The sequence below is a fragment of the Gossypium arboreum genome, chromosome 7 (assembly GCF_025698485.1).
Source record: "Gossypium arboreum isolate Shixiya-1 chromosome 7, ASM2569848v2, whole genome shotgun sequence".
NCBI classification, from domain to species: Eukaryota; Viridiplantae; Streptophyta; class Magnoliopsida; order Malvales; family Malvaceae; genus Gossypium; species Gossypium arboreum.
Window position 1 is genome coordinate 22956269 of NC_069076.1, and position 72089 is coordinate 23028357.

The following is a 72089-nucleotide window of genomic DNA, read 5'->3' on the forward strand; positions in this document are numbered from 1 at the left end:
ATAAGGAAGATTAACTCGTTTCAGGGGTTGTAATTAACTTCAGGTTAGGGTTTTAGGGTGGATTAGCTATTGACTAACCAATTATTATCTCCCAGCTCCTAACTGATTATCTCCCAACCTCACTTTCTCAACCAGGATAAATTACGATTTACTCAACAAAACTTATCTTCCGATCTCGTTTAATCTTTGACTACCTCCTAAGGTTGTTAAGCCTAAGGTTTAAGAATGCTTAATCTATACCAATTGATCCTATTGGGAAACCCTTAATCCTCTGTTAATCATGTCCCTATCCACTCGTTAATCTCCCCTAAGAGATTTAGTCACTTACGATATTTATAATCTCAATCTCAATTGAAATAAACATGTAAATAAACATGTAAATAAACACATTTAAATCTGAAAAGAAAAGAGATGATGAAATAATCTTGTGGATGGCAGTTGAAGCACGGAGTAGTAAATTTCTCGATTGGGATAAAGAGAGTTGTCGCTTGTGAAGGAAAATAACAACTACATTTGAATTCAGGTCACCATTGTATTTAGTATAATAAAATGATCCTACGAGACTATCTAAGTTATTCTTTGAATATTGATTGTGGATTTGAGTAGTTAATTTATTTTAAGCATGTTTATTCTTTTATTTTTGTCACTAATTTTATATATTTTGAATTTTGAATTGTTTAATTTTAAATCATGTGCTAAATTATTTTAAATAAAATATAATTAATGGATTTTCCCATAAATTTTTATGGGAATTAAAACTATATATTAATTAATGTTAAGAACTATATTTTAATTGTATTTTTACTGTTTTTAAAGAATAATATAATAATTCCATTTTAGTGGAGTGGGATAAATGGAACAAACAATTGTCGTAGTCGCTCTATATCCATTGTTCAAAATAAAAAAATTTCATATATCTTGTCTCCTATTCATTTTTAAAAAAGTGAAATAGATTGATTCGAACCCATTGAGCAGTTTGAATTTTGTTACCCATATCTAAATCACTTAAGTCATTGGTGTTGATCCTAGTAAAATTTTTGTAGGGTAAACTAGAAAAATGATCACTTAACTATGCCTTTCATTCTATTTTGATCACCCAAATATTAATTTTTTCAATTTAGTTACTAAACTTTTCGAAATTAAATATTTTAGGCACTCTAGGTTGATATGGGCTAGTAACAAAATTAGCCCTTTAATGTTTACGCGTTCTATTAATTTGGTCCTAAATATAAAAAGATAAATCTAACTCTCAATGTTTACAAAATTTTCCGTTTTAGTTTTAATTATAAAAAAATAAATTTGGCCCTCAACATTTACAAAATCTATCAATTTAGTCCTAACTCTAAAAATTAAAAAAATTAAAAATATTTTTAGCCTTTTATAAAGCATTGGATAACCCATGTGAGATATTTAAAAAATCTATCAAGTCTTGAAAGAGGGTACTCTTTTTCTTATTTCAATATCTCACAGGGGTTAGTCAATTGGTTATATAGGGCTAAAAATGATTTTTTAAAAAATATTTTTTAATTTTTAGATTTAAGACTAAATTGATAGGTTTTGTAAATATTGAGGGCCAAATTTATTGATTTTTTTTAGAATTAAAACTAAAATGACAAATTCCATAAACATTGAGGGCTAAATTTGTTGAATTTTTTATATTTAGGATCAGATCGGAAGAATGTGTAAATATTAGAGAGATAATTTTATTACTAGACTAATAGAAAGGCCCACATCAGCTAAAGTACTAAAATATTTAATTTTGAAAAGTTTAGTAACTAAATAAAAAATATTAATAGTTGAGTGACCAAAATAGAACGAAAGGAATAATTAGGTGACTATTTTTACAGTTTACCATTTCTATAAGAAATCTTTTAAGTTAATTTAGTAGGCATAGGCCCAATCCAGGGAGGGCTTTAACAAAGTTATTAATAGCAGAAGAGTAGCTTATGAGCAGAGTCCATGGGGCCTCAGGCCTAAGACTTTTCTCAAATCTATTAAGTACGAACAAATATGGGCTGCTAACTGCGAAAGCACAAGCTGAGAACCCTCCTTTGTCCTTAATCGGGTTCTTCAACAATCAAGCAGCCGGCTGGGCAGCAGGGATCAGACCAGCAAACAAGCCACAAAGCATTATCATAACATGACCTAATTCAGATGTTCATGGCGATTTTGGTGAGAGCCAAAAGTTTCCTCTCTTCTTCTCTCAGTTCCTTGACTCGCTCTCAGGTCTCTACATGCTTTTATTTTTCTTTTTGTTTCTTTGTCTTTGTGGCAATTCGTCGAATATCTTTCCCACAAAAACCAAGTCTTACTTGCTGTTTGTTTTTGGCTTAGAGGTGTAACCACACACTTGGTGAAAGAGGTTTGCAAGCTGAATTGTATTCTGGAATGGCTCCAGCCCCTAATCCCGCTCTTCGTCCAAGTATCACTCTTTAACTAATTTAACCTTCTGTTCGGCATTTCTTTTTTTCAATCATTTTCTTGGAATTGAACCCTCGATTCTTGTTAAAAATAATGTAGTTGACACGTCAAAATGGAAGAAGATTCAAGCGAGCAAGGTCGGGATATCTCTTTCCATGATTTCGTATCCATCCTGGATTGTATTGAAAATTCTACATAAAGGAGGTAATCATCTTATACATTACCCTTTTTTTTTTTTGTTGACAAATTTACCTATTTCTAAATTGCTTCCTATTTCCAAAGCCTCGTTAGTATTGGTTCTTTAAGCTAAGAAATGCCTGTGAATCTTTCAACTAAGTTTATTTTGCTCCTCTAAGTTTACTCATTCAATTTTGTACCGAAAGCAACGCTACTTTATTTTTCCCTGTAGTTATATTTTTCTTTACATATTTCAGGTTTTGAGGCCTATTTAGTTGGGGGCTGTGTTAGAGATTTACTACTAAATAGAACACCTAAAGATTTTGATGTGATTACCACTGCAAATCTTAAACAGGTTTGGTCACAGTGTTCTCAATATTCTTCTCATTCCATTTTCTTTAGTTAGAATTAATAGGATAATGTGGGTTGATATAAAATGTTTTCTATTGCCTTTGTAATATCTTGCTACAGATAAGAAAGAAATTTCATCGAGCTGAGATTATTGGAAAGAGATTTCCAATATGCAGGGTGCATATAAAAGGTTCCATAATTGAGGTCATTTTCTTGGTTTATTACTATGGGTAACTTTTTATGTAATTTCTTCTGGATTAGAATTGCCTCAGTAGTGAGAAATTTCTTAATATGAAGTGTTTATTTTGTATGTTCTAATAGGTATCAAGTTTTGAGACAGTTGCAAGACATGACGCAGACAAAGAAAAAGCTTTATCCTCTTTATTACCAAAGATATGTGATGAAAAAGACTTAATCCGCTGGAGAAATAGCAGGAATCGGGACTTCACCATTAATAGGTATTATTAGTTCTCATGTATGTTTATTTTTTATGTTTATTCCCTGGAACGAGCTACTATAGCCTATGTATTAGCTTGTCAAAATTCCACTCTCCCATCTTCTCCATGATTAGCCTTGATTTTGATGCCATGTAATTCATAATGATATTGTTTGAATTTTGGGTGTAGCTTATTTTTTGACCCTTTTACGTGTAATATTTATGATTACAATGGTGGAATGTCAGACCTGAAGTCATTAAAGGTGATTCTCCACCTCTGCTGATGACAATTTTATGTGTTTTCATGACCTCAACTAATATTTACGCTCTGACTCTTCTGTTTGGTGCATTGACTTAGCTACGAACGTTAATCCCTGCTCATTTGTCATTTCAAGAGGACTGTGGTAGGTTATTTTAGCTTTCTTGAGTGCAATCTTGTATAAGATATTTGGATGGAATGACTGCTGGCATTATGAGACATTAATGGAAAATTTCTGCCATTTTTCTTACCCAGCAAGAATTCTCCGGGGCTTAAGAATTGCAGCTCGTCTATGCTTGTCATTTTCAAAGGATACTGAGAGGGCAATGTACGATCTTTCAGCCTCCATTGGGGGATTAGATAAGGTAGTTCAGAAATATCAGTTGAGAACTTTCCTGCTGCCTAGATAGTCTCTCTTCTGTTACTCGCTCTTGCTATGTCTCTCTCGCCTTCTGTGACTTGAGTCTTTTCTTACCTCCTTTCTTGTACCATCCTCATTTTCTCTTGGTAAACCTCAGCTAGGCACAAAGAACCAATCATACTGTGGCTAATTTACAACCTTTTGCCTTTGTTTACTTTTCTATTTTGGTGTAAAATTAAGGTGATGTTATCAATATTTACCTGATACTTGGCATAATAATGTCCTTCATTTATCCAGTTCAGGTTAATGCTGGAAGTGAACTACATGCTGTCATATGGAGCTGCTGTGCAATCCATCTGCTTGCTGCAGAGATTTAACCTGTTGAATATTTTACTTCCATTTCAGGTTCACTCATTTTAGCTTATAGTTGTAAATAATTTATGAATTTAGTCATTACAGAGGGTAGCTGAGACTTATTTGCTTTGCAGGCAGCATACATTAGTCAACACAGAGCTACCAAGAATTCCATGATGCTGATGGTGAGCTTGTTTCATAGTCTGTATTTCTAACATTGTTGGTGAAGAAGTAACATTTGTAGCATGAAGGGATTTATGAAAACTTTGTTAGCTATGCAATTCAAGTTAATTTTATTAAGACTGTTTACTTACTTCAGGACAACATAATTACTCAATGTTAAAAGTATTTGGAATTCAAAGGGGTTTAGAGATATTAATTCACTCTCTTGATAATCAGTGTATACTGATAGGTGTCTTGAAAGTTAAAGGTTTATCTCATAGAAAGATCAATCTGAATGCTTTTTATGTTATGATAACAATTTTGTAGTTGTTTATTATCTGCAAAATATAATAGCTATGAATATGATGCTTAGCTGGTTTGGTATGCTTAGCATGAAAATTTGATGTAGTTTTGACATACTTTTGTGAAAATTTTCAAAATAAATTTCCAGTCAAAATGACATTTCAAAGAAGTGAGGTGCTTTCCACTGGCTTGTATTCCTATTAATGTTAATAAGGTCTTCAACGCACAAAAATTTAGGCTTGATGTTTTGACCTCCTGAATCTGTCTTTTGTCTTTTTCTTCAGAAATTGTTCTTCAATTTGGATAAGTTGGTTTCTTGTGATCATCCCGCCGATAGCAGTATATGGTGAGTACTTGTCTCTCTTTGTTTTTCTTCTCAAGCATAGAATATCATAAGACTTAAGCTTTATTGTTATCATTATCAAGAAAAACTTGGCTATTGTAAAGAGCAGTTAGACTTTCCTTTTAGTTTACTAGAAAGTTTGGCAATCTCTTTTTAAACCTCTCTGCAGATTGGGCTGACTATATTATTGCTGAGAAGAATGAGCATATATGTCTGGAAATTATTTTGCACTGCGTATGATGGTTCATATTAAGAGGAATTTATCATAATATATAAATTCAAGTACCTGGTTGATGGTATCAAGTGGATTTACATCTTATTATGTATTTCAGTATCTGTGATATGCCTACTGATCATTTTTTTTCCTGCATAGAACAGGGTTGGATTGTTGATGTTTCATCTGGCATTGGTAAACAACCCTCAAGATGCTCTTGTTATCTGGACCTTTGCTTCTGTTCTATATCATGGAAACTGGAAGGAAGGTGTTGAATTTGCAAGAGAATATACTAAACTGGAAGTTAAATTTGTTCCTGAAATCTCAGAATTTTCAGAAACTAAATCAGATGAAGACCTTGCCAAAGAAGTTGCTCAGTTTGCATCTCTGGTGCAAGATTCTGTTGGGGTCTTAACAGAGACTAGCAATCTATTTGAATCAATGTCCAGATATCCGTTTTCTCCTTGCTCTGGTTTGGTAAGTGCCTGTGACATCTACTCCATTTGAACTTTTTAGCGTTTCTTATCAGAGAGAGGTGTCTTGTTTTCCATACTGTTGGTTAATTAAGCTGCCATCAGAAGTGCCCCTATGTCTTACCTTGATTTGCTTGAGAATGGACTGTTTTGGTTTCTTACTAAAAATATTGGCATCGTTCTGGTACATGAACGTATATGTGTATGTATCTTTTGTTAGTAAATTAGTTTTATCTTTTTTTCAGGTATTTGTACCAAAGATAACTGCAAAGAATACTGCTAAATTGTTTGACCTGATGGTAGAAGATATTAGATCTTTCATAAATGGAAGAGGGAGAATGAGCCCTGAGATAAATTTCCACTTGCTTGGGATAGGGGATCCATGTGAGACAAGATTTGTGCTTGGCAAAATAATTTTAGAAACAATGAAGGCTGGTCCCCGTGGAGATGCAACAGAGATAGGCAATGATGAGAAAGACCTCCAACCAAAGGCGACTGAGGAAATTTTGTCCAATAATGAAATTCCAGCGAAGAAGGTTAAAAAACATGCCCCATCATCATTTATTCCTGATGGCAACAGAGGGATGTTGAAGAAGCAAAAATTGGTTGACGATGATACTGCTATAAAGAACCAGGAAATGGTTACTAAAGATGAGCTTAACGATTTGGCTGAGAAGCACCAGGAGTTTGTGAAGACATGCAAATTATCTGAAAATAAGACAAACTCGATGCAAGGGAAAATATCAGAGAAGGAAGAGAAAAGCAAGAAGGATAAGGAAAAGAAACCTAAGAAGCATACGAAGGCAGTAGAGAAGTCGAAAGAACATATTGCACTACATACAGTAAGCAAGAAGCAGCAAATGGTAGTTAGGGAATTAAATTTGAGGGAGGAGGATGAGATGGATAATTTGGAAAAAGTGTTGGGGAAGGAGGAGGTGATGGAAAGAACAGAAGAACATAAAGGAAGAGCAGGAAAGGAGAGAAGCGGTGTAAGTTCACTTTCTAGTCTCTTCAGGTGACACATTCTCTTTTTCAACAGCGCAAGTCGTGTACCAAAGTTGTGATAAAAGTGATAGATAGAGGAGAGGTTGGTAATTGGATATGGTGGGATTACACATTTCTTAACAAAAATTTGACAGTTTTGTGGTTAATGTGCTTTATATCAATTAAACACTAGCGTGTTTTGTATTGTTAACGTTCTTTCCATTCTGATGATGAATATTACTCGACCCAATTCCAAACTGTTGTTCTTGGTTTCATTCAAGTCGCAGTGAATAATAAATGGGTTGTTAGAATTAGAATATTTCACTATTTTTAGGGTCAAGATCTCATTTTGTTATTATGATTTATGATTTGAGTCGTCTTTTTTAAGTCTCTTCTAATTTTCATTTCATTTCATCTGTGAAAAGAATTCCTTTTTCTTTAGTAATTCCGACTTAGTTTGGGTCTGGCATGAGCCAGGTTCGTGCACTTTTGCAAGCTGCCCCTACCCTAGCATCCCGATGTATGTCTTGTTGCCCAAGTCCCTTTAAAATTACACTAATTCAAAATATGCAGCCGTCGCTCACGACATTATATGAAGAAAAGAAGCTCCATTCCTTTTATGTTATATTAGAATTAGTAATTTTACTATTTCAATGACACTTTCCCATTTCTGTTTATTATGTATTTAGCAAAATACGACAAAAAAAAAAAAAGGGGAAATAAAAATAATACTACAACTCCCAACGAGGCCAAGACAAAATTGAACTCCTAAGAAAATTCTAAAACGACGGCGTTGTGTTTGTCGACTTCTCACCAACCCTGAGAGAGTGAGAAAGCAAGTAGGCAACAGCCGCAAAGGCACCTGTCCATCTCCTTTGCAGTCCCTTGGAAGTGATGGAGCCAATCGAAAAATATCAAACACTTCCATTATAAAAGACTCCCTTTTGCTTTTACTTCTTCCCACCAAACAAACTCCCCTCCCTCAACCCCTACATTTTACTACGCTCTCTGAAATCTTAGTTACATCCATGGCAGCAACATCTCTAAATGCCCCTAACGCTCCTCTCCTTCAAAAGACCCATCAAACTCATGTCTTTCTCAAACCCATCTCCACCATTCCTTGTCAAACCTCTGCCAAGCGCTTCTCCATCTCTTGTTCCGCAACTACCCAAGATCGCCTCTCCGTCCAATCCCAATCTCAAGATCGGGTCTTTAACTTCGCCGCCGGTCCTGCCACCTTACCCGAGAACGTTCTCCTCAAAGCCCAATCCGAGCTTTACAACTGGCACGGATCTGGCATGAGCGTTATGGAAATGAGTCACCGTGGTAAGGATTTCCGTTCTATTATCGAAAAAGCCGAGGCCGATCTCCGTTCCCTTCTCAACATCCCTGAAAACTACGCCGTTTTATTCCTCCAAGGTGGAGCCACCACCCAGTTCGCTGCTGTCCCTTTGAATCTCTGTGCCCCAGGTGACTCCGTTGATTATCTTGTTACTGGATCTTGGGGAGACAAGGCTTTCAAAGAAGCTAAGAAATACTGCAACCCCAAAGTCATTTGGAGTGGGAAATCGGAGAATTACGTCAGGGTTCCCTCGTTCGATGGTTTAGAACTGAACCCGAATGCCAAGTATTTGCATATATGCGCCAATGAGACCATTTACGGGGTTGAGTTCAAGGACTACCCAGTTCCCTGCAATCCAAATGGGGTTCTTGTTGCTGATATGTCTTCCAATTTTTGTTCCAAACCTGTTGATGTAACCAAGTTTGGGTTGATTTATGCTGGTGCGCAGAAGAATGTGGGGCCATCCGGGGTTTGCATCGTGATCGTGAGGAAGGATCTTCTAGGAAATGCACAAGAGATTACCCCTGTGATGCTTGATTACAAGATCCACGCCGACAACAACTCTTTGTACAACACACCTCCATGTTATGGGATTTATATGTGCGGGCTGGTGTTTGAAGACCTTTTGAAGCAGGGAGGACTGGAAGAGGTTGAGAAGAAGAACCACAAGAAAGCTGGTATATTGTACAATGCCATCGATGAAAGCAAAGGATTCTACAGGTGCCCTGTTGAGAAATCTGTAAGGTCGATGATGAATGTTCCATTCACATTGGAGAAGTCAGAGTTGGAGGCTGAGTTTTTAAAGGAAGCCGAGAAGGAGAAGATGGTGCAGCTCAAGGGACATAGGTCGGTGGGAGGCATGCGAGCTTCCATTTATAATGCTATGCCTTTGGCTGGAGTTGAGAAGTTGGTTGCTTTCATGAAGGATTTCCAGGCAAAGCATGCTTGATTCATGTCTCTTCCTATATAAATTGCGGTTGTTCTCTTCTGTTTGTGTTCACTCTTTTATATTTTTGCTACGGTTTTATGTCGGGTAGGTTTTAAGTACTATTGGTGATAAATTGCATGCTATCTGAAAGTTCCAAACAGGGGAAGTTAAGCAAGATTTTTGTATTAGACATGATTTGCTAGTTTCATTTCCTGTTCTGATTCTTAAGTGCACAATATTAATTAATTCTAATAAAGGTCGCTTGAATTTTGGTGTTTATTGTTTTCTATTACTAATTGCTCCCACATTGCTTGAATTCAAGTTTACATGTAAAACTGTCAATTTCACTGTTGCAGTAGGTTGCATTCTCCTCGACTAAAACTGAGAAATAGTTTGGACCTTAACACAAAGAATCGAGAAGAAACTTTTGCTTAGGGCATTAGATGCAAATAGGAGCAACCCCAGAGGAAAACTTGGGGAGCTCAAACAACCGTCAACAGTAACTAATGCTTGGATTACATCTGCAGAAAGTGGTGTCGATAAAGAGAGGGATGGATCTTGGGAGAACATCGGTCCAAGGTGAGTAGGCTTGTTGCACTTAAGAATCTGTGGCTGCGGATATAAATTTTCAATGATGCCACAAAGTATGAGATTCTGCAGTAAGTTACTAAGTTACGAGTAAACACTTGCATTCTTTCATCTTAATAAAGGGCACTGAAATAAAAGGATTTTGCTATGTGCTATATATATATTGTATTAGCAGATTATCGTGGTATTTGTCGAATATCATGGGATATATACTGTAGTATATTAACAAATTATAAGCCAACCAAATCAAGCATTAAACAGTGAATAGAAATAACCTCTTTAGGACTAACCTGAAGGGTATGCATCATAGTTGAAGGGTATAAAGCAGATCAACTCAATCAACTCATGCTTGTGTGATTGTGAAAGTTTGTACTTGTTTCAAGGAGCTCTAGTGTAACTGTTTGATTAACTTCACTAAGCATGGTCCCGAGGTAAACCCTTTCCTGATTAAATATGTTGCATTATTTTTCTTGATATAAATTAAACATTGATAGCATGAAGGAAAATATGTTTGTAGTTTATAATGGTTGGTAACAGTATTAAATTATTTAGAAAGTCAAGTTTTAGATATCAAATTATAACCATTGGTGATTGATTGTGTTGTAAGGACAACTTTTATATTTAAAGTTGTGTTATAATGACATAATTGTTTTTGGTATAGAAGAAAAAAAAACTAGCCAGTTTACACCTCATTTGCCTCGACAAGGCATCGTGGTCTCTCATCAGCCTTTTTTCTGCATTGCCCGTGTTGGTGGTGATTGGTGCAGTTGCATTCCCTTTCCCTTACCTCTGGCTGGTGCTGCCATATAATTCGCTACCGTATTCCCTTCTCTGTATACATACTGAATTCTCATCTCCCAACTCCGTTCAAGTAGCTCCCTTAATGCTCGGACCACCTCATGATGCACATCCTGACCAATGCTATTAAGCAACTGCACAACGGCAGCATTATCCACTTCCAACACTTCTAGGAATACCAAGATCCCATGCAAGCAACAAGCCATCAAATGCACCCCACAGTTCTGCCTCTATCATTTAACATGCTCCAAATCCCTTGGAAAAGCCACTATCCGTCGTCCTTGACTGTCTTGGATAACACCTTCCACCACCCTTTTGGCGGTCCCTTCCACCTATTGCAGTTCGAACAGTCTTTTAGCTACTACCTAAACCTACAGGCGCAACATCAAATATGCACAAAAAAAAAAAAAAAAGAAGAAGAAGAAGAAGAATAAGAAGAAGAAGAAGAAAAGGAGAGTAAAGAACACAAGAATAATAGATAAAGATGAGAATATAGGGAATTTCTATTGCATTTTTATTATTCATCTACACATCACAAGTAGTATACTTCTATACAGGGAGATTAGACCACTCATGCTCTAATACATAAATAGGAAAAAGTGGTTACAAGGAGATGAAAGGTGAAATGTTATTATAATAATCATCCACTTAATAGCATTCATAACACACCTCCTTATATGTCCATTATATAAAAGATATGTTTCATTAAAAAATTTACTAAGAAAAACCTTATAGGACAACAATTTAGTGAAGAAAATCTTACTAGGAAATCCCAATGAGACAAAACCTCGGTTAAGGGAAAAAGAGTACAATACGTATTTATTCCTCATGAAAACATCACATAATATTTTATATTCTACGTATTTAATCTTGAATATTAATGACCATGTGAATATATTTATTAAGCATTTATATCATCATTCTTTTGAAAGTTATGAATGAACAATTTCTCAAGAATTTTATATGTTTCTAGCATTTAAATTCTTCAAGGATTTTAATATACTATATAGTGATTCATTTAATGAGTTGTAACAATAACTATTAAACGTATGTTAAATCTTTGCTAGTTAATAATATACGTAAAGGTTATTGTATCCACCACAAAAGAATATTATATCTTTTCAGAATCAATAATAGGATTTAGCGAAAAATTCATATTTTTATTGTTTTTGCAGATCTATTTCATTTATACCCTTACTAACTTTATACAATTAAGTATTTGGACTACTGGTCCAAAAACTCCACGAATTTAATTGTACTTGAGTTGTGTCTTTTTATTTTGACCAATCTATTCAATATCTATATTTCTTAATAGATTTATTCAAGATCCTCCTTTTATTTCATTATTTCAATAATATTTCATACAAAATTATTGTTGACCACTTTTATTATCGGTTTCATATTTTCTCGAATTGACATAACTTATCGAGATCTCTTTATTTTTACTATTTTAATCTCCAGTTTCAGGTACCTGAATGTCTTATGGAGGTTTAGTTTTTAGTTATGTCTTGAGTCTCTTTTAGAACGCTCACCTCCACTATATGGCCATCTAGATTTATTATTATTATTATTACAAGAATTTTCATATTTGGAACCGATCAATATATCATGCTTTACGCATGCATTACTTTCATTTGTTCTAACTGATTTATCCCACCAAGACTTTGATTCAAATTTAAAACATTAGTTGGTATATAACACTTGGTTATTTTCATCAAGTCAGTAAATATATCTGACAGTTAACTTGGAATAAAGTGAGTTATCCTTTTAATTTTTGGAAATTTTGGTTCAAAATTACTCTCTATGAGGATCTAGATAATCATAACTCATTATAAGCAATGATTTTATCCAGTTATTAATTCTCTTCCCCTAATGTTGTGAAAACTATTAAATCAAAATAGTAACCACAATATCATATTATAATTAAATTTTCAATTTGTTCGGGACATATAATAATACAAGGAGACTCATGATTAATATATATTCTCAATTTTCTTTAAATACTTATTTTGTGCATTGTGATAGAACAACTTGAACATATACTACACAATCAAAAATTCTAAAATAGATAGTATTTTGCTCCTGACCAAAAGTCAATTATAACGGGGAGTATTTACATTAACTTATTGGCATGATGCGTAAAAGTTTCTATTAATGTAAAATCTTATATCCTTATGCATATATGCAAAAAGTTTTGTTTCAAAAGATATTGTCACATCCCAAAAATCGGGTTAGTAGAAATTGAGTTAGTGAAATCAAGAATGGTCACGTTTTGATTTTTAAGTTAAGATTGTGAAAATTTTGCAAAGTGATTAATTTGTTTTTAAAAGTGTTGCTTGTGTGTGAAAGGTTTTGGGTTCGAATCTCTTCCTTTGAAAATTTTGCTACTTTTTCCCTATCTTTAACTCTAAACATCTGACATAAATTTAATTCCTACGCAAGTATTGACAAGAATGAGTCTATTGGTTCAATGGTAAGGCTTCACCTTACCCTTTGGTTCTGTGTTTGAATCCCAGTGTGTGCACAATGAAATTATTTTTATTATTTCTAGTAAATGCCACCCATATGGAGGAAGTTGAGTGGAATTCAAGGGGAAAAAAAAATCTGATAAGGAGTGTGGGGAAGTGGATAGTTGTTTTTAACTAATTAATTCTTTTTTTTTAAATTCCTAAAATATTTCCCCAAAATTCTCCTCATTCTACCGTCCACTTCTCACGTTAGTTTTTTCTTCTTTCTTTTCTTTGTTCTATTTTCTTTTTCTTTCCTCTTCTATTCTGTTTGTCGATTCTTTTGGCCATCTTTGCTTGGAAGATTCACCATTGTAGTATCGATTTTTGGTGTAAGTGAACTCTGTATTTTCATGAGGTTGTGGAAAAAGGAATGCAAATTTTTATTTTGTAGTTTTTGATTGGTTTATGTTGGGTTGATTCGTATTATGGTTTTTGTTAGGTGATAATTGAGATATGCAGAACTCCCCTTCTGCGATTTAAGTGTTGTTAACTATCATTTCTTTCAAGAGTAAGTGACTAACCGTCGTTGTTAGAGGTTGATTTCGCTGTAATGTAGTTTGATTGTTGACATTGTTTTTTTTTTGAATAAGCATTTTAGGTTTGGTAAAATCATGTTAATTAATTTGTGTGAATGGTTAATTTAGGGTTCTGAAATTCTTTTCGGAGTGTTTGCTTCAGAAATAAGTAAGGTTTGTATCGAAAAACTCAAAAAATAACGAATAGTGCAAAGCTAAAAAACTCACTGTCGATGTCACACGACTGTGTGTCGGGCCGTGCGGTAGGCCGTGTGGCTCACATGGCCATGTGCCAAACCGTGTGGATCACATGAGCTGGGCTATTTGGGCCATGTGGGCCACATGAGCATGTAGGTCGTGTGTTAGGCCATGTGGACCACACAGGCATGTGTAGGTCGTGTGGGCCACATTAGTTGGGTCAGTTGGGTTGTGTCGGTCACACGTGCATGTGAGCCTATTTTCTAGAAAATTTTCAGTTAGGGTCGTTTTGATCTATGATTCGTAATTAGACTTTTCATAGGTTTCATACTGCTTAATAAGACTTGAAAACAAGGTATAAGTTAATATGCTTCATGTATATGATGTGTTTAAGGTATATGAATTATATATGTATGATCTATGTTTTGTCAATTTTGATGGTATGTTTTCGTTTTTCTATGTTGTGTATGAGCATATGATGTCTAAATCTGTTAGATTTGTGTATCTTTGGATTCTGCTATATGACCATACATGTGACATTATGGCAAAATTGATTTGTTTATATTGAATTTGTAATATGTCTGTTTTGCTAAAGCATGAAATGCCATGCCTTCTAATTTCTAATATTGGACGACTGCATGTCTTACATACTTCTCATTCTGATTCAGTATATGCATGCCATGTCACATTGCATGGGGGTTTGGGATAATATGGAAAGGATGAAGTTTTGACAGTTTAATGATTTGCACTATCAGGTGGTTCATCCACATTTCTTTCTGGCAATCTGTCTACAATTATAGTGGCTCAATCACATATATTTGTTTTGGCAGTTTGGCTGCAATATAGTGGCTTGATTACATATATCCGATCCAAAAATTTTAATTGCAACTCTGGTGGCATTGACCGCAATTATCTGTTGGTGTGATTGGATAGATGAGTTTTGGGGAACTTGTAACAGTCCAGTTTTAGCTAATTCGAAACAGTAGTTTTGGAACCACAAATTCAAGGTTGTAAAATTATTTTAATATTATTTTTCGTGTTTACAGAATGATATATTCTATATGTGAAAGTTTCGGGTGAAAATTTTATCGTTTGTGTGTTCGATTTAATAAAAGGAGTTAATCGCGTAAAATGCAAAAATGACTTGCTATTTGTTAAAGTACTAAATTGCTATGGCTTTTAGAATGTGGAATCCTTATGTTGATATTATACCATTGAAATTATGAGTGGACTTTTATGGACATGGTTACTTCATTATTAAAGTTATTTCATTAAGGGTAAAATGGTAAAATGTGTAATAATATGTAATAAAATAAACAAAACAAAAAAATGGCCATGCATTCATCTTTCTTGGCTGAAAGTTGTGAAGGAAAGAAGACATTGTTGGGGTTTTTAAATTCGACACACTTGGGGGTTTGATTTAGGTATGTAATTTGCTCGATTTTTGATAATTTTTACGTTTTTGAGATCTTTGCTTCGAATACTAGCTAGCCCATGCTTGAATTTTTAAATTGGTTGTGGATTTTGTGATTTGCCATTGTTGATAGCTTGAGATTTTTGTGGTTTGATGATGAAAAATAAATTTTTATTGATAGATTATTATGTTTAAACAGATTCAGATATTGTCTTCTCATAGCATCTTCAGGCTCCCACGTGGCCACTTCAATACCGTGTCGATGCCACATCACTTTTACTAACGAAATTTTCTTATTTCACAGTTCTTTAACCTTGCGAGCTAAGATACGGATCCTGCCTTCGTAGCTACATCCTAACCGACAGCTTGTGTGAGTAGACCCGTGAGTAGCTCGAAAGCGAGCAGCATGTGATATGTGCTATGAGGTAGCATTGGCTACATATGAGGCACTTAGGTGTGAGATTCCGATGTATCCGATGGTATTCCAAGTGTTCAACTGGTAAATTATCGAGTAACTTGACGGAGAACCTGAGGGGGAAGTCAATGAGAAGAATAAATATATGGTTATGTTATGAGATAGTACAGGTACGTATTCAAAACTCATGAGCATTAAGCTTGGTATGTGGTAAGAATGCAAATGAATGAGTTATGTCTATGAGAATGATTTTCTATGATGACCTTGTGATTATAGGTTTATATTTATGACGTAAAAGTATATGGTGAATTCGATTGAGAATCATGGGTAAGGCTTTTAGGCCAAATTGAATTGAGACACGATGTGCTTATTCTTTTAATGTTGTGATTCAATGAATAATGAAAAGAGAGAAAGACCGACATAAAAGCCTAATAAAAATGGATATGAAAGTATGGATAGCTAAGAGTTTTGGACCATTGAAGGATGTTAAGCTATATGAATTGGGAAATATGAATATAAATAATTAATACGCACTTTTATCATGAATGCTGAAATGATTTGTCAAATGCTGAAGTGTTTTATTATCAGAGTTTATGTTTGCTTGACTAATGTCAAGATTGGACAAATTTATGTTTATAGATTAAAAGATGAGCATTATAATTGATTAATGTGTAACCATGAGAACATATTGATGAAATTGGTAGATGCATGTAAACGATTCGGTTATTATTTTCATACGGACTTACTAAGCTATATAACTTACCCCATTTTCTTTCCCACCTCTCATAGGTTTATTCAGCTAGCTCGGGGTAGAGATCGTTAGAGATCCTATCACACTATCAATCTATCATGTTGGGTAAATGAACGCAAACCTTTTAGTCTATGACATGTATAGGGACTTAGTCATTTTGTGTATGTGTCATTATGATATGGCCAAATGTATTGGCTTGTAATGAATAAGGATTTGATTTGGTATGTAGCCATATAAATTGACTTATATTGGCTAATGGGTTGCAAGCATATTATTTACTCATATGCCTATGCCAATGCCATTGTGTGATGTGGTTTATAATGGTATGTTAATGAAAGTTAGTACAAGGGAATCATGAAAGAGTAAAATTAGCATTAAAATAGTTTTGGACAGCAGCAGTAGTATAACTTTGAAAAATCACCAAAAATAGTGGAAATGAAATTAGAGGTTGAATAAAATATGAAATTAAATATATGTTGAGTCTAGTTCTACATAGAAGAAACGTTGTAAGCAAAAATTTTTTATTTTATGAGATATTTGAATTTTTGTGAGATAAGGTTGGAATAATTTTGGGTTCCCCTGTTCTGAATTTGGAAAATCAATAAAAATTTTATAAAAATACTTGGTGGTTTAAATTTATATTTTTAATTTATTAATGAGTCTAATTTCAAGAGAAACAAATGGGAACATCATCCGAATCCCGTACTAAGAGATAATTAATCTTTAGTGAAGAAAGGTCAAAACTGTCAAACAACAGAATAGGGACGAATTTGAAGAATTAACTGTAATTATTGGATAAACCATAAATTCTGGAAATTATATTGTAGGAAGATATTTGAGTCTAGTTTCTGAAAAATCAAGCGGATCTTAATTTAGAGTTCTGTAGCTCAAGAAATAAATAACTTAGTGACTGTGACTCAAGTGGACAGTTTTGTTATGAACAGTAAATAATTGTTTTGATACGTTTAAGCCTTGATTTTGGTTGTGTTGGTAGCTTAATTTTGCCATGTTAAGTTCCATTGAAAGTGTGTATATGAGTGTGCAAATGAGGGTGGCAAATGGCTTGGTAAATAGCCATTTCCTTAGCCACACGGGTGTGTGTATGACCAAACGGCCTACCCACACGGGCGTGTGACTCTTCAAAGTGTGAAAATTTTCTAAGCGTAGTAAAAGTTTCAAAAGTTTTCGGTTTAGTCCCGAACCATTCCCTACGTATGTTTTGGGCCTTGTGGGCCCGTATAAGGGACGATATGCATGTGATTGGATGAATTTGATTTGGTCCAAATTTTATGGCCGGTTTTGTATGAATGTTTATGTTTAAGTCCGATAACGCCTCAAACCCTGTCCCGGCGTCGGATACGAGTAATGGGTGTTACAGTTATGCATCTATTTTTTGGGTTAAATTGTTTTGGTCAAATTTTGGAATGAGAATGTTGCAAAGGTGATGCCTATTTATATGTGTGCAGATGACCATTTGGATGGGATTAAAATGACCCTTTAAGCTCTATCCATCTTACCAAATTCATCATAAGATCTTTCTAGAATTATCAAGAATCAAGTCATCAAATGTTGATACATGCAACCATTCATATGGATGGGTCAAATGCATGTCATCAATTTGATTTAAGAAGAAAGAATTTATATCATTTAAGAGATGCATGGATGGTGGCTGCAAGGGGAAATGGACGTTCTAGAAGCTTGTCACTAATTCATGCTCCTACATGCTCATTAAAGTCTCAAATTAAAGATATGCATGTCCCATGCTAGGAGCATTCAGCCAAGGGGGATTTTGGGACTTAAATGGCTGCACATTCATAGAACAAGGAGATACTTAAGGCCTAAGTATGCATGAATGCACCAAATAAAGAGTTGTGACTATTCAGCCAAAAAACACACAAAGCTACAAGGACATGAATCGAATTTAATAGTGTGTGTGAACATATTCATGCTTAGTGTGAACATTTTAAACATTGTGTGTGAGTGTGTTTAAGGCTTGTGTGAACCTAATAGATGCCAAATTTGAATGGCCATTTTAAGGGCCTATATAAATCATGTAAAAGGGACATTTTCGGTCAGACCATTTGAATACAAAAACTTTATTTGTGAGGTTCTTCTCTCCAAGGTTCTTAACCAAACTTATTTGAACTTATCAAACTTCCTTCGAGTTTGTGGCGTTCACCCTTGACTTATCACTTCGTTTACCACCCGGAAGTGTGGCGTCTTCATTATACCAAGGTTCGAGTATTTTTAAATTTACGAGGGTTGAGTTCGATTATAACTTCAATTCCGTAAAACATTCAAGTGCTTTGGGACACGATTTCCACCACCCTTTGAACCTATTCAAGACGATCCTTCCTTCAAGCAATTTTCTAAACTTTCCAAATCTCGGGAAATCACATCACTTAGTTTTTCTCAATTCATTTATATAAATTCTTTGTGATTTGATTGTTGTGTTATTTGTGTTCTCTGTTTGAGTTTAGTTACACATTGAGCTTTATAACTCACCTTTTTTGTTTTTGACCTTTTAAGTAATCATATAAAATGGTTTTCACAAAAAAAATGGTCTGTTTTGGTTAATAAATTAAGATTTTCAGACTTTTGATTTTTGGACTAAGTTTTCAAATTTGGTATAGTTTTTGGGTTTTGTTCTATTCATTGGTTTTTTGGTGTTCTTAACGTAAAATTGCAAAATTATTAGAATTTGAAAAATCGAAATTTGGTTTACAAAACTTAAAAAACTCTGAAAATACACGCTGCAAAATTAAGTATCAAACAAAATGCTCTTTTTGTAAAATGACTAAGTTCTGTGCACGAATTTTTCTAAGCAACAATGTAAGTGTTTTGCCAAAAATTAATATTTTCAAATCAAGTGATTTCCACAGTTAGATATTGATTTTTGGAAGTTCCATTATTTTTCTAAATAAATGGTGAAGTGATTACGCTATAAAGTAAGAGTTTTTCAAACTTGTGATTTTCTAGAACTCATATGTGGTTAGCTAAAAGTTAAGATTTTTTATCCTACATTTTAAATTTGGTTTTTCAAATGACATGATGTAACTTCTCCAGATTCGTGGTACAGATATGTTTAGCTATTAACTGGAGGCATGTACTTTATAAACTATGCTAAACCATTTTATATGTATAAACAATTGGCTTTTTGCGATAGTTACTCACGCTTACGATCTAGCATTCAATAATAACTGAAAGCATGAGAAATAAATTCACTAACATTAGCAAAAATTGTCTTGATTCCATAATATAAAAGTTTTGTTCTTAAGCAAATAATTAAAAAAAATTATAATAGCCCGATTTAGGGCCTAGTCAGAATAGTGGTCTCGGGACCACAAATCCGAAGTTGGAGAAATTATTTTATTATTATTTTGGAGTCATAGCATGTTTATATTAGTACATGAAAAATTTGGTGAGTTAATTTTTACGTTTGTGAGCCTGAGTGTGAAAAAGGACTAAATCACATAAAGTGTAAAAATCCTAAATTGATAGCAAAAGGTGTTAAATAGCTAGAGAACCTAAATTGGGGGCTTTTAAAGGGAAATTAGACCCCTATAAATAGGGTGGCCGGCCATAGGAGACATGTGTGGTCAAAAATTTCAATTTTTAGTGCGATTAGGTGACCAATTTTGACTAAAATAGAAAATAGAAAAAGGAAATGGTATCACCCTATTTCCCATTTCTTCTTAGCTGAAAATATCAGCCATTGTTGGGGTTTTAAGCTTAAAAAATTTGCAGCAACTTGAAGCACTCAAAAATCAAGAATTGTCAAATCCGAACCAAGACCAGGGGAAAGCCAAGCAAATCGATTAAATCGTATAGTCGCTACATTTTGAAATTCGAGGTAAGTTGTGTGTAAATAATATAACTACATTGCTACTATCCGTATTTAAATTTTCATTGAATAGATATGACATGAATTGCTTAATTTCAAGATTGAAAATGTGTAATCATCATTGAGATAGTAGAATTCCCGTTGGGACCTTAGGAAGTAAACCGGATATTCATGCCGTATCACTTGGGTCATTTGTGTGAGCTAGTGTAAGACATGTCTGGGACATGCATCGGCCACATTATGAGAGCCAGTGTAAGACCATGTCTGGGACATGGCATCGGCATTGAGACAAGTGCTAGTGTATGTGACAGCCTTAAAACGACCCTAGTGTGGTTTCGGGACCACAAAACCGAGGCATAAAAATAATTTAATATTTATTTTATTGCCTATAATATGTGTTAACTCATGTGTGACATTTTTGATGTTTTGATTTAGAGTTATAAATGTGAATTTCACTAGAAAGGACCTAGTAGAAAACTTTGGAAGTATGATGGGGGAATGTTTAATGACTAATTAAAGCATGCATGCAAAACAATGGCCTTGCATGTCAAATATCCCTCTTTTTATAAGAGGTGGCCGGCCATGACAATGAGGGATGGGCAAAACATGTCATAGACATGTTTTGTTGGTGCATTAGGTAGAAAAGAAATAAACAAATAAGCATGGGTAATAAAGAATGAAAAAAAAAATGTGTGTGAGTGAACCCCCCTATTGCCGTGTATTGAAGAAAAGAAAAGAAAAGAAAAAAAATTGATCATCCTTTCATTCTCTCTTGACCGAAAATCCTAAGGAAGAAGAGGGAATTTTTGCTTCATGTTTGGTTTGGAAGAGGATTAGGAAGGGGTTTGGCTATACTTGCATCAAGATTAAGGTATGTTTGAGGTTGTGCCATGAGATTCATGCATGTTTTTAGTTACTAGCTTGATGTTCTTATTAGCCCATGGTTCAAATCTTTGTTATATCATGGGGATGGTATTTGGCCAAGGTGGATTTTGTGTTAATGCCATTGCATGTTAAATATGAAGCTTGTTAATGGTATATGTGATGGGGATTGATGGCTCTTGGACTTTCTTTTTAGTATTTTTGAGTAAGACATTAAGTTCTTTGCTTAATCATGACCAAAATTATGGTGTTGTGATGTATTCGGTCATGGTATATCCATAAGTATGATTCATGCATGTTGCATGGTAGGTAAGATTTGAGCTTTGGATATGTGTTTATATTTGGATATAAACAACTTGAGATTGACCTTTGCACCTACATGAATATGTGTTTGCACATGATGAATTGGTATGACATATATACTATTTCAAGGTGTATATTTGCTTGTGATGATGTTTCGGTTATGTAGTAAATGAGAGATGTGTATTGAGCTACAATATGTAATGCGTTAGTTAGTAAAATGTATGCTGTTTTTTGTGTGGTATTAAGTGTAAATTGGCCTCAACATAGACATGCATATTCGCCAAATGAAATAGATTGGTGTGCATGTATTCGGTTAGAGGCAACCGTATTGAAGCCTTATCTTGGCTTAGATAATTGACTAAATGGGTAATAAGTGAGGATGGTTGCGAATATACAAACATACATATGCATGTGTAATTGAATTATGAATGTTTAGCAAGATGGTTAAACTAGTTAATTTATTGATTAAGCTCAAGGAGTTAAAGAAGGAGAATCAAGCAAGGGAAAGACGAAGGTCATTGTAACAGCCCTAAATTGACCCTAGTCGGAAAGTGGGTTCGGGACCACTAAACCGAGTCATAAAAATAATTAACTGTCATAGTTGATGCTCATTATATGTACATATGCATGTGTGAAAATTTCATGTTTGAATTTTGTTAATTATAAGTGAATTTTGTCAAATAGGACTTATGTGAGAAAATTTAGAAATGTGCTAGGCAAATGTAGGGTGGCCTATAAGTGCATGTTGTGAAAAAAAGGTGGGTTTGCATGTCAATTTACCCAAATTTAAGCATGATGGCCGGCCATGCTATGGGTGGAAACATGTTGCAAACATGTTTAGTTAGTGGGTATGTAGAAAAAAATAAAATAAGAAACATGGGTAATAAAGAAAAAAAAGAGAATGGTGTGGGTGTACCCCCCATTGCCGTGAGTTGAGGGAGGGAAGAAAGAAAAAAATGTTCATCATTTTCTTTCACTTCTTGTGGCATGAAAATGAGAGAGTTTGAATGCTTAATAAGGAGGGAAGAAGGAGTGCTCATGTTTTCTTTCTTTTGCAATTGTCGTAACTAGAGGAAGAAGAGGAAGCAAGATTCGTCCAAGGTGGTTGTAACACCCCTTACCCGTTACCGTCGCCGGAACAGGATACAAGGTATTACCAGAATATAACACATACCATTAAACATAACCGAGATATAAATATGTCATCCAATTTGATAGTGCATCGTATAACATATGTCTTGAACAATATTAGCCAACTTTAATGGCTTGTACAAAGTAGCTAGTCGAGTACTGTAACTAATATTTTAAACCTAGACAAATATGACACGTAACAAAATAATTAAGCCTACTATACATGCCATAATTCAAAACGTTTAGTTCAAATACCCTAAAGTATGATAGTGCGGGTAGATCTTCACGATCCTTAACTCCTGAGCAAGCCGAAGGACACTATAAGACAAAAGAGAGAAACAAAGTAAGCTTATAGCTTAGTAAGTAAGTATGTAAATACTAATTAAAGAATCTAACATGTTTACACAACAATTCAAGTATATCTACTTTAACTTCACTATTCATTCCACTTTGATTAAGCTGTCTCTGCTGCGTCATATTCACTAAATAAATCATAACTCGAGTTACAAAACTCGAAATTTAAATCCGTAAAATTTCCCTGAATCTAGACTCATAAAGCTTTTTGCTAATTTTTTCTATAATTTTGGTTCAGCCGATTAGTACAGTTTATTAGTTAAAGTTTCCCTGTTACAGAGCTCGACTGATCTGACCTCTGTTCACTACGAATTGAATTTCTCTCAGTACACAATTCAAACAACCCTGAAGTCTGTTTCATTTAAAACTAGTCTCAATAAGGAATTTAGGCATGTAAACTATATTTCTTAATTTGCTTTGTACAATTTTTATGATTTTTCAAAGTTGGAACAGGGGATCACGTATTCATCCTGAGCAAGTCACATACAATTGTAAATATCTCAAAATATAGAATTCCTTTGCTTGCTCTGTTTCTTTTATATGAAAGTAGACTCATTAAAATTTAATTTCACATCTCATTCAACCTCTAATTATATTCCTCCTATTTTGGTGATTTTTAAAAATCACGTCACTGCTACCATCTAAAACAGTTTTAATGCTAATTTCACTCTTTCACACATTCTTTATGCTAACCTCATTTTATCTTATATATGTATATACCACAAATCATTTTCACCACATTTCATTCACCATAAGTGTAGGTCCAAACCATAATATCACCACAAAACCATCCCGTTGAACAATTCGGATCAATCCTCGATATTTAATGGTTTCAGCACACAGCCCCACCATCATACTTCGTTTAGTTCGGCTCTCTTGTACACATGGTGAACACTTAGTACCACTCATGCGACCTAACCGATTTGTCTCGTAGCTCTCTTGTCTACATGGTGTCCTTCACTTGGAATCACGCATGCGACCTAGCTACATTTATCTTTCACGTAGCTCTCTTGTCTACATGGTGTCCTTCACTTGGAATCACGCATGCGACCTAGCTACATTTATCTTTCACGTAGCTCTCTTGTCTACATGGGATACATCTCGTATCACACATGTGACCTAGCTACTACAGGGTGTCTCGTAGCTTTCTTGTACACATGATGTGCACTCAGCATCATACATGTGACCTAGCTACGCCCTCTATTTCATTCGATCTCTCCAATGTTCAACCGGATCTCTCTCTATATTTATTTCCATTCTTCCAATAGTCAATTTATATTTTAACATCAGCTAGTATATTTATATAATAGGCTGAAATATAAGAATGTACATGAAATTATTGTAATATTTACATACAAACTTACCTTGGTACAAAATGTGGAAATTTTGCAATTTAGTCCAAAACTTTTTCCTTCCCCCGTTCGAGATCAATTCGCGTCTTTCTTGATTATGGAGCTTGAAAATTGAAGAAACCCTAGCTATGGAGAGAGGAGAATTCGCAGCAACTAAGGAGGATGATGATCAATTTCGTGTTATTTTTCCCATTTTATTTCATTTAATATCCAAATGACCAAAATGCCCTCCTTACTAAACTTTCAAAAATTCCTTCCATGTCCTAATTTTGTCCATGAACTTAAAATTGGTCAAATTGCTATTTAAGACCTCCTAATTAATATTCCAAAACAATTTCATACTAAAACTTCCGGGATGCAAATTTTGCAACTTATTCGATTTAGTCCCTACTTTCAATTTAAGCACTTTAGGCATAGAATTTCATCACGAAATTTTCACACAATCATGCAATCATATCATAAACCCCAAAATAATTATAAAACAATTATTTCTATCTCGGATTTGTGGTCACGAAACCACTATTCCGATTAGGCCCTAATTCGGGTTGTCACAGTGGTCCTTTAGATCAAGGTATGTTCAATGATATTTTTTTTTGGAGTTTACACAACCTTTGGGTGATGGGTCTAAATACTATCTATCCCAAGGTTGGATTTAGGGTTGTTGGAGAGTTGGAAGTTGACAAGAAGCTTAAAAATTTTAGTTGATACCTTGATGCTATTAACATGTTAGTTGTATGGATGAACTAAGTTGCTTGTTATGTTAGCATGAAAGGGAAGATGTTAAGTCCTTTTTGTTGGAGGTGCCGAAGTTGGGACTAAGAAGAGGAGTATTCGGCTAACATAGTTGAAAGGGGATGTTGCCGATTTTTAGAATTTGATTATGGGAGTGGCTATAATGGGCATAGAGATGTTGAACTTAAGAAATGTAGCAACATGCAAATTTATATGATATCACAAATGGAGGTGAAGCTATGCTAGATTGGGAAAAAGGTTGATCAAGTGTGCATGAGAAAAATTTAGGTGTTTAGATGATGTTGTAGATAACACTATACATGTATATATATATTCGCCATCAAAGTGAGTATGTAGGTGATGTTGAGTCAAATTTTGGTGCACAATCGGGTATGTATATATATATATAAGTATGCCCATTCATGATGTTACCTTTAATCATGTATATAATCGACTAAATGGGTAATTAGTAAGAGGGTTGCGAATATGCAAATATACATGTGCATGTGTAATTGAATTATAAATGTACAACAAGATGATTAAACTAGTTTATTTATCTATTAAGCCGAGAAGTTAAAGAAGGAGAAACAAGCAAGGGCAAAGCCAAGGACATCGAGTAGCCGGTCGGAACCGTTATACTCAACGCAAGGTAAGTCCTTAAGCACTTGTTGTGAGAACTCCTTGGATAGATATTTTTGGAGTGATTCTCCTACTTGTTAATATGACCATATGTACAATTTGAATTTAGCAAATTGCTTTACCATGATGAATTGACATAGGGCACAATGTGTGCAAAATTAAGTGGCACTATGTGTGCCGATTGGGAGGTTGAAGCATGAGGGAATCTCAAATGCACTATGTGTGCGATTTACTATGGCACTATGTGTGCGATTTACTATAGCACTATGTGTGCGATTTACTATGGCACTATGTGTGCGAACATAATAAGCACTATGTGTGCAACGTTTGGTTGTTGGTATAAATTGTGATGAATGAGGTAAGTGATTGAGCTATTAACTAAATATCGAATTTGAGGTTGTGCGGTGTATGCATAGATTTATCTAGTGCATCGTTGTTCCAAACTTGAGGAAATGGGTCTACATTGATTGGGCTGACTTGGAATTGAATTAATTGAAGGACTTGGCATGAGATCGAACCAAGGATTTAAGAAAGCGTAGCATAGTTGTTATGATTTGAAAGAAACAAAAAATGATTATTAATGTTGGATGGTAGAGTAGTGCTTATGACTTACTGAGTTATGTACTCATTTGGTGTGCTTGTTTGTTGCTTACCTAGGTTCTTGATCCATTTTGGTGTGCTCGAGACCGTCGTCAAAGTCATCACACCGGCTAGCAACTTTTGGTACTTTCTCCTTAGTGGGTCTAGGAGAGCATTTTGGCATGTATAGGCTAATATGTTTTGTTGAAAATTTGGTATGTAAACTTTTAGCCATGCGAAAATGGCTTGTATGCACCTTGGCATGGTATCATGATCATTTTGTATGTTGTTCATTAAGAGATGTGGTAATGTTTGGAATCGATTAGCCCTTGGAATGGTTAATCGTGATTATCTTTTGTGCCATGTATGTTAAAAGGGCTAGTTGAATCAAGGAAATTATGAAGTAGGTAAAATCTACCTTAATGACAGAGGTTGACAGCTGCAGTGAGGTGGATGTGAAAAATCACTAAAAATAGTAGGAATGGAATTAAATAGTGAATAAATTATGTAAATGACCTTAATGAATCTACTTTCATATGGAAGAAACGAAACGGTCATGTGAGTTGTATGTTACGAGACAATTAGGTTTCCGTGAAACAGGGCCAGAACGGTTTCTGGATTCCCTGTTCTGAATTTGGAAATTCATTGTGAATTAACCAGAGATAATTAGGAGTCATGCTATATATGTATAGATTCCTCTTTGGGTCTAGTTTCTATAGAAACAAACGGCATCAGTATTGAATCCCTGTACAGGGAGATATCCAGGTCGTAATGCATGAAGGTCAGTGTAGTCGCACCCTGTAACAGTGGAGACTTTAACTAATAAACTGTACTAATTGGCCCGACCAAAAATTCTAGAAAAAAAATTTGTAGATGCATATATGAGTCTAGTTTCAGGAAAAAATTACGAAACTGATTTTAAAGTTGTAGAACTCAAGTTATGATTTTTAAAGTGACAGTGACGCTGTTAGCCGACTGCCTGGAAAAATTTTAAAATGGACTGTAAAAGTGAATGGTTTAAGCCGTTAGCCCCTCGTGTCCGATTCCGGCAGCGGACTCGGGTACGGGGCGTTACAGTCATCGAGTAGCCGACTTGGACTGTTTTACCCAACACAAGGTAAGTCACTAAGCATATATTTTGTGTTGATTTGAATAGACATAATGTCTATGTAATTATGCCGAAAGGAATGATGAATTTATATACATGTGTGTATGTGGTGATGGAAGTATTGAATGGAAGGAAAAGAGGTGAGATGTATTGAGTTGTTGATTTCGGCACTAAGTGTGCGGGTATAAACATTTGTGATCATGAGAATGGCACTAAGTGTGCGGGTTTAAAACTTGTACAGCACTAAGTGTGCGAGTTTGATCATGTAGCACTAAGTGTGCGGGTTGATTATATAGCACTAAGTGTGCGGACTCACTATATGCTTTTGAATCACTATTGACACTGAGTGTGCGACACTATTGAGTTGATCACGGACAGCGGATCGGGTAAGTACCTTGAGTTCATGGCTAATAGGCACTATGTTTATATTTGGGGTCGAGCTTGGTAAGTTTGAACCTATGTGACAATGTAAATTGAAGTCACGTACATAAGAATTATCGCGGAATGAGTGAAAGGTCATGTAGATGTATGATTGAATCGAAAGGTCTAAGGAACTATGGTATAGTTCGGTTTGAATGGAGTAATTAGCCTCGTTCCATTTTGTTTCCTCTTGCGATAATGTTATTAATGGTTGTTAGTGCATTGCTTATGACTTACTGAGTTATATACTCATTCGGTGTTTGCTTGTCACCTATTTTAGGTTTCTTGGACTCGACTTTTTGCGTATTCGGGACCGTCATCGAAGTCATCACACCGCTAACAACTTTTGGTATTTTCTTCGTAGTTGGTCTTGGAGTACATTTCGCATGTATAGGCTATTATGTTTTGTTTGAACTTAGTATGTAAAATTTTGAATAGCCATGCGAAAATGGCTTATAAATGTTTTGAGCATAATGTTATAATCATTTGGTATGTATATGCTCATTAAGAAGCACGGAAATGTTTGGCAATGACCAGCCATTAGAATGGGTCATCATGATTATATTTTGGACTATATTTGTAAAGGGGGTGGTTGAATCATAGAAACTATGTGTTAGAGAAAGTCTACCCTAGAAATAGATGCTGGCAGCAACAGTGACGTAGATGTGAAAAATCACTAAAAATAGTAGGAATGGAATTAAATAGTGAATAAATTATGTAAATGAACTTGATGAATCCATTTTCATATGGAAGAAACGAAACGGTCATATGAGTTGTATGTTAAAAGATATTTGGGTTTTCGTGAAACAGGGCCAGAACAGTTTCTGGATTCCCTGTTCCGACTTTGAAAATTCATTATAAATTAACCAGAGATAATTAGGAGCCATACCATATATGTATAAATTTCTATTTGAGTATAGTTTCTATAGAAATAAACGGTATCAGTATTGAAGCCTTGCACAGGGAGTTATTCGAGTTGTAACGCACGAAGGTCAGTGTAGTCGACCCCTGTAACATGGGATACTTTAACTAATAAACTGTACTAATTGGCTTGACAAAAAATTCTAGAAAAAAATATGTAGATGGATATATGAGTCTAGTTTCAGGGAAAAATTACGAAACTGATTTTCGAGTTGTAAAACTCAAGTTATGATTTTTGAAGTGACTAGTACACAGATTGGCAGCTTGTCTGGGAAGTTCTCAATAAGTGGTTTGAAGTCTGTTAACACCTCGTGTTCGACTCCGGCGACGGTCTCGGGTTCGGGGTGTTACAGTGTAAGACATGTTTGGGACATGCATCAACCTCGGGACGTAAGCCAGTATAAAACATGTCTGGGACATGTATCAGCCACGAGATGTGTCAGTGTAAGACCATGTCTAGGACATGACATCGACACGGTTATGTGAGAGCAGTGTAAGACCATGTCTAGGACATAGCATCAGCCTCGAAGATGGTAGTCAGTGTAAGACCATGTCTGGGACATGGCATCAACATTTTACCCATGATTGAGGCCTATGGAATATCCGGTAGTGTTCCGAATGGTTCAACAGTGAGAGTTATAAATTTAAGTTAATGAGAACAGTATAACCGTATTGTGAGTATTATAGGTACCTAAGTGATACATGCTATAAGATGTGAACTCATTGTATATGCTATGTGATTTGTATGAAGTAAAGAGTAAGTCATGCTTATGCCCACTTTGGTATCATAAGTTGTTGGTAAATTGTAGACTTATTGTTGTCTATTTATTTATATGCAACTTACTAAGCTTTATGCTTACTCCCTTTCCTTTCCAATTCTTTCAGTGCCGCTTAACTAGCTCAAGGATCACCGGAATTCAGAGATATCGATCACACTATCAGCCGAAACTATTTTTGAATATGGCATGTTTAGGATTAGAACTTATTATTTTGAGTCTTGGAGATTTGGCCAAATGTGTTGGCTTGAGATAGATCCTGCATTTAATATTAAGCCATGAATGATGACTAATATTTATTTTGAGTTTATAAAAGTTGCATCTACATGGTTGAATGAATGTCTATTGTGGCTGATTTGATTTTGGAAATTATGCTTGTTTTGGTATTGGCCGGTATTTGCATGAAAATAGGTATGCAAGGGTGGCAATGAGGTTTGGTAAATAGCCTTATATTGCCAGACACATGGGTGTGTGTCTAGACTGTGTGTGATACACGGTTAGCCCTATGGGCGTATGGTTCGGCCGTGTGACCCCTGCACATAATAATTTCAAGTCAGTATGCATGATAATAAATACACAAGCAGAGACATGGTCGTTTGTCTCAGCCGTGTGGAGGACACGGATTAGTACACGGGCGTGTGCCTTGGTTGTGTGACAATTTAGGAATGCTGACGTCAAAAATAGAATACCCAGGTTTTTGCACACGGGTTAAGACACGGGTGTGTCGTGGCTGTGTGAGGGACACGGGACATTCACATGGGCATGTGCCTGGCCGTGTGAAAACCCTTGTAGGTGTGAATTAGAATTTAATTCCACACGGGTGTGGGACACGGGCGTGTCCCAGGGTCTTAGGCCGTGTAAGCCATACAGACTACCAGCACGACCATGTTGAAATGGTCACATGGGCATGTTACCCTTCCACACGTGCGTGTGCCCTATTTTAAGGAAAATTTCTTAAGGTTGGTTTATGTAACACCCCGAATTTGGGCCTAGAAGTATTGGGCATTGAGTGCGGGTCCGTAAGGAGGTTGTATATAGGTATTTAATTGTGCAATGAAATGACACAATTAAATGTCTGCTTTGGTGGTTAATAGCCCTGAGAAATGTTAAAGAAATCTTGGGTTCAAACTTGGGCTTTAGCAAAAATTTTGGTATTAAGTGAAAAAAAAAAACCTGGATGCTTGGATGAGGGCCTTTTAAATTATTGTGTTAAATAAATGACACAAAGAAGCATGTGGTCTAGTGGTTGTGGCGTCATTAAGGTTGTATAGGAGCCTGGGTTCAAGCCTTGGCTCTTGCAATTTATTCTGTTTTTTTTAAGGGAACCTGGACTTTGGCCTTTAGACCTTATAATTAATTGGGGATAAAATATGGCATAAAAAGAGTCTGTGGTGAAGTGGCAAGGAGGCGTCATAGAGTTGGCAAGAGTTGGTGTTGAATTTAAACTCTGATGTTGGAGGGATCCCACATTGGGAAGTTAACATAAGAGGGATCTGGTCGGCTTTAAATAGAGAACCATGAGGAGAGTAGAGGTACCTTTCTTGGCTGATCCCTTTCACTTTATGGCGTGCTCGTTTGGGTTGGGCGTCGGCTAAGAGTGCTCGGAGCGTGGATTAACTCCAGTCGCCAATCAGGTGTGTATTTTCTCGCTACTCTAGCTGTAGGATGGCTACTGTCATGTGGGCCCAATGGGCCTACGGGCCCAATTGGATAAGTTATTTGATTGTGTAGTAAATATTGGACTAGGCTAGGTGAATCTCATATTTGTGGCTAGATTTGGGCTAAAAGGGCCACACGAGCGTGTGGGCCCATTTGGGCCGAGAATAGGCTTTAGGCCTATTCGTATTGTTATCCCTGTTTAGAATACTTTAGTTTACTAAAATTACCGAAATACCCTCGATTTGTAAAATTACTGAAATACCTTCGACTTGTAAAATTACCAAAGTACCCCTGATTTATAAAATTACTGAAATACCGTCGATTGTAAAATTACTGAAATACCCTCGACTTGTAAAATTATCAAAGTACCCCCGATTTACAAAATTACCGTTTTACCCTCGATTTACAGAATTACCATTTTACCCTTAGTTTACAAAATTATCGTTTTACCCTCGATTTACAAAATTACCATTTTACCCTCAGTTTACAAAATTACCGTTTTACCTTCTATTGTGAAATTACTGAAATACCCCTGTAGGATAGAATTACCAAAATACCCCTAGTTTGTAAAATTACCAAAATACCCTTAGTTTGTAAAATTACCAAAATACCACTGGTTTGTGAAATTACCAAAATACCCTAAATTTGTAAAATTACCAAAATACCCCTGATTTACAAAATTACTGAAATACCCTTGGTTTGTAGATTTACCAAAACACCCTTGTAGGATGAAATGACTAAAATACCCCTAATAGGTAAAAAGACCGTAATACCCCTTTATGGTAAAATGATGAATATGCCCTTATGTTCTGTATGACTGATGTGCTTAGGATTTACATATATTGATATTGGATTAGTTAAGTTTGAGTGATAGGTGGTGGTTATCGTAGGTGATTGATTTTGGAAACGTTTCAACTTCAACCCATAACAGGTGTGTAATAACCCTCACAGTAGCTTAGATTAATATTCGCCGAAAAGCCGAAATGCTAAAATTTCGGCATTTCGAGAACTTATGATTTTGCCTTTACTTAAAGATGCGATAGATACGATATGATCGGTGTTTGGATCGATGGAGTAGGTAAGAGCGTAATTTTGTGCACGATGGTAAGTTGGGCCTCAATGGGCTGGAATCGAGCCCAATGGGCTTTCGGGCCCATTTGGGTAAAACTGATAGAAAATGGAATCTGGAAAAGTTGCATGTTAACACGGTTAGTACTATTGTAAAATTTGGATTAAGCAGGCTTAGTGGGCTAAATCAGCATTCGTAGGGCCCATTAGGGGTTTTGGGCCCAAAAGCCCGAATTTGATAAAGTGGATTAAAGATCATTGTTTAAACACTCAAAAATATTGATAATTGTTAATGAACATGGAAAACCCTGATATTTGGTAAAATTACGAAATTACCCTTATAATATGAAAAATGACTGTTTTGCCCTTGTGGGCAAGTGGTGACTTGGATTTGTGTGGTTGATGGATTTGATTGTGAATATATGTTGGTGATATGAATGACTTGACTGTGATTGTTTGATTCAAATATGGGCATGACATTCTGCACACATGACATGTTGCATGGGTTGGGTTTTATAAATGGAGGAAGTGCTAAAAGGGCTATGCCCTAGTTTACCGAAAAGGGCTTTGCCCTAGTTTATCAAAAAGGGCTTTGCCCTAGTTATTAAAAGAGGCTAGGCCTCTAGTTGTATGATAAAGCAGCTATGCTACCAGTGGAGAGTTTGGTTAGGTGGGTTGAGTTATTCCCTACATGGTGTGTTGGTTGGTATGGGTGGAGAGTAGCAGATGGTGGGTTGAGTAGTCTCCGCAAATGGGCTTGCATACATTCATTGATATTACATGTGATATTGAAATGGGCCTATGGGCCATACCGCTTCTGATAAAGGCTTCACCCAAGTGATATGATTTATGAAAAGGCTTGACCCAAATGATATGATTTATGAAAAGGCTTTGGCCCAAGATATGTCGAGGCGAATTAGGGCTTAGGCCCATATTACTCTTGTTTAAGGGCTAAGGCCCGGACTTTCTTATTCTTGAATAGGGCTTTGGCCCGATTGTCTTGACAATCGTGTTATTCCTTTGTTTGTTTGTTGTTGGGATTACACACTGAGTTTTCGTAAACTCACCCGTTTCTAATCGCAGGTAATCCCTAAGCTTAGATGGTTTGGAGCTGCGAGGGACTCGGAGATGGCCACACTACTGTTTCTATTTCTTTTAATTGCAATAAGTAGCCGATTTATTTCTTTATAAGTTTTATCTTATTAATATTATTATTTGGTTTTGGGTTGTAATAAGGCCATTTTAATTATTTTTCTGGGATTATTTTATCTTATACCCTATATTTTTATGATAACAATATGAGTTAGACCTAGGGCGCGTTTCCAAAATGATAATTGTTTTAAAAATAACGCAACGACACAATTAATCGGTTTATCAAAAATATCTACTTAAATGAATTCCAACTCATTTTTCTCAAAACCTAACCTAGCACTAAAGTGTGGCAATGGTTGTGGGTATGTTTAGGATTGGATCCAATCAAGAGCTTGGTACTTAAGCAGCCTTCATGGCTCACCTCCTCTGTTTCGGATACCTACCTGGTGCACAGCTTCCATGTGACAGCCCAAAATTGACCCTAGTCGGAAAGTGGTTTCGGGACCACAAAACCGAGTCATAAAAATAATTAATTGTTATATTCTATGCTTATTGTGTGTGTACATGCACATGTGGAAGTTTCATTCTCTAATTTTACCAATTGTATGAGAAATTATTAAATAGGGATCAATGTGAGACATGGTGAAATATGATAGGCTAATTTTAAATGGCTTATTAGTGCATGTTAACACAAAGGTGGACTTGCATGTCAAATTGCCCAATTTATTAATGGTGGCGGCCAAGATAGGATATTGATGGGCAATACATATGTTTAATTAGATTTTGTAATAAGGAGTGGGTCATTGGAGATAAAATAATGTTAGTAAAGAAAGAAAAAGAAAAGAAAAAAAAGAATGCTCATCCTTTCCCCATTGCCGTGAATTGAGCAAAGAAAACCAAAAAAAAAGTTGAAATTTGAAGAGGAGAAACTAAGGTATTTCGCCATGGCTATCCTAGTCTAAGGTATGCATGGTGATTTTTCTTTTAATTGACTATGAGACTAAATGGATAAGTACATAGCTTAGTTGACCTATGGTTTAATTTCATGAGTCCATAGCTCAATATCCATTCGGCAAGTGCTAAATTAGTGTCATTTTGATAAGTTTCTTTGGGATGTTAATTACTTGTTAAGTAGCTTAATTGATGCTTGGATGAGTAGGATTCATGGTCGTAAGAGTGTATATACATTGTAGAAAGAAAAAAGAAAATGTTGTTGTTAGTTGAGTTGCATTTGATATTCATTCGGTCAAATGGGAGAAGAACAAGATGAATTTAAATGTTGTGGTTTATTATTTAGTTGGTTAAATGATGTGGTCATTGCGAATGCAATGGTGTTAAAGGAAATAGGGTCAAATGTTGGTTTGATGAACTAATTGCTAGTGGGCAATGTGTTGTATTGAGAATGTTTGAGTGAATTCAAAGATGTTTATATGATGAATTCGGTTGTAGATGTACATGCCTAAATAAAATGCTCACTAATGATTTTGAAATTAAGTTTTATTATGTTGTGAAAGGAGTGGCCGAAAGAGCTATAGACTATTGCCGGATGTATGATGGGTTAGTAGAGTCTCTAAATTGATATGTGGTAAATGTAAGTGTTAAACGAAATGGAAATGGTGTTATATTGGAACATGCACATTCGGCCACATGATTGAATGCATAGATGGGTGATTTCGTGTATTCGGCCATAAGTGAGCATATTGGTGGCTTAATCTTGACTTAGAAAAATCGGCTAAAGGAAAATATGGGCTAATATGTGGAATTTGATTCATGATTGCATACATATATGACTCTAATGCCTAATATATATAAGGGCTAAGTACCTTGAATTTCCCCTTTGATATTCAAAATGATTGAATCAATTTATTTGTTAATATTAAGCTCAAGAGCAAAGGGGAACTAGATCCGATAAAGGAAAGGAAAAAGTAATTGAATAGCCGTTGAAGGCGATGCGACAACATCCGAGGTAAGTCATTAAGCGCATATATTTGATATTGCTTAAATGATTGGAAAATCTATGCAATTGTGTTTAATGGAATGCTATATATATATGTATAAATGAAATTGTATGTGTATGGAATGAGGATAATTGTTGAATGTAAAAGAAATAGTGGAATGTGTAGAAAGTTTGCTTTCGGCACTATGTGTCTTGCAATACGGGTGTATGGTGTCGAGGCGGCACTAAGTGTGCGTCTTGGAAATATATGGCACTAAGTGTGCGTGCTGGAAATATTTGGCACTAAGTGTGCAAGCTGGAAAAAATATGGCCTTGTGTGTGCGAGCTTAAATTACGTGGCACTAAGTGTGCGAAATCGAGTAGTAAGCACTGTGTGTGCGAACTCTATATAAATGGAGGTGTGTCTCCATTGAATTGAGTATGGACAGCGGATCGGGTAAGTACCTCGAGCTCATGACGAATAGGTAATACGCTCATGCTTGGGGTTGAATTTGGTAAGCCTTAAATCTATGTGATGATTGAAATTGTATGGTTGTGCTGGAAAATGAGTTAATGTGTAAAAATGCTTGATTATCTTGTTGTGTAGAATATGAAATGTGGATGTATGAATTAGTGCAGATTGGACCGAAAGGTCCGAGGTATTATGGTATAGATTCGATATGGACGAGTACCTAGCCTCATTTGTTGTACATGTAGTAGTAACTTTATCGGTGGATTGACGAATGCTTATGACTTACTGAGTTGTAAACTCACTCGGTGTTTTCTTGTCACCCATTTTAGGTCTCTTGGACTCGATTGTTGCGTGCTCGAACCGTCGTTGAAGTCATCACACCGCTGAAATCTTGTGGTATTGCTTTTTTGTCGTTGAAGAACATTTGGCATGTATAGGCTATTATATTTTGTCGAATTGTGGGTTGTAAACTTTAAGCCATGTGAAAATGGCCTATGTGGTCGTCGAGTGGGATGTTAGAACCTATAGCCACGAGTCTTAGAAACTCAAATTTTGTTAAGGTGGCCATAATTTGTGTCATGTATGATGGATGATTAAGGCCAAGGAAAAATTCATGAAATTGGCATAGTCTACTGCAGTAACTGTTGCGGCAGCAGCAGTGAGATGAGATTGAAAAATCACTAAAAATAGTAGAAGTAGAATTAAATAGTGAGTAAATTATGGAACTGATCCTTGATGAATCTATTTTTATATGGACGAAACGAAACGACCATATGAGCAGTATACTGGGAGATATTAAAGTTCTCGTGAGACAGGGCCAGAACGATTTCTGGGTCCCCTGTCGCGACTTTGAAAATTTACCATAAATTATCCAGAAATAATTAGGAGTCATGCCTTATATGTACAGATTCCATTTTGAGTCTAGTTTCATTAGAAACAAACAGCACCAGTATTAAATCCCTGTACAGAAAGATATTCAAGTTGTAACGCGCGGAGGTCAGAGCAGTCGATCCCTGTAACATGGGTGACTTTAACAAATAAACTGTACCAATTGGCCCAACCAAAAATTCTAAAAATAAATCCATGGATGGGTATATGAGTCTAAATTCAGGGAAAATTTACGAAACCAGTTTCCGAGTTTTGGAACTCGAGATATGATTTTAAGGCGACGGTGACGCAGTTTTCCAGCCTGTCCAGAATTGCCAAATTGGTCGGTACTTTAAGAGGATTTGTCTCGTTAACCCCTCGTGTCCGATAATCGGCGCCGGTCACGAGTTAGGGTGTTACAATTTTATTGGTATCAGAGCTATGGTTTAGTCGGTTCTAGGACTACCATAGCGCGTGTGAGTCTAGCTATACATGCCAAATTGATAGTGCTTAATAATGTGATGACTTCTGACGGTTGAAATTTTTGTTTTGATTAGCGATGGAACCCGGGTAGAGAGACCCTTGGCGGATGACGTTGAAAGTGTAGCGGCTGCTCTGCAAGGGACACCACTGTTGAGCCTCGGTCATCCGCGAATAATCAAAATGAAGGGGCGAAACAAGCCTTCTTCACTATGATGAATGAGTGGGTCGCGAATATGCGAACCAACCCTACTGTCCAACCATTCCGAATTTAAACACTCCACCCCAAGAGCCCGCAATGCCTCCGATTCATCGATCCTGTGAGGTGAGTAAACCACCGTGGACTTGATTAGGAAGCGTGGGGAGGAGTTCAAGGCCATAGTTACCGATGATGCCGAAAAGGCCGAAGTTTTGGCTCGATAACACCATTAGAGTGTTAGATGAATCATCATGCACACCGACGAATGTCTTAAGTGTGCTATATCCTTGTTATGAGACTCGACTTACTATTGGTGGAGGACTTTAATTTCCATAGTCCCAAATGAACGAGTTACTTGGGATTTCTTCCAATCCAATTTGAAAGAAATACATTAGTCAACGGTTCATCGATCGAAGCGTAAGGAATTCTTGGAACTCAAGCAAGGCGGATGATCAGATATCGAATACTGAACATGAGTTCGTAAGACTTAGTCGGTATGCTCGGAGTGTGTGGCTGATGAGGTTGCGATGTGCAAAAGATTTGAAGAAGGATTGAATGAAGAGTTAAAGTTCCTAGTGGGAATTTTGGAGATAAAGGAGTTCGTGACACTAGTCGAACGAGCACGCAAGGCGGAAGAACTTGGGAGGAGAAGAAGAAGGCTGAATTTGAAGCAAGAGATTACCGTAAAAGATCGACGAGTAAAGCTCCGTTCTCGGCTGTAAAGAGGTTCGGGGAGGACACCAAGAAGTCGAGGACATGCGGGAATTTCCATTAGAGCCCCACCATTGACGGACTCCCGAGCTACTTGATAGCTAGTGTGGGCAATAATCGTCAAGAGAGACTGAATGCCCCCAATGTGGAAGACGACACCTAGGTGAATGTTGGGGTAAGTCCATTAATAGGGCTGTTATGGATGCGGTTCAAGGACCACTTCATTAGAGATTGCACGGAGCTAGATGAGAGGAATAAGACGCAAGGTGCAAGACCTAGTGGAACGACGGCGGAGGTAGGCCCCAGAATCTCCGGAGGTAGGGGTGGTAATCGAGAGGAGCCTCTAATCTGGCCGTCCGATCCGAGACCCGTGCTCTGCTAGAGCATATGCCATCCAGCGCACGAGAGGAGGCATCCTCCCCGACGTTATCAACGGTACTTTTACTCTCTTTGATACTATTGTGATTGCATTGATTGACCCCGCTCTACTCACTCATATGTATGTGAAACCTTAGCATCCGAGAAGACTCTACCGCTGAGTCTCTCGAGTTCGTAATTCGAGTGTCAAACCCTTTGGGTCAATACGTGCTTGTTGATAAAGTGTGCAAGGATGCCCCTAATAATTCGAGAATCTGTTTTCCGGCCGATCGATGCTTCTACCATTTCATGAATTGATGTTATTCTTGGTATGGATTGGTGACCGTGCATGATGCAATGGTGGATCGCAAAGGAAAACCATTGATTTGAGGAGTGCAAATAATGAGGTAGTCCGAGTCGAGTCTCTCGATTTAAAAGGAGTGCCATCAATAATATCTTCTATGACCGTCGAAGATATGTGAAAAGGGTGTGAAACATACCTTGCGTATGTGTTTGGGAGTAAAGAGACGGAAAGGAAACTCGAATCGGTACGGTGGTTTATGAGTATTCGGATGTTTTTCACGAGGAGTTACCGGATTGCCACCGGTTCGAGAAGTGGAATTCGCATCGGTTGTACCGGGTACTACGCCGATTTCAATAGCCCCGTATCGTATGGCATTAACGAATTAAAGGAATTGAAGGTTCAATTGCAAGAATTGACGGATAGAGGTTTTGCTCGACCGAGTTTTTTCTCCATGGGCGCTTTTGTATTGTTTGTGAAAAGAAGGACGGAACCATGAGGTTGTGCATCGACTATCGTCAACTCAATAAAGTGACGATAAAGAATAAATATCCATTGCCACGAATTGACGATTTGTTTGATCAATTAAAGGGAGCCTCGGTGTTTTCAAAGATAGATTTGAGGTCGGGTACTATCGGTTGAGGGTCCGAGAATCGGACATACCCAAAACCGCTTTTAGAACGAGGTACGGTCACTCTGAATTCTTGGTGATGCCGTTTGGGCTCACTAATGCCCTGCGGTGTTTATGGATTTAATGAATAGAATTTTCAGGCCATACTTGGATCGGTTCGTAGTTGTATTTATCGATGACATTTTGGTCTATTCGAAAGATGAAACCGAACATCTTTGAACACCGAGGCTAGTGTTGCAAATCTTACGAGATAAGCGGTTATCGTAAAGTTCAAGAATGTGAATTTTGGTTGAAAGAGGTTAGCTTTTTGGGGCACGTGGTGTCGCATCGGTGTCGAGGTGGACTGAACAAAATTTCGCCATAGTCAATTGGAAACCTCCAAGGAATGTTACCAAGTCGAGCTTTTGGGGCTTACGGTTACTACCGACGGTTTGTGAAAGGATTCTCGATGATAGCCACACCCATGACAAAACCGCTTCGTAAAGATGTCAAATTTGAATGGACGGAAAAGTGTCGAAAAGTTTCGACCAATTGAAAACCCATTTGACGTAAAGCTCCGGTTCTAGTACTGACCCGAATCGGCAAAGAGTTTGTCATCTATAGTGATGCCTCCCTACTTGGGTTAGGTTGCGTATTGATGCAAGAAGGTCGAGTTGTGGCCTATGCGCGTCGAGACAATTAAAGCCACATGAGAAAAATTATCCAACCCATGACCTCGAATTGGTCGCCATCGATTCGCCTTAAAGATATGGCGACATTACTTATTTGGTGAGAAGTGCCAAGTGTATTCGGATCACAAAAGTCTCAAATATTTGATGACTCAAAGAGACTTAAATCTGCGACAAAGACGATGGCTCGAGTTGTTAAAAGATTATGAACTCATTATTGATTATCACCGGGAAAGGCCAATGTGGTTGCGGATGCCTTAAGTCGGAAATCACCGCTTTTTGCTTCTGACGATGAATGTACACTTGTCTATTCTACCCGACAATGTGTTAGTAGCCGAATTGAAGGCCAAACCATTGTTGGCTCATCAAATTCGGAAGCTCGAAAGTTGATGAGGAGTTGCTTGCAAAACGAAATTTGAGTGTGTTATGAACAAGGAATCAGAGTTTCAAATTGATGATGACGATTGTTTGAGGTTCAGAAGTCGTCTGTGTGTTCCAAAGAATTCGAAACTTATTTCGATAATTCTAAATGAAGCCCATTGTAGTCGAATGTCAATCCACCCGGGTAGTACTAAAATGTACAATGACCTGAAACGCCAATTTTGGTGGCCCGGTATGAAACGAGACATTTCTGAATTTGTTTCAAGGTGTCTGATATGTCAACAAGTGAAAGCGGAACATCAAGTGCCATCGGGATTACTTCAGCCGATCATGATACCCGAATGGAAATGGGATCGAGTCACAATGGACTTTGTATCCGGACCGCCATTGTCGATGAGTAAGAAGGATGCGATTTGGGTCGTTGTCGATAGACTAACTAAGTCGGCTCACCTTATCCCCGACGCACGGATTTTCAATGGACAAATTAGCGTAATTGTATGTTTCTCAGTTGTGAGATTACACGGGTGCCTATTTCTATCGTGTCGGATAGAGACCCAAGATTTACGTCGCGATTTTGGAAGAAATTGCAAGATGCTTTGGGTACCAAGCTGCATTTTAGCACCGCTTTTCATCCCCAAACCGATGGTCAATCCGAACGGATAATTCAAATACTTGAGGATATGTTGAGATGTTGCATCCTTGAGTTTAGTGGTTCATGGGAAGCGGTATTTACCTTTGATTGAATTCGCCTACAACAATAGCTTTCAATCAAGTATTAAGATGGCGCCTTACGAGGCTTTATACGGTCGTAAATCTTGTACCCCATTATTCGGGTGAACTTAGTGAAGGTAAATTCTTGAGGTTGATTTGGTTAAGGATACCGAGCAAAAGTTCGAGTAATTCGTGAAAGTTTGAAAGTCGCTCGGATCGCCAAAAGTCGATGCGGATTTGAAAAGAAAAGATGTTGAATATCGGGTTGGAGACAAGGTCTTTCTCAAAGTTTCACCCGGAAGAAGGTGCTTAGATTTGGCCGTAAGGGCAAATTGAGTCCGAGGTTCATCGGTCCATACTGAAGTATCTCGAACGAGTTGGGCGATGGCGTATCGATTAATATTACCCCGAGCTCGAAAAGATTCACAACGTTTTCCATGTTTCGATGCTTGACGATATAGGTCGACCGACACACGTAATTACTCCATCCGAGGTCGAGGTTCACCTAATTTGAGCTATGAAGAAGAGCCGGTTCGCGATTCGATGCGTGAAGTAAAAGAGTTCTGAAACAAGAAAATTCCATTGGTAAAGGTGTTGTGGCATAAACACGGAATTGAAGAAGCCACTTGGGAACTCGAGGACTTTATGAAAGAGCGATACCGAGCCTATTTGAGTAAGATTTTGGGGACGAAAATTCCTTAAGTGGGGAGAGTTGTGACAGCCCAAAATTGACCCTAGTCGGAAAGTGGTTTGGGACCACAAAACCGAGTCATAAAAATAATTAATTGTTATATTCTATGCTTATGTGTGTGTACATGCACATGTGGAAGTTTCATTCTCTAATTTTACCAATCGTATGAGAAATTATTAAATAGGGATCAATGTGAGACATGGTGAAATATGATAGGCTAATTTTAAATGGCTTATTAGTGCATGTTAACACAAAGGTGGACTTGCATGTCAAATTGCCCAATTTATTAATGGTGGCCGCCAAGATAGGATATTGATGGGCAATACATATGTTTAATTAGATTTTTGTAATAAGGAATGGGTCATTGGAGATAAAATAATGTTAGTAAAGAAAGAAAAGAAAAGAAAAAAAAGAATGCTCATCCTTTCCCCATTGCCGTGAATTGAGCAAAGAAAACCAAAAAAAAAGTTGAAATTTGAAGAGGAGAAACTAAGGTATTTGACCATGGCTATCCTAGTCTAAGGTATGCATGGTGATTTTTCTTTTAATTGACTATGAGACTAAATGGATAAGTACATAGCTTAGTTGACCTATGGTTTAATTTCATGAGTCCATAGCTCAATATCCATTCGGCAAGTGCTAAATTAGTGTCATTTTGATAAGTTTCTTTGGGATGTTAATTACTTGTTAAGTAGCTTAATTGATGCTTGGATGAGTAGGATTCATGGTCGTAAGAGTGTATATACATTGTAGAAAGAAAAAAGAAAATGTTGTTGTTAGTTGAGTTGCATTTGATATTCATTCGGTCAAATGGGAGAAGAACAAGATGAATTTAAATGTTGTGGTTTATTATTTAGTTGGTTAAATGATGTGGTCATTGCCGAATGCAATGGTGTTAAAGGAAATAGGGTCAAATGTTGGTTTGATGAACTAATTGCTAGTGGGCAATGTGTTGTATTGAGAATGTTTGAGTGAATTCAAAGATGTTTATATGATGAATTCGGTTGTAGATGTACATGCCTAAATAAAATGCTCACTAATGATTTTGAAATTAAGTTTTATTATGTTGTGAAAGGAGTGGCGAAAGAGCTATAGACTATTGCGGATGTATGATGGGTTAGTAGAGTCTCTAAATTGATATGTGGTAAATGTAAGTGTTAAGCGAAATGGAAATGGTGTTATATTGGAACATGCACATTCGGCCACATGATTGAATGCATAGATGGGTGATTTAGTGTATTCGGCCATAAGTGAGCATATTGGTGGCTTAATCTTGACTTAGAAAAATCGGCTAAAGGAAAATATGGGCTAATATGTGGAATTTGATTCATGATTGCATACATATATGACTCTAATGCCTAATATATATAAGGGCTAAGTACCTTGAATTTCCCTTTGATATTCAAAATGATTGAATCAATTTATTTGTTAATATTAAGCTCAAGAGCAAAGGGAACTAGATCCGATAAAGGAAAGGAAAAAGTAATTGAATAGCCGTTGAAGGCGATGCGACAACATCCGAGGTAAGTCATTAAGCGCATATATTTGATATTGCTTAAATGATTGGAAAATCTATGCAATTGTGTTTAATGGAATGCTATATATATATGTATAAATGAAATTGTATGTGTATGGAATGAGGATAATTGTTGAATGTAAAAGAAATAGTGGAATGTGTAGAAAGTTTGCTTTCGGCACTATGTGTGCGGCAATACGGGTGTATGGTGTCGAGGCGGCACTAAGTGTGCGTGCTGGAAATATATGGCACTAAGTGTGCGTGCTGGAAATATTTGGCACTAAGTGTGCAAGCTGGAAAAAATATGGCCTTGTGTGTGCGAGCTTAAATTACGTGGCACTAAGTGTGCGAAATCGAGTAGTAAGCACTGTGTGTGCGAACTCTATATAAATGGAGGTGTGTCTCCATTGAATTGAGTATGGACAGCGGATCGGGTAAGTACCTCGAGCTCATGACGAATAGGTAATACGTTCATGCTTGGGGTTGAATTTGGTAAGCCTTAAATCTATGTGATGATTGAAATTGTATGGTTGTGCTGGAAAATGAGTTAATGTGTAAAAATGCTTGATTATCTTGTTGTGTAGAATATGAAATGTGGATGTATGAATTGGTGCGAGATTGGACCGAAAGGTCCGAGGTATTATGGTATAGATTCGATATGGACGAGTACCTAGCCTCATTTGTTGTACATGTAGTAGTAACTTTATCGTGGATTGACGAATGCTTATGACTTACTGAGTTGTAAACTCACTCGGTGTTTTCTTGTCACCCATTTTAGGTCTCTTGGACTCGTATTGTTGTTGCGTGCTCGGAACCGTCGTTGAAGTCATCACACCGGCTGAAATCTTGTGGTATTGCTTTTTGTCGTTGAAGAACATTTGGCATGTATAGGCTATTATATTTTGTCGAATTGTGGGTTGTAAACTTTAAGCCATGTGAAAATGGCCTATGTGGTCGTCGAGTGGGATGTTAGAACCTATAGCCACGAGTCTTAGAAACTCAAATTTTGTTAAGGTGGCCATAATTTGTGTCATGTATGATGGATGATTAAGGCCAAGGAAAAATTCATGAAATTGGCATAGTCTACTGCAGTAACTGTTGCGGCAGCAGCAGTGAGATGAGATTGAAAAATCACTAAAAATAGTAGAAGTAGAATTAAATAGTGAGTAAATTATGGAACTGATCCTTGATGAATCTATTTTATATGGACGAAACGAAACGACCATATGAGCAGTATACTGGGAGATATTAAAGTTCTCGTGAGACAGGGCCAGAACGATTTCTGGGTCCCCTGTCGCGACTTTGAAAATTTACCATAAATTATCCAGAAATAATTAGGAGTCATGCCTTATATGTACAGATTTCATTTTGAGTCTAGTTTCATTAGAAACAAACGACACCAGTATTAAATCCCTGTACAGAAAGATATTCAAGTTGTAACGCGCGGAGGTCAGAGCAGTCGATCCCTGTAACATGGGTGACTTTAACAAATAAACTGTACCAATTGGCCCAACCAAAAATTCTAAAAATAAATCCATGGATGGGTATATGAGTCTAAATTCAGGGAAAATTTACGAAACCAGTTTCCGAGTTTTGGAACTCGAGATATGATTTTAAGGCGACGGTGACGCAGTTTTCCAGCCTGTCCAGAATTGCCAAATTGGTCGGTACTTTAAGAGGATTTGTCTCGTTAACCCCTCGTGTCCGACACCGGCGTCGGTCACGAGTTAGGGGTGTTACATTCCATTCACTTTATTAACTTAGCAAAGACTATCTTTTAAAACACTAAGAAGGATGTTGAAAGAGGCATGGTTTTCTTAAAAACTTCAATGTGACACATCAGATCCGGCCATAACGTCTGGGCCGGGTTTGGGGTGTTACAGTTTAAGGACCCAGAATGGTTTCGAATAGTTTTTAACAGTCGATTTGGGGCTCATAGGCCATAATAAGAAGTTTAATGTAGAAATGGAAAAAAAGTTTTAATTTGAACCAAGTCTCGGTGACTTGAGACTGTTTGTATGCATGAGACAAAGTTAGGTAATGCCTCGTACTTCGATCTGGCATGAGTTACGGGTATAGGGTGTTACATTTAATGGTATCAAAGCTATGGTTTAGTCGGTTCTAGGACTAACCTAGCGAGAGTACGAGTCTAGCTATATATGCCATAATTGTACATTGATAGTGTGACGAATTCTGATGATAGTAAATGGATCCTGATAGAGCCACAGCAGATGATGTGCAAAGTAATGCACTGGCTCCCACTGAAGGGACCGCGTCGGTTGAGAGTGAGCCCGTAAATATGAGCCAAGGCGGAGGGGCTAGAGAAGCCTACCTTAGGATGATGGATGCTTGGTACACGGAGTTCATTTGTGCAAACCCAAACACTCCACCTCCCCTATCTCCCCCGATTCCTCAGTATGCCCAGTAGCTCCGTATGGCACAGACATGTTTAGAAGAGAGAAGCCTTCGGTAGACAAGATCCGAAAATGATGATCCGAAAAGAGCATAATTTTGGCTAGAAAATGCCATCAGGGTATTTGATGAATTATCATGCACACCTGAAGAATGCATGAAGTGTGCGGTGTCACTTTTACGGGATTTGGTATATCAGTGGTGGAATACTCTCGTGTCCGTGGTATCGAGAGAAAGAGTAACTTGGGAATTGTTCCAAGAAAAGTTCCGAAAAAAGTATATTAGCCAGAGGTTCATGGATCAAAAAAGGAAGGAATTTTTAGAGTTGAAGTAAGGTAATAAGACTGTGACGGAGTATGAACGCGAGTTCGTGAAACTCAGCAAATATGTGCGGGAATGCATATCCACTGAAGCTACCATGTGTAAGAGGTTTGAGGAACTTAATAAAGACATCCGATTGTTTGTTGGCATCTTAGAGATAAGAGAATTTGTAGTACTCGTCGAGAGAGCATGCAAGCTAAGGAGCTAGTAAAAGAAAGGAGAAAAAAAGCTATTGAGTCACGGGATTCAAAGAAAAGATAGATGGGGAAATCATATCAGTTCTTGTCTAAAAGATCAAAAGAGTTTGCTACCCGATTGAATGTTTCGATGGGGTTTTCAAATAGAAACAAGAACCAACAGAACGCAACTTTTAGAGCCCAGACCACTTCTATCGCGAGTGTCGGTAGTGCTTAGCCAAATAGGCCAGAATACTCACAGTGTGGCAGGCATCATTTTGGCTAGTGCTGAGGAAACGAGAGGGGTTGCTACAAGTGTGGGTCACTAGACCACTTTATTCGTGATTGCCTTGAGATGGGACAGAGAAAGTAAGAAGTAAAGGCAAGTAGTGCTCTATTGAGGGGTAGACCACAAAAAGAACCCAGGAAGCAGGGCTTTTAGAAGATGTGCACCCAGAGATGTTGCAGTAAGGTTCGAGGGCAGAGTGCCTGCAAGGACTTATGCTATATGAGCTCGAGAAGAGGCAGAGTCTCCCAATGTGATCATGGGTACTTTTTCTATCCATGATATATCTGTTGTTGTATTAATTGACCCAGGATATACCCACTCTTATATTTGTTTGGAATTGGTACCTCGTATGAGCATGCTAGTAGAGTTCACTAAGTTTATGATCAAAGTGTCTAACCCTAGAGATTGTCCTTTGACAATTAGAGGTCATTGTTTTCTGGCTAACTTGATGTTATTTCCGTTTAATGAATTTGACGTAATCCTTGGGATAGATTGGTTGAATTCTCATAGTGTTGTAGTAGACTGTGGGAGGAAAGTTATTGAGTTGAAATGTGAAGACGGGAATGTTCTTCGAGTTGGACCAGATGGATCAGATAATCTACCTGTAGTAATATTGTCTTTAACTGCTGAGAAATATTTGAGGAAAGGATATGAGGCCTATCTAGCTTTTGTGTTGAATATTCAAGTGTCTGAGTTGAAGATTGAATCGGTACCAGTGGTCTGTGAGTTTACAGATGTGTTCCCAGAAGAATTACCTGAACTACCTCCAGTGAGGGAAATCGAGTTTGGAATTGAGTTGGTTCCCGGTACAATGCCCATCTCGATTGCTTTGTATAGGATGGCTCCAACCGAGTTGAAAGGGTTGAAAGCACAGTTGCAAGAGCTGACGGATAAGGGCTTTGCGAGGCCAAGTTTTTCACCATGGGGTGCTCCGGTACTTTTCGTGAAAAAAAAAAGACGGGTCAATGAGATTATGTATCGACTATAGACAACTCAATAAGGTGACAGTAAGGAACAAATATCCTTTGCCAAGAATCGATGATTTGTTTGATCAGTTGAAGGGGGCCACTGTATTTTCCAAGATTGACCTAAGATCCAGGTACTACTAGTTGAGAGTAAAAGAGCAAGATGTACCAAAGACTACTTTTCAGACGAGATATGGACATTATGAATTCCTTGTTATGCCTTTTGGTTTGACTAATTCCTCGGCGGTATTTATGGATCTGATGAACCGCATTTTCAAGCCATATTTGGATAAGTTTCTCGTCGTCTTTATCGATGACATATTGATTTATTCATGTGATGAGAGTGAGTATGCAGAGCATCTGAGAGTTATGTTGCAAACCTTGAGAGACAAGAGATTGTACACCAAGTTCAGTAAGAGTGAATTTTGGCTTAAGGAAAACGGTTTTCTAGGCCATCTTGTGCCAGAAGATGGGATCCGAGTTGACCCAAGTAAGATCTCAGCTATTGTTCATTGGAAACCTCCAAAGAATATGACAGAGGTTCGAAGCTTTTTGGGGTTGGCCGGGTACTATAGACGGTTTGTAAATGGATTCTTTATGATAGCTATGGCGATGACGAGACTACTACAAAAGGATGTCAAATTTGAATGGACAGAAAAGTGTCAGCAAAGTTTCGAGAAATTAAAGGCTTTGTTGACCGAAGCCCTAGTGTTAGTACAACTGGAGTCGGGCAAGAAATTTGTAGTATATAGTGACGCCTCCTTAAATGGTTTGGGGTGCATGCTTATGCAAGAAGGTAAGGTCATAGCTTACGCTTCAAGACAACTGAAGCCACATGAGAAAAACTACCCGACGCATGATTTAGAGTTGGCCGCCATCGTGTTCGCACTGAAAATTTGGAGACACCATTTGTATGGGGAGAAATGTCAGGTATTCACCGACCATAAGAGCTTAAAGTACTTGATGACTCAAATGGAATTGAATTTACGACAATGATGGTGGTTAGAGCTGATAAAGGACTATGAATTGATTATCGACTACCATCCGGGAAAGGCAAACGTAGTTGTCGACGCTTTAAGTAGAAAATCGTTATTTGCGTTGAGAGCAATGAATGTCAATATGACATTGTCTGATGATGGTAAAATTCTAACAGAGATGAGAGCTAGATCGACGTTTCTTCAAGTAATCCGAGAAGCTTAGAAAGGTGATGAGAAATTGCAAGCCAAGAGAACTCAGTGTGAGTCGAAAATTGAATCAGATTTTCGTATTGGTACCGATGGATGTTTAATGTTCAGAGATAGAGTTTGTGTACCCAAAGACAATGAGCTTATTCAGAAGATTTTGAGAGAAGCATATAATGGTTGTTTGTCCGTCCACCTGGGCAGTGTGAAAATGTACAAAACGACCTTAATAAAATGTATTGGTGGTCGAGTATGAAAAGAGATATTTCAGAGTTTGTGTCTAAATGCCTGGTATGTCAACAAGTAATGGTTGAACATCAAGTGCCTTCGGGTCTACTTCAGCTTATCATGGTCCCCGAGTGGAAGTGGGATCGGATCACTATGGACTTTGTGACGGGTTTGCTGGTAACCCCGAAGAAAAAGGATGCTGTTTGGGTTATTGTGGATAGGCTAACAAATTCGATGCATTTTATACCAGTGCGTACCGATTACTCCCTTGAGAGATTAGCCGGCTTGTATGTTTTCGAGATTGTGAGACTACACGGAGTGCCCATATCGATTGTTTTAGATAGAGACCCGAGATATACCTAGAGGTTTTGGAAAAATTTACAAGAGGCTATGGGAACAAAGTTGAATTTTAGAACAGCTTTCCATTTGCAAACTGACGGTCAGTCAGAGAGAGTAATTCAGATATTAGAGGACATGTTACGGTGTTGCATCCTTGCGTTCCAAGGTAGTTGGGAAAAGTATCTACCGTTGGTTGAATTCGCCTATAATAATAGTTATTAGACAAGTTTGAAAATGGCAACTTATGAGGCATTATATGGGCGAAAGTGCCGAACACCCTTATATTGGACCGAGTTGAAGTGGGTCAGATTTACGGGGTCAAATTAATTAAGGAGACTGAAAAGAAAGTTAGAGTGATTCGTGACAGCTTGAGGGCTGCCTCGGATAGACAGAAATCTTACGCGGATTTGAAATTATAGGTAATTGAGTTTCAAGTCAGTGATGATGTATTTTTAAAAGTATCTCCGTAGAGGAAAGTCCTCAGATTTGGTAGAAAAGGCAAGTTGAGTCCTCGTTTCATAGGACCTTATGTAGTTACCGAAAAGGTAGGGCCAGTTGCCTACCGATTGGATTTGCCACAGAAATTGGAAAAGATTCACGACATGTTTCATGTGTCAATGCTACGTCGATATAGATCAGACCCTTCTCATGTGATTAAGCCGACAGAAGTTGAAATTCTTCCGGACATGACTTATGGCGAGGAGCCAGTCAGGATTTTGGCTCGGGAAGTCAAATAGTTGAGAAATAAGAATATAGCACTTGTGAAGGTTTTGTGGCATAGAGATGGAGTCGAGGAAGCCACATGGGAACTCGAGGAGACTATGAGAGATCAGTACCTAAACTTATTCGCTGGTAAGTTTTTCGAGGACGAAAATCCTCATGGAGGAGAAATGTAACAGCCCAATTTAGGGCATCGTCGGAATAGTGGTCTCGGGACCACAAATATAAAATTGGAGAAATTATTTTATTATTATTTTGGAGTCATAGCATGTTTATATTAGTACATGAAAAATTTGGTGAGTTAATGTAACACCCCGTACCCGAGACCGTTGCCGGAGTCGAACACGAGGTGCTAACAGACTTAATTCATTGATTTTCACAGTCCATTTTAAAAATTTCCAGACAAGCTGGCTAACAGCGTCACTGTTACCTTAAAAACCATATCTTGAGTTCCAAAACTTGAAAACCAGTTTCGTAAATTTTACCTGAAACTACACTCACATATCCTTCTACAAATGTTTTTATAGAATTTTTGATCAAGCCAATTAGTACAGTTTATTAGTTAAAGTCTCCCCTGTTTCAGGGTTCGACTACTCTGACCTTCATGCATTACAACTTAGATATCTCCTTGTAAAGGGATTCAATACTTATGCTGTTTATTTATAATGAAACTAGACTAAAAAAGGAATCTATAAATATATGGAATGACTTCTAATTATCTCCGGTTAATTTATAGTGAATTTCAAAAATCAGATCAGGGGATCCAGAAATCGCTCTGGCCCTATTCCACGAAAACTTAAATATCTCTTAAAATACGACTCATATGATCATTTCGTTTCTTCCATATGAAAGTACATTCATCAAGGTTCGATTACATAATTTATTCACTATTTAATTCCATTCCTACTATTTTTAGTGATTTTTCAAATCCACACCACTGCTGCTGTCAGCATCTGTTTTTAAGGTAAACTTTACCTATTTCGTGGTTTTCCATGAATCAACTAGAATTTGTCATACAAAGCACCAAAATGATCATGATTAACCATTCCAATGGCTAATCATTACCAAACATTTACATACCTCTCAATGAACAACATACAAAATGATTATAATGCTATGCTCAAAGTATATATAAGCCATTTTCGCATGGCTATCCAAATTCATACAAAACCCAAGGGTACATGACCAACAACAAAGAGGGTAGTCCTATACATGCCATTTTCAGAGTTCAACCAAAAGTGTACCAAAAGGGCTTTGATAGTGTGGACGACTTCGACTTCGACAATCCCGAGTCCGATAGCTGACGAACCAAAATCTATAAAACAGAGATTCAAAGAACGGAGTAAGCATTTAATGCTTAGTAAGTTTTGAGCAATGAAATTAGGCACCACTAAAGTATAGCATTCATATAACTAAACGGATAATTTCATATACACATATTCTCAAAAAAAAAAATCAGTCCTACTTCACATTTCCAACCCTTATATTCACACATAAGGGATCAACTTAACCAAAGGCCGGAAGCTCATTAATTGATTGAGCGAATAATATTTAAAAGGAATCAACTACCCCAATGCATATACGAAACGTACCTCATCGTTGGGATTTTACGAGCGTATTAATTGAAATTATTACAGCAAGATCGCTCATTCCCAAACCAAGTACCTTCGGAATTTAGCCGGATATAGCTACTTGCTCAAATGCCTTCGGGACTAGCCCGGTTATAGTAACTCGCACAAATGCCTTCGGGACTTAGCTCGGTTATAGTAACTTGCACAAATGCCTTGGGACTTAGCCGGATATAGTAGCTCGCATTAAATGCCTTGGGCTTAGCCCGAATTAGTCACTAGCACAAATGCCTTCGGACTTAGCCGGTTATCATCCAAATATCAATGCACATATCAATAAATCATGACACATCTATATTTCATTTTCATAACTAGAATTCAAACACAAGTCACTTATCAAGCATTATCATTTTCGGCTCAATAGTACATACAAAGAGCATGATTTTAATTTACTTAAAACATGATCTAATCGAATCATAATCTAAGATCCATTACTCAAAAACTTACTTCGGATGTTGTCAAACGATTTCGGCGGCTATTCGATCACTTTTTCCTTTCCCTTGTCCAACATTGGTCCTCTAAGCTCTTGAGCTAATTCAAGCAAATTTAACTCATTAAAGTCTCATTATGCTAGCTTATGGCCGAATATGACAAGGAGTTGATAGGTCATATGGCCACCTTTAGCTCAAATACAAAGTGGTCATACGCATTTTTAATCACATTGAGCAATTTAATACAATTAATCTAACATTTCCTCATGTGCACCTTTATGACCAAATACACACATCATTAACCTAATATCAATTAACTAAGCACTTTAACAATTTCTCCTTGAGCCGATTATCTAAGTCAAGATAAAAGCATCAATATGCTTGCCCCTAACCGAATACATGCAACACCAATCTATCTCATGTGGCCGAATATGCATGTCTATGTTGAGGCCAATTATATGCTTAATACTTCCTACAAATATGGTTACTTGTATGAACTACATACCACTTTGTTTCAAGTTCAAAACTCGGCTAATACACATATATACACTAGTAATCAAATACTAATATTTGCACTTCACCTTACTACCATTTCTCATGCAAATAACATGAACAACAACCATATTTCCTACTATGGCCGAATGCATCAAGACACCATACCATTTCAATTTTGGTCATGGGTTAAACAAAGAACCTAATGTCTAACTCAAAAAAAATGCTAAAAAGAAAATCCAAGAGGCATCAATCCACCACCACATGTATCATTACAAAGCTTCACATTTAGCATGCAAATGACATCAACACAATTCCACCTTAGCCGAAACTTAACTCATCTTCATGCATCATCACCACAACATCAAACACCAACCAAGAAGACAACACCCATGGCCGAATATCATCTCCATCACATAGCAAAGATTTAAACCATGGGCTAGGTAGAACTCAAGCTAACAACTAAAACATGCATGCATCTCATGGAACATCATCAAACATACCTTAATCTAGATACAAGTATGGCCGAACCTCTTCAACCTTTTCTTCCCCTCCTTTCTTTGATTTTTCAGTCAAGAAGAAACAAATGAGAACCTTTTTTTTTCTTTTTTTTTCTTCATCATTTTCCTTTTCATTATTTTATTACCATGCTCCTTATTTTAATCATTTCTAACATAAACCATTAACACAACATGTTTATGACATGTTTTACCCATCACACTTTGTCCACCCTTATTGTCATGGCCGGCCACTACTAATTAAATGGAGGGAAATTGACATGCAAGTCCACCCCTTTGATTACATGCACTAATAGATCCTTATAGATTAACCTATCACATTTAAAAAGTGTCACACATAAGTCCTATTAACTAAATTCACATGCAATTAACTAAATCAAAGCTTAAAACTTTCACACATTCATATTCACATATTTTAGACAATAATTATCATATTCAAATAATTTGGTGACTCGGTTTAGCGGTCCCGAAACCGCTTTCTGTCCATCAAATGAGTTTTCAATTGAGAAACCTTTTACAAACCGTCGGTAGTAACCGGCAAGTCCCAAAAAGCTCCGAACCTCAGTAATATTTCTCGGAGGCTTCCAGTTAAGTATGGCCGAAATTTTGTTCGGATCAACTCGAATACCCGATGCAGATACCACATGAGCCAAGAAGCTAACCTCTCTTAACCAGAACTCACACTTACTGAACTTAGCATATAACTGCTTATCCCGTAAAATTTGCAACACTAATCCCAGGTGTTCAGCATGATCAGTTTCATTTCTCGAATAGACCAAAATATCATCGATAAACACAACTACAAACCGATCCAAATACGGTCTGAAGATCCGATTCATCAAATCCATAAATACTGCGGGGGCATTAGTGAGCCCAAACGGCATCACTAAGAATTCGTAATGACCATATCTCGCTCGAAAGTGTTTTGGGTATATCCGAATCTCGAATTCAAGAATCGATAATAACCCGATCTCAAATCTATCTTTGAAAACACCGAGGCTCCTTTAGTTGATCAAACAAATCGTCAATGCGCGGTATCGGATATTTATTCTTTATTGTCAACTTATTCGGTGACGATAGTCGATGCACAACCTCATGGTTCCGTCCTTCTTTTCACAAACAATCTTGGTGCACCCCAAGGTGAGAAACTTGGTCGAGCGAAATCTCTATTCGTCAACTCTTGCAGCTGAGCTTTCAATTCCTTTAATTCTTTTGGTGCCATACGATACGGAGCTATTGAAATCGCTGTAGTCCCAGGTACAAGCTCAATACCAAACTCTACCTCCCGAACAGGTGGTAAACCCGGTAATTCTTCGGGAAAAATATCCGGGTATTCACAAACCACTGGCACAGATTCATGCTTCTTTTCTAACTCTTTGTCATCAAGTACATACGCAAGGTATGATTCAAACCCCTTTCTTACATATTTCTGAGCCAACATCGATGATATTACAGCTAGCAACCTATTCAAGTCAGTAGACTCAACTCGGATTACCTCGTTATTTACACACCTTAAATCGATGGTTTTTCTTTTGCAATTTACAATTGCATCATGTACGGTCAACCAATCCATACCGAGGATAACATCAAATTCGTCAAACGGTAAAAGCATCAAATCGGCCAGAAAACAGGAACCTCGGATTACTAGGGGACATTTCTTACACACTTTGTCGACAAGCACGTAACGACCCAAAGGATTTGACACCCGAATTACAAACTCGAGAGACTCAACGGTAGAGTCTTCTTTGGATGCTAAGGTTTCACATATATAAGAATGAGTAGAACCAGGGTCAATCAAAGCAATCACATTAGTATCAAAGAGAGTAAAAGTACCGGTAATAACATCTGGCGAAGAAGCATCCTCACGTGCGCATATGGCATAAGCTCTAGCAGGAGCACGAGCCTCAGATCTGGTTGTAGCATCTCTAGATGCTGCATCTCTAGATGCTCTCTGACCGCCACTAGCATTGCCCGTATTCCTAGATGGTCTACCCCGAGCAGTAGTAGCACCAGGTTTCCCACCGTGATTTACGTTCTGTTCAGACAATCTCGGGCAATCTTTAATAAAGTGGTCAGTTGATCCGCACTTGTAACAGGAGCGGTCATGGAATCTACAACTCCCTGAATGCCATTTACCACAATACTGACACTCCGTTCTGTCTCGACGATCATTTCCAACACTGGCGACCAAAGTGACTCGTGCACTTAAAGGGGGTCGATCACGATCTCGTCTAGAAAAGCCCGAAGTGTCTCTTGATCGGCCTAAATCATCTCTAAATTTCTTCGATGACTGTTGAAAGGGCTTTCCCGAAGATCTCTTACGAAACTCCTTTGCTCCCATATCAGCTTTCCTTTTCTCCCATCGAGCTCCTCGGCCTTGCAAGCTCGCTCGACAAGTACCACAAATTCTCGGATTTCTAAAATGCCAACATACGACTTTATATCATCATTCATCCATCTTCAAACGTTTACACATCACGACTTACGAAGAAATGCATTCTCGTCACGTCTTCGCTAAGCCTCACAAATTTTCGTTCATAGTCAGAACCGACATGGAACCTTGTTTAAGTTCAAGAAATTCCTTCCGTTTTGATCCATGAATCTCGACTAATATACTTTTTCCGAAACTCGGTTTGGAAAAACTCCCAAGTTACTTGCTCTCTGGGCACAAGAAGTCAACGTATTCCACCTATAGTAGGCGTAATCACGTAGCAAGGAGATAGTACACTTTAGGCACTCATCGGTGTGCAAGATAGCTTATCGAGTACCGAATAGTGTTGTCCAACCAAAATTCACTTGCTCGGCATCATCGCTGTCCGTAGCTTTAAATTGATAGCCCGTGTTTTCGGATTACATCAACTGGGGCTTATTTGACCTTATTTGGTCGATTCTTTGGAGGTATTGTAGGTGCGGGGTGGTATTAGTCGGAATGGAGGTTGTGGAGCAGTACAGTATTAGTTCGAATGTATTGGTTGAACCAATCATTCATCACGCTATAAAAAGCTTGTCTAGCCTCATCATTCGGATTACTAGCAATAGGTTGAGAGTCCGCCGGTATTTGTCCCTTGTCTTGGGAGCAGCGCTACACTCTCAAGATCATCACTACCGCTTCGGTTGGGATCGGGATCCAATACTATAAATAAACACATTTTCAATTGTCAGAAATCACCACACTATCAAATAATCACATAATGGAATTATAGCTAGACCCAAACGTATTACGGTAGTCCTAGAATCGACTAAACCGTAGCTCTGATACCAATAAAATTGTAACACCCCGTACCCGAGACCGTTGCCGGAGTCGAACACGAGGTGCTAACAGACTTAATTCATTGATTTTCACAGTCCATTTTAAAAATTTCCAGACAAGCTGGCTAACTGTGTCACTGTCACCTTAAAAACCATATCTTGAGTTCCAAAACTCGAAAACCAGTTTCGTAAATTTTACCTGAAACTAGACTCACATGTCCTTTTAAAAATTTTTTTATAGAATTTTTGGTCAAGCCAATTAGTACAGTTTATTAGTTAAAGTCTCCCCTGTTTTAGGGTTCGACTACTCTGACCTTCATGCATTACGACTTAGATATCTCCTTGTACAGGGCTTCAATACTTATTCCGTTTGTTTCTAATGAAACTAGACTCAGAAAGGAATCTATAAATATATGGAATGACTTCTAATTATCTCTGGTTAATTTATAGTGAATTTCCAAAGTCAGATCAGGGGATCCAGAAATCGCTCTGGCCCTATTCCACGAAAACTTAAATATCTCTTAAAATACGACTCATATGATCGTTTTGTTTCTTCCATATGAAAGTAGATTCATCAAGGTTCGATTACATAATTTATTCACTATTTAATTCCATTCCTAATATTTTTAGTGATTTTTCAAATCTACACAACTGCTGCTGTCAGCATCTGTTTTTAAGGTAAACTTTACCTATTTCGTGGTTTTCCATGAATCAACTAGAATTTGTCATACAAAGCACCAAAATGATCATGATTAACCATGCCAATGGCTAATCGTTACCAAAAATTTCCATACCTCTCAATGAACAACATACAAAACGATTATAATGCTATACTCAAAGTACATAAGCCATTTTCGCATGGCTATCCAAATTCAAACAAAACCCAAGGGTACATGAGCAACAACAAAGAGGGTAGTCCTATACATGCCATTTTCAGAGTTCAACCAAAAGTGTACCAAAAGGGCTTTGATAGTGTGGACGACTTCGACTTCGACAATCCCAAGTCCGATAGCTGACGAACCAAAATCTATAAAACAAAGATTCAAAGAACGGAGTAAGCATTTAATGCTTAGTAAGTTTTGAGCAATGAAATTAGGCACCACTAAAGTATAGCATTCATATAACTAAACGGATAATTTCATATACACATATTCTCAAAAAAAAAATCAGTCCTACTTCACATTTCCAACCCTTATATTCACACATAAGGGATCAACTTAACCAAAGGCCTAAGCTCATTAATTGGTGAGCGAATAATATTTAAAAGGAATCAATCTGCTCCAATGCATATCTGAAACGTACCTCATCGTTGGGATTTTACGAGCGTATTAATTGAAATTATTACAGCAAGATCGCTCATTCCCAAACCAAGTACCTTTAGAATTTAGCCGGATATAGCTACTTGCTCAAATGCCTTCGGGACTAGCCCAGTTATAGTAACTTCGCACAAATGCCTTGGGACTTAGCCCGGTTATAGTAACTTCGCACAAATGCCTTGGGACTTAGCCGGATATAGTAGCTCAGCAAAATGCCTTGAGCTTAGCCCGAATTAGTCACTAGCACAAATGCCTTGGGACTTAGCCGGTTATCATCCAAATATCCATGCACATATCAATAAATCATGACACATCTATATTTCATTTTCATAACTAGAATTCAAACACAAGTCACTTATCAAGCATTATCATTTTCGGCTCAATAGTACATACAAAGAGCATGATTTTAATTTACTTAAAACATGATCTAATCGAATCATAATCTAAGATCCATTACTCAAAAACTTACTTCGGATGTTGTCGAAGCGATTTGGTGGCTATTCGATCACTTTTCCTTTCCTTGTCCAACTTTGGTCCTCTAAGCTCTTGAGCTAATTCAAGCAAATTTAACTCATTAAAGTCTCATTATGCTAGCTTATGGCCGAATATGACAAGGAGTTGATAGGTCATATGGCCACCTTTAGCTCAAATACAAAGTGGTCATACGCATTTTTAATCACATTGAGCAATTTAATACAATTAATCTAACATTTCCTCATGTGCACCTTCATGACCGAATACACACATCATTAACCTAATATCAATTAACTAAGCACTTTAACAAATTCTCCTTGAGCCGATTATCTAAGTCAAGATAAAAGCATCAATATGCTTGCCCCTAACCGAATCGTGCAACACCAATCTATCTCATGTGGCGAATATGCATGTCTATGTTGAGGCCAATTATATGCTTAATACTTCCTACAAATATGGTTACTTGTATTAACTACATATCACTTTGTTTCAAGTTCAAAACTCGGCTAATACACATATATACACTAGTAATCAAATACTAATATTTGCACTTCACCTTACTACCATTTCCCATGCAAATAACATGAACAACAACCATATTTCCTACTATAGCCGAATGCATCAAGACACCATACCATTTCAATTTTGGTCATGGGTTAAACAAAGAACCTAATGTCTAACTCAAAAAAAATGCTAAAAAGAAAATCCAAGAGGCATCAATCCACCACCACATGTATCATTACAAAGCTTCACATTTAGCATGCAAATGACATCAACACAATTCCACCTTAGCCGAAACTTAACTCATCTTCATGCATCATCACCACAACATCAAACACCAACCAAGAAGACAACACCCATGGCCGAATATCATCTCCATCACATAGCAAAGATTTAAACCATGGGCTAGGTAGAACTCAAGCTAACAACTAAAACATGCATGCATCTCATGGAACATCATCAAACATACCTTAATCTAGATACAAGTATGGCCGAACCTCTTCAACCTTTTCTTCCCCTCATTCCTTTGATTTTTCGGTCAAGAAGAAACAAATGAGAACCTTTTTTTTTCTTTTTTTTTCTTCATCATTTTCCTTTTCATTATTTTATTACCATGCTCCTTATTTTAATCATTTCTAACATAAACCATTAACACAACATGTTTATGACATGTTTTACCCACACACTTTGTCCACCCTTATGTCATGGCCGGCCACTACTAATTAAATGGGGGGAAATTGACATGCAAGTCCACCCCTTTGATTACATGCACTAATAGATCCTTATAGATTAACCTATCACATTTCAAAAGTGTCACACATAAGTCCTATTAACTAAATTCACATGCAATTAACTAAATCAAAGCTTAAAACTTTCACACATTCATATTCACATATTTTAGACAATAATTATCATATTCAAATAATTTGGTGACTCGGTTTAGCGGTCCCGAAACCGCTTTCCGACTAGGGCCACTTTAGGGCTGCCACAGTTAATTTTGACGTTTGTGAGCCTGATTGTGAAAAAAGACTAAATCGCATAAAGTGTAAAAGTCCTAAATTGATAGCTAAAGGTTTTAAATAGTTAGAGAACCTAAATTAAGGGCCTTTAAAGGGCAATTAGACCCTTAGAAATAGGGTGGCCGCCATAGGAGACATGTGTGGTCAAAAATTTCAATTTTTTGTGGGATTAGGTGACCAATTTTGACTAAAATAGAAAATAGAAAAAGGAAATGATATCACCCTATTTCCCATTTCTTCTTAGCTAAAAATATCAGCCATTGTTGGGGTTTTAAGCTTTAAAAATTTGAAGCAACTTGAAGCACTCAAAAATCAAGAATTGTCAAATCCGAACCAAGACCGGGGGAAAGCCAAGCAAATTGACTAAATCGTACAGTCACTACATTTTGAAATCCGAGGTAAGTTGTATGTAAATAATATAAATACCTTGCTACTATCCGTATTTAAATTTTCATTAAATAGATATGTCATGAATTGCTTGATTTTGAGATTGAGAATGTGTAATGATCATTAAAATAGTAAAATTCCCGTTGGGATCTTAGGAAGTAAACTGGATATTCATGCCGTATCACTTGGGTCATTTGTGTGAGCTAGTGTAAGACATGTCTGGGACATGCATCAGCCACACTATGAGAGCCAGTGTAAGACCATGTCTGGGACATGGCATCGGCATTGAGACAAGTGCTAGTGTAAGACATGTCTGGGACATGCATTAGCCTCAGGACATAAGCCAGTATAAGACATGTCTGGGACATGCATCAGCCACGAGATGTGTCTGTGTAAGACCATGTTTAGGACATGGCATCAGCCTCGAAGATGATAGCCTGTGTAAGACCATTCTAGGACATGGCATCGGCACTTTACCCATGATTGAGGCCTATGGAATATCCGGTAGTGTTCCGAATGGTTTGACGATGAGAGTTATAAATTTAAGTTAATGAGAAAAGTATAACCGTATTGTGAGTATTATAGGTACCTAAGTGATACATGTGTATAAGATGTGAACTCATTGTATATGTTATGTGATTTGTATGAAGTAAAGAGTAAGTCATACTTATGCCCACTTTGGTATCATAAGTTGTTGGTAAATTGTAGACTTATTGTTTTATAATTATTTATATGCAACTTACTAAGCTTTATGCTTACTCCCTTTCCTTTCCAATTCTTTCAGTGCTGCCTAACTAGCTCAAGGATCACCGGAAGTCAAAGATATCGATCACACTATCAGCTGAAACATTCGGTATAGTTGGATTTATATTTTTGAATATGACATATATAGGATTAGAACTTATTATTTTGAGTCTTGGAGATTTGGCCAAATGTGTTGGCTTGGGATGGGTCCCACACTTAGTATTAAGCCATGAATGATGGCTAATATTTATTTTGAGTTTATAAAAGTTGCAACTACATGGTTGAATGAATGTCTATTGTGGCTGATTTGATTTTGGAAATTATGCTTGTTTTGGTATTGGCTGGCATTTGCATGAAAATAAGTATGCAAGGGTGGCAATGAGGTTTGGTAAATAGCCTTATATTTCCCACAGGGGTAGACACACGGGCATGTATCTAGGCCATGTATGTCACACGGTTAGCCCTATGGGCGTATGATCCAGCCGTGTGACCCCTGCACGTAAAAATTTCAAGTCAGTATGCATGATAATAAACACATGGGCAGAGACATGGCCGTGTGGTGGACACGACCTTGTACACGGGCGTATGCCTTGGCCGTGTGACAATTTAGGAATAATGACGTTAGAAGCAGAATACCCAGGTTTTTATACATGGGTTAAGACAAGGGCGTGTCGTGGCCATGTGAGAGACACGGGACATTGGAACGGGCGTGTACCTTGCCGTGTGAAATCCCCTTTAGGTGTGAATTAGAATTTAATTCCACATGGGTGAGGGACACGAGCGTGTCCCAGGGTGCTTAGGTCATGTGAGCCACACGGACCACCAGCACGACCATGTCGAAATGGTCACACGGGCGTGTTACCCTTCCACACAAGCGTGTGCCCTATTTTAAGGAAAATTTCTTAAGCTTGGTTTAAGGACCCAAAATGGTTCCGAATAGTTTTTAACGGTCAATTTGGGGCTTGTAGGCCCATAATAAGAAGTTTAAAGTAGAAATTGAAAAAGTTTTAATTTGGACCAAGTCTCAATGACTTGAGACTGCTTGTATGCATGAGATAAAGTTAGGTAATGCCTCGTACTTCGACCCGGCATGGGTTACGGGTATAGGGTGTTACAAAATTAATCTTGCAAACTACAAGTTGCGAGTTGCTAATTCACATTTGGTTAAATTTTAGATGCATCTACCAAAATTATATCAAAATATCCACTTGTTGGATAAACAGGCCCACATTTCTTTTAGAAATGCAAGAGATTCAATCTCAACTTTTTCTAGTGAGGTTTAAAAAATCATATTCTTTTAGAACAAAGAGCCCTTGATGATTCTTTAAAATGAAGAATCTTCAAGTTATTTAATAAATATCTATTTAAATTCTCAACTTGTTGCATCATTATTGATCAGGATGGTCTAACCAATCATGATAACTTAATTAATACATTTGGACTAGTAAACTTTAGGTTTATTATGTCATGTGATTCAAAAATAAAAATGTAACACCCCACACCCGTGCCCCACGCCGGGTCGAAATATGAGGCATTACCTAACTTAAACTTATACATATGGGCATTTTCATAACACCAAAACATGGTAAAATTAAAAATTTTTCAATTTTATTTATAAACTCCTTAATAAGAGCCTACTAAGCCCAAAACATCCATTGGAACCCATTCGGAAACAATCGGAGTCCTTTTTAGAACTCTGAAAATAACTCTTAATATAGGGGTACACGCCCATGTGGGAGGGCAACACGCCCGTTTGACACTTCAATATGGTCGTGCTACTGGCTTGTGTGGCTCACACGGCCTAAGTAATACAGGGACACGCCCTGTCCTATAATCGTGTGGAATTAATTCTAAATGCACCTACAAGGGTTTTCACACGGCCTAGAACACACCCTGTCCTTCACACGGCCATGACACGCCCATGTCCTAGCCCGTGTGCAGAAACTTGGACATTCTATTTCTGACGTCAGCAATCCTTAAGGGCCACACAGCCAAGGCACATGCCCGTGTGCTAGGCCCTGCCCTTCACACGGTTGAGACACACGGCCATGTCTCTGCTCGTGTGTTTACTACCATGCATACTGACTTACAATTCTTATGTGCAGGGGACACACGACCATATCACACGCCCATGTGGTGGACCGTGTGTCACACACGGCCTAGACACATGCCGATGTGCCTACCCATGTGGACAAAATAAGGCCATTTACCAAGCCTTTTTGTCACCCTTACTTATGTAACCTACACAATAATCACTCTATACTAACATAAAGGCACATCACATAGCAAAAATAACCACAATAGACAATATTTCATTTATGCAATTTACTCATCCATGAAAATATCATCTTCTATTTATAAATCAAAATGAGTATTGACCATCATCCATGGCCTTGTACAAAATGAGTATCATATTTATCATGTGAGCCAACATATTATGGCTAACTAACAAAACACTAAATAAAGACTCGAGTCCCTATACATGCCAGAAAATAAAACAATGAAACTAGCTATACCAAGGTCTTGAGTGATAGTGTGATCGAAGCTTCTGATGTCACTGGATCCCCGATGCTAGCTTGGCGGCACTATAAGGAAAGAAAAAGAAAGGAGGGTAAGCGTGGGAGCTTAGTAAGTACATGTATGCAAATAAAGTGTAATTATAAGAAAATCATATTCATCCAACGATAGCTTATCATGCTTAAAAGATATAAATCTCTTGACATCTCTATCTTACTCTTCTTTTCATTCATGTATACTTAATACACCTAGTTCTTTTACTCAAGTCCTAACCATGAGTTCGGTATACATACCTTATCGAATTATTCACAAACTAAATCTTCGGGCTACCCATTGAGCTCTTGAAATGCATATAGATATACGAGGAATTTGCATCTAAATGCCACATAAGAAATTAGGGCTACCTCATGCTATGAAACACTCACATTTGAGCTATTCACGGGCCTTTTTATCAAGTCAAGACCCGGACCCCATAGCTATCAGGTAACATATGCTCATTGAGCCACTGACGGGCCTGTACACAAAGTCAGTACCCGAACCCATGTTACCTATAGCATTTTCTCATGAATTCAGACTCAACTCTTGAGTTTAGACCACATAATTTTCATAACATGCCCCTTTGTATCCTATGCTATGTCTAAGGTTCAACGGGGCTTCATATCTAATCGAATAGCATCGCATTTGCTCACATTGTAATTTACTCGTATAACATGTCATTTAAACATTCATGGCAACAATTAGAATTTAGATGCATAACAACAATAAGCTAATTACACATGTATATTATTAAAATATACCAAATTAAGCTTTAATAACACATTATTTACATATGTACTTACCTCGATACAAAATGATGAAGACGAGCTTAATCCTCGTAAACTTTGTTCTTACCCCAATCAAGATCCGAATCACGTTTCTCTTGATCTAAATTAATAAAATTTATTTATTTCATCAGTATATCAATTTAGACGCCCGAAAGTTCATAATTGGGCAAAATGACTATTTTGCCCCTAGACTTTCACAAAATAACCATTTTACCCCTGTGCTTGAAAATCAATTTTTATCGAATTTATTCATATTATAAGCCTAGCCGATTACTTTTTATACTAGAAGCAATCCAAAATTTTCATTATTTCTCACATTTATCAACAAATTTCCAACTTATGCAAAATAGTCCTTATTAGGGTTTTCATGAAAAATCCCTTCAAAAAAATTGTTTATTACACATCGAATGCTCATATTCTTTCATAAAATTTTAGAAAACTACAAATATTCTTTCATGGAAAAACCCTAATCTCTCAACCATTTTGCAAAATAATCCCCTTCATAGAAAGCTTATGTTACAAGGAGTCCAAAAATACAAAAATCATCAAGAATAACCTTATAAATGACTTACTTGTAAGAGATGTTAATGGCTGATATTTTTAGCTCTCAAAACCCCCCTTTTGAAGATGAAAATCGATTGAATAAGAAGAAATAAAAAGATGAAGCCTTTTTTATTTCATTTTATTTAAAACTAGTCAAAACTGGTGACCAAAACACCACCTAATTTTGAATTTCCCATCAATTTGTCCCCCAATGGCCGGCCACCCTATTCTCTAAGGATCTAATTGCTCTTTAAGGCCCCCAATTTAGGTTCTTTAGCTAATTGACACTTTTATCTAATAAAATAGGACTTTTGCACTTTAAGCAATTTAGTCATTTTTCACAATTATACAAGCAATCGCTAAAATTAATTCACCAAAATTTTCATGTGCTTATCTAATCATGCTACAATACATAAAATGATATTTAATATAATTTCCTCGACCTCGGTTTTGTTTTTCCAAAATCACTATTCCGATTGGCCCTGAAATCGGGCTGTTACAACAAATGTAAACTTTTGGTTTACCATCGTATGTGATGTAATTGTATATGCATAGTATAAACTAGAGACAAAGGCAATAATTTTCCAATACAATAAAATCAAAAACAAAGCTAGATGCATTTGTTGCAAATAAATTTTATCAATTTTAAAAATGCGCACAAACAAAAATTTTCTTTGCATAGGCATATGTGCAAAATTAAGCAACGTTATGATCATATCATAAATGCACAATAATTAAAAGCTTAAATAAAAGTTGAAATTATTAATTTAAATTTCAATATCAGTCTTAATATCTATCTCACAATATCTTCATTTTCCATTTTTGGTGGATAAAAGAATTACTATGACCACCCTTTTTACTATTACTATTGTAAAGCAACTTTCCATGCCCACATCCAAGTTTATGTCTTTCTATATTGCTACATTCACTTCAGGGAATGAAGTAGATCTAATATAATAGACTTTGTGGTTTTTCATTTAAGAGTTCATTATTTAATTCACCATAACCGAATGTGACATTAATTCATAATATATCTTAAAACCTTTTTATAGTATTGCTATTGTTGGAGCACATTTGAAGAATGAAAAGTTGAAATTGAAAAGGTTTTCTCTAACAAGCTCTTTTATTAGTAATATTTTATATCTTTTAAAACTAATGCATTAACATCATAAATTTTGTTCTTAATATATTAGCTCTTTTGGAGCCTTCGACTAATTTTTTACTACCAAATATTGGAATAATATTGGTTTATTTCAATACCAAAAGAAAAAAAAAACTTTCTTGTATATGTCCAAATGCATAATATCCATTGTTACATTATGAGCAAGACATATATATATTCTTAATAAATATAGCTGGAGAAACTAGTTGGATAGTTGACGGGTGCATGATTGATGGTGTTTCATAACATATTGATAAGTTATATCTATATTTTGAAGGGTTTTCGTGAGAACTTTCTTTGTTCTTTGATTTATTACTATGTTTTCACTTCTAGTTGTTATTATTATACCACTTATCACGTCCATAATTATATCTTTTAAATTTTATTTTATACTTTCATTCACTTTAAGGAATGCAACAGACTTATAAATGTCCCAATAGATTGTTTATTTCATAATCACCATCGCAAACATGTTTGGATGTTCATTATAATCAACATTTTACTCTTTATATCTCTTAACTTTTTACCTTTCATCTCCTTGTAACGATTTTTTCTATTTATGTATTAGAAAATGAGGATAGCATTAAAATGGCTAATCAAGATTATTTCTCTAAAATATTTGCGAGATTTATAATGAAAAGGTGTGTAAACTCGAAATTATATAGGGTTTTTCTATATTTTTACCACCTTTTTACTTAATAAATATGTTTATCTTGAGTAATTGTTATAAAAAATTTTAATTTTACTTAATTAGTAATATTGGGCATAAATTTACAAAGTATTTGAAATTGTGCTTAATTACATGATTTTTTACATATTTTATATTGTTTCATGTTAATTTATTAAGATGTGATTTTTCACTAAGTAGGAGGACTATTGAAGAAGTGATTAATGTGAATGAAACATGGACAGTCAAAAATAAATTCATGTGGATGACAAGACCATGAAATTTGAGTTATGAGGTTGATAATTTGACCTATAAAAGAGGTGCTAAAAGATGGACATGTTTGCTAAGTTATTGGACTGAGAAACCTTCCAACAAGGGGGAACTGAAGCCCAGTTTCGGCACAAGTAAATGGCAGCCCAAAAGCAAGCTTTGAGGTATTTAATTAAAGGTTCTTACAGTTGGAAAATAATTAGAAATCGGCTTAACTACTTTGCTGTTGAAACTATCCACCCTATGGCTATTAATAGCCTTGGTTTGAATTCAAATTGGGGAGACTAAGTCATCCCCTTCCTTTCAAATATGGTCGGCCATGCATGGTAGAAAAAGAAGCAATTTTGAATCTATTTTTAGCTAACTTTTCCCCTTATCTTCACCTGTAACACCCCTTACTCGTGCTCGATGCCTGGACAAGGTTCGAGGCATTATCATACTTACACGTAAAAAAAATACAAAATCGAGCCATGAACTTTCATCCAAATTTAAAACTTTTCAATCACATAAAAATTGTCCATTAAAAAGGGCCTACGAGACCCAAAACGTGCATCGAAAGCGGTTCAGAACTAAACTGAGAACTTTTGGAACCTTCTTTGACACTTAGAAAATTTTCTTGTTTTGGAGAGTCACACACCCGTATGGGTAGGCCGTGTGGTCACACACGCTTGTGTGACTTGGGACACGCCCGTGTCACTCTCTGACTATGATGTCATCAGCAAAATAAGGGCACACGGCCACAGCAGATGCTCGTGTGCTTAAGTCGTGTGGTTAATTAAATTCTCGAAATTAAGTGCAGACTTTACACGGCCTGGGTACATGCCCATGCCCTAAGGCCGTGTCCTCCACATGGCTGAGACATACGGCCGTGTCTCTACCCGTGTGTTTACTACTGGGCACTCTGTTTTGTATTAATTAGGGTGCAGGGGACACATGGCCAGACCACACACCCATGGGGTGGACTGTGTGTCACACACGGCCTAGACACTCACCCATGTGGACAATTTCTAGGCTATTTTCCAAGCCATTTGCCACCCTTGAACACTCACCTACCTACACTATCTTTATGGCTTGCAACATGGCACCTTTAGTTATTCAAGCATTCACATACATTGTTAATTTATAACTTGGTAGTGTCAATATATCACACACTTAAACCATTAGGCTTTCATATAGCATTCCACACCAATTTAATGTTTATTCATCATTATACCACATTTATTGTCATACTCATTAATCATATTTCATAAATACACATGCCATCCATCACTATCATTAACATAATCAACCATAAGCAACCATGTCAAGCATAACACATTTGTATGCATGCACAAATGATTAGGGTTACAACCCAATAATTAATATGAGCCACCTCTCATAGCCATATACAAAATGAATCACAATACCATCATGAGCCAAACATTTGGCTAATTAATATGACACATAGCAAAAAGACCAAGTCCCTATACATGCCATATTCAAAATGTTGAATCTAACTATACCAAATCTTCCAATTGATAGTGTGATTGAAAACTCCGACATCCTCCGATCCCTGAGCTAGCTTAGCGACACTATAAAAAGAAAGGAAGGGGGTAAGCTTTAAAGCTTAGTAAGTTCACATGCAAATAATAAGCAACATAAATCATACAATTAACATAAGGCAAAGTTTCATAAATGTCATCAAGTATCATAAGCATAACTTCCTCATATGCATTCTTACCACATGTTCATAGCATACTGAGATTATTAATCATGAGTTTATGTACATACCTGTACCAACTTGCACATGATACTTTCTCGTCTTTGATGTGTTCACTAAAATTACCTATGGAAATTCTCTTTGAACCACCCATTGAACACTTAGAATACTATCGGATACATCGGAATCTCGCACCTAAGTGCCCCATATGTAGCCAATGCTAACTTATATCACATATCACATGTTGCCCGCTCTCGAGCTACTCACGGGTTTGCTCACTCGAGCTGTCGGTCAGAATGTAACTACATGGGCTGCTCACACAAGCTGTCAGGTATCTGCAAGACATGCCGGACTATCCAGCCACCAGTAGAACATACAAGACCAGTACCCAGAATGCCAAAACATGTGTAACATATATCATGAACTCAGACCACAACTCAATGAGCTCAGATTACATAGTTCCTAGTGACATGCCACTTGTATCCTAAATTATTCCTAAGGATCAAACAGGATTCTTTGGTACCACATTTCTGTTGAGCTTGCTCTAATGTCAATTTCGATATCCATAGCACCAATCATATACTCATGGAATAATCAAGCATAATTCATAATAAAACTTAAGCATTAACACATGGTACAACATCACATTAACTATTTATATACTTAACATACATGCAATATTAAAGAATTTAAAATATGGTACATGTTGCATAATTTGTAAATGAACTTACCTCGGTACAAAATGATAAAAACGGGCCTAATCCTCGTAAACTTTGTTTTTCCCTCGATCAAGACCCGAATCACGTTTTTCTTGACCTATAATGCCAAATTTAACTTGTTCAATGCATACATTATTTAAATTGACCCATAATTCATACTTTGTGGTAAAATTTTCTTTTCACCCTAACTTTTCACTCATTTACACTTTAGTCCCTAGGCTCGTATCAACCCAAGCCTAGCGAACCTATACTATGCTCATATCAACCCACATTTTCTTTTATTACACATTTTTACTACTCATTTTTTACACCTTCTACAAATAAGCCCTTTTCATGCATTTCTATCAAAAAATCACTTAGTAAAAGATGTTAAACACACATCAAACTTTCATATTCTTCCATTAAACATCAAAATACAAACATGTCACACATGGGTAAAGTTTCATACATGAACCCTATTTCAAAATATGGCTAGAAATGGATAGATCATGCTTCAAGGACTTAAAAAATGTAAAGAACATAAAAAACGGGGCTTGAAAGCACTTACAATCAAGCTTGAAAAGTTGAATACCCTAGCTATAGGACCCTTGAAAATTTCGGCTAGCACTTGGAGAAGATGAACATATTTTGACTTATTTTTTCCTTTTTATTCTTTTATTAACCAAATGACAAAAAATGCCCTTTAGGCCTTTCTTTCAAAATTTTCCTATTCATACCCATTTTTTCCAAAATTATAAAAATTGGTCAAATTGCTATTTAAGACCTTCTAATGTATAATCTAATGCAATTTCATGCTTGAAGCTTCTATAATACACATTTTGCAACTTATTCAATTTAGTCCATAACTTCAGATTGGACACTTTAGGCATAGAATTTCTTCATGAAAATTTGACACAAATATGCAATCATATAATGGACCATCAAATAATCATAAAATAATTATTTCTATTTCAGATTTGTGGTTTCGAAACCACTGTTCTGACTTGTCACTGATTCGGGATGTTACATCACTAATAAATACCATGCACCTGTCTCTTAATCAATCATCCCTTACAACTCGTTTCTCTTATCTTATTAGTATTTTTCTACATTCCATTTCCATTTTTCTAAATTCCATTTCCCTTTTCCTTCCATTGCATAGCCGCCCATCTCTTTGTCATACTTTAGCCACAAAAGCTTTTTCAAAAGCATTCTTTGGCTGGCTATCTTAAGAACTCCTTAAAAAAAGAAGCATCGAGCAGAACGGAGGAGAACATCAGTCAGAATAGATCTGAAAGGTTGTTGAACTGAATAGAGTTTATTCTTTCCTCTTGTTATTTATTTTAATCATGTTTGCTTTGGGTTTATTATTTTTGACATCAACAATGATATTTTAAATCCTATTTCTAGGATGATTATGTTTAATTCAATAAGATATATTTTATTCATGTTTTCAATGAATATCATGATGCATTTCATTCATACGTGATTAGGTCCACTTAGATTAGCTGAATGATCCTAACCAGACGATGACTAGTAGACACATAATTGAAAAGTTCAATATTCAATTTAGATCCTTAAATCCGACTAAGTTGAGGTTTTATGTAATTAAACTACTACCAACGTAAATGTCCTTGTGTCCTTACATAAATGCTAAGAAACCCTTAGTTAATATGATCAGTAAATTGCATATTTAACTAAGTAAAAGACTCTGAAAGGACTTAATTTGGTTTCCAAAATCATGAAAGATTGAGTTGTCGTGGAAGTAATTTTGAACATTGTTAAGCATGATAAAGTAAATTGTATTGATTAATATAATTATCCTAGCCCATTTAATTTGATTGTTTTTGTTGCTAAAGCCATTCATTCATACATATATGTAAATTGCATCTAGATTAGAATTGCATAGGGATCAATCTTTACATCTAGTTAGTTTTATTTAGTTTAATCATCATCATCCAAATTATTGAGTTTTTACATCAAATTGTTAATTATAATTTTACAATTAATCAGTTAAGCTTATACAGTCCCCATGGAGACGATGACTCATTTTACTTACTTATTACTTGAATGGCTATGTACACTTGCGTATATTTCTTGTTACAAGTTTTTAGCTGTAACACCCCTAACTCGTATCCATCGCCGAACTAGGGTTAAAGGCATTACCAGACGAATCGAAACATTTAACTTTCATTTTATAATAATCAAAGCATCATAGATCAACATCAAAATAGAGTCCCTTATATAGGTCATCGAGACCTTAAACATGCAATAGAAAGGAGTCGGGACTAAACCGAATACATACAAAATTTTTCCAAAACTTAAACATTTTTTAAACAAGTATAGGTCATAAGCCCGTGTAAACAGGCCGTGTGCCTTACACGGCATTAGACACGCCCATGTGTCTAGGCCATGTCAAAATAGGGCATACATACTGACTTGCTCACACGGCCACAAGACACACCCGTGTGCCTTACCGTGGTCGAGACTGACTTGGGCCACACGGCTAGCCACACGCCCGTGTGCCTTGGCCATGCTCGAGCCTGACTTGAATTGTAAGGTACCCCAAGGAACACATGGTCGTGCAACATAGCCGTGTGTCACACATGGCAGAGACACATGCTCGTGTCTCTGCCTGTATGGAAAAAAATATACCATTTGAATAGCCAACTTGCCACTTCAATTGGGTCAAACTTTCAAACACCAAACCAAGCATATTTGCATAGCAGTTTATGACCAATTCACAACCAAAACATAAGCCATCCATGACTTATCATTGTCAACCAAATTTTTATCTCAATTTATCAAACAAATCATAAGAAATCTAAAATAAAATCATACAAAACATATGTTTTAATTTCATGATCAAAACTCATCAATTACCATAGTTAACACATGTCAAAAGCTTACCAATCTTACCATTTCTTATAATCATACATGAACACGCCAAAACCATATCATAAACACATTCATACCAAGCCATATCACATGGCTAAATATATATATATACATCACAAAACTTAATTTAAACACTTCTAGCCTAGACATGCTGTAACGCCCCAATTTTTGGGTTTTCTGTGTTTCTGTGATTTTTAAAATTTGTGTGTGTTCTGGTTGGTTAAAATATATATTGAAATAGGTTAGTGGGCCTTTGGAAGGCCCAAACTTAAGTTAAATCCGTGGTAGTCTTCGGAATTTTAATTTTAAGAACAAGTGATGCATTTGGCATTTGGGCTTTTAA

General features: G+C 36.8%; 2 protein-coding genes and 1 long non-coding RNA gene across 4 annotated transcripts; all 3 read left to right on the forward strand.

The window, feature by feature from the left end:
* The first annotated feature begins 1947 nt into the window (after positions 1-1947).
* Positions 1948-7155, forward strand: LOC108467293 (uncharacterized). Its single transcript, XM_017767902.2, has 14 exons — positions 1948-2226; positions 2335-2422; positions 2521-2625; positions 2856-2953; positions 3070-3153; positions 3271-3407; positions 3576-3648; positions 3744-3789; positions 3900-4009; positions 4303-4410; positions 4494-4544; positions 5109-5170; positions 5546-5858; positions 6100-7155. Exons 1-14 carry the CDS (start codon positions 2155-2157, stop codon positions 6871-6873), a joined length of 2121 nt encoding a protein of 706 aa, XP_017623391.1. The 5' UTR covers positions 1948-2154; the 3' UTR covers positions 6874-7155.
* Positions 7156-7561: 406 nt separating this feature from the next.
* On the forward strand, positions 7562-9833 carry LOC108466999 (phosphoserine aminotransferase 2, chloroplastic). Of its 2 annotated transcripts, none has more exons than XM_017767431.2 (2): positions 7562-9156; positions 9465-9833. In XM_017767431.2, the coding sequence occupies exon 1, from the start codon at positions 7867-7869 to the stop codon at positions 9127-9129; it is 1263 nt and encodes a 420-aa protein (XP_017622920.1). In that variant the 5' UTR covers positions 7562-7866; the 3' UTR covers positions 9130-9156; positions 9465-9833. The 2 variants fall into 2 exon arrangements, with proteins under 2 accessions (XP_017622920.1, XP_017622919.1); XM_017767430.2 differs by having other exon boundaries at positions 9636-9833.
* Positions 9834-15410: 5577 nt separating this feature from the next.
* Positions 15411-16553, forward strand: LOC128295100 (uncharacterized). Its single transcript, XR_008285413.1, has 2 exons — positions 15411-15716; positions 16336-16553. It is a non-coding gene; the product is annotated as an uncharacterized LOC128295100 (long non-coding RNA).
* The last annotated feature ends 55536 nt before the right edge of the window (positions 16554-72089 follow it).

What these genes read in the sequence shown, in the direction of transcription:
- LOC108467293 (XM_017767902.2), top strand. Translation starts at nt 2,155, where the DNA reads ATGTTCATGGCGATTTTGGTGAGAGCCAAAAGTTTCCTCTCTTCTTCT. An exon ending in GTTCCTTGACTCGCTCTCAG is followed by an intron (nt 2,227 to 2,334) that starts GTCTCTACATGC and finishes TTTTTGGCTTAG; the next exon opens with AGGTGTAACCACACACTTGG. An exon ending in CCACTGCAAATCTTAAACAG is followed by an intron (nt 2,954 to 3,069) that starts GTTTGGTCACAG and finishes ATCTTGCTACAG; the next exon opens with ATAAGAAAGAAATTTCATCG.
- LOC108466999 (XM_017767431.2), top strand. Translation starts at nt 7,867, where the DNA reads ATGGCAGCAACATCTCTAAATGCCCCTAACGCTCCTCTCCTTCAAAAG.